This window comes from Homo sapiens, chromosome 20 (assembly GCF_000001405.40).
Source record: "Homo sapiens chromosome 20, GRCh38.p14 Primary Assembly".
NCBI lineage: Eukaryota > Metazoa > Chordata > Mammalia > Primates > Hominidae > Homo > Homo sapiens.
In genome coordinates this window covers 4,700,273-4,770,064 of record NC_000020.11, presented here as the reverse complement: position 1 = coordinate 4,770,064, position 69,792 = coordinate 4,700,273, and the positions used below count along the sequence as shown (strand labels likewise).

Here is a 69,792-nt window from a genome sequence, read left to right as displayed (position 1 = left end):
CCCAGACAATCCTAAATCCTAAACAACTCTAAACATGCTAAAGTTTCTTAAATGATGCTTAAAACCTTAAGCCCCAGATTATCTCACATGACCCTAAACTAACCCAAACAACTCTAAATGACCCTAAGTATCTCGATAGACTCTAAGAGATCTTAAGCCTTATACCTCCCTAAGGGCCCTTAAAAATTTAAACTTGCTGGAAATGACTCTACACCCCAACAGTCCAAAAGACTCTAAAAGATCCAAGAAATCATAATTGCACCTAAAATACCCAAATTATTCTAAACTATTCTAATTGATCCAAAATTATCCTAAACCCAAAGTGGCCTTAAATAGTTGCAAAGGAACCCAAGTCTAATGAACCCAACCTTCTCAGCCTCAACAACATTAATGCTAACTCCAACGCCCTGGACATTAAGGACTCAACAATCCTAAACCCTAACAGGCAATGGAGCAGACACCTCGTCAGTGACCTGTCCTGACCCTCATTATTCCATACCTCAATGACTCATCTGTTACCCAAAGACCAGAGCTCTGTTTGTATACTTGGACTTTAACCTTGATTTAGGGATCCTGTTGGTGTTGCAACAGAAGACCCCAAATTCCAAATGATGATAAATTAATGGATGTTTGACCCTGAACCCCTTGACAATGACAACCCTAAAGGCCTAATTACCACAAACAAATGATCCTGAGCTCTAAACTCTGTGAAGAAGTTGGAGCAGATCCACATACATCGTGACCAGAATCCGAACCCTACATCTCTCTTCTTAATGATCAGATACCTTCACCCTAATAATCCCAATGATACAAGAAGAGTGACAGAGACTACGCTGAGACTTTCTTGTTCCCAAATGTAACTTTGACTATGATCCCAAGGGCTCTAAACTCTAATAACTCCAATCTTAAACCCTAAACCCTAAATAATGATAAAACATTATTAAGATACTCAACTGTGGCTGGGCGCGGTGGCTCATGCCTGTAATCCTAGCACTTTGGGAGGCTGAAGTGGGCGGATCACAAGGTCAGGAGATCAAGACCATCCTGACTAACACAGTGAAACCCCGTCTCTACTAAAAATACAAAAAATTAGCCGGGCATGGTGGTGGGTGCCTGTAGTCCCAGCTACTTGGGAGGCTGAGGCAGGAGAATGGCGTGAACCCGGGAGGCGGAGCTTGCAGTGAGCTGAGATTGTGCCACTGCACTCCAGCCTGGGCGACAGAGCAAGACTCCATCTCAAAAAAAAAAAAAAAGATACTGAACTGTGAGGCTAACTCTGAAACTCCTGATGGACATCATCAGACTCTTCACCACGGCACTCCCTACCCTGGGCCCACGTGCATGCCCATCACCTGAGGATGTTATTATAAAGTAATATGAACTCACATTTCTAAAATAGATTTATTCCACTTTTGAACCGGGATCCAAAAATCCACTTGAGGACCACGAGCCATGTTTTTCTCATTTTAATCACCAAAATTCATCCGGAATTGAGGTAAAAAATAATGCAGATTTGGTGCTTTATGAGATGAAATATAAGTTACCCCTGCAGCAGTAAAGTTGCTCTTCAGGCCAGTGTGACATTAAGCATGTTGAAAAAGAGGGGGGCAAAGTCCCAGGAGTAGCTACTTAAAGGACAAGAATTCATGTGGGATATTATAAATGAATTATGCTCAGGGACAATGACTTAAACTGCTTTATCCCCTCAAGAAGGATGCTCCAAAAATGCATCTCCCAGAAAATTCAAGATCCAGAATACTGTCTTTTTTGGGGGGACATATTGAAAGATAACATTTTAGTTTCAATGGACTATATAAATGAGATTCAAGTCCTGGTAATAAAGATGGGTCTGTGTAATAATTTCTTCATTCAGAATTTGTAGAGGAAGGATATTAAAGCCTACAGACCTGTCACCCCACCAATTCTACTAGCTGAAAGTAGATGCCAAGACGTAATGTTAAGTGAAAATAGTTGGTGAAAGATACATACATGATGATACTATTTATGTATCATACACACACAAAAGTTGATCTTTGTATATATATAAAATCCTTACATATATTAATAGATACATAGATCTCAATAGACTCTAAGAGATCTTAAGCCTTTTTTTTTTTTTTTTTTTTTTAAGATGGAGTTTCGCTCTTATTGCCCAGGCTGGAGTACAATGCTGTGATCTCGGCTTACTGCAATGTCTGCCTCCCAGGTTCAAATGATTCTCCTGCCTCAGCCTCCTGAGTAGCTGGGATTACAGTTGTCTGCCACCATGCTTGGCTAATTTTTTGTGTTTTTAGTACAGATGGGGTTTCACCATGTTGGCCAGGCTGGTCTTGAACTCCTGACCTCAGGTGATCCACCCACCTTGGCCTCCCAAAGTGCTGGGATTACAGGCGTAAACCACTGCACCCGGCCAGATCTTAAGCCTTATACCTCCTTAAGGACCCTTAAAACTTCAGATTTGCTTTAAATGACTCTAAACCCCAACGGTCTTTATATATATATATATAAACCGTTGGAAGGATATAATTGTTAAGGGTTATCGTGAGGCAAGGATGGGGGCTGGGGGTGGCGGCTTTACTTGTGATCAATTAACTTTTTTCAAAACACAGTTTGTCTTTTCTTCAATGATAGACATGCACATGGTTAAGAAAGTCAAACAAAACCAGCTCTCTTTTGCTCCTACCATGCTCTACCTCCCCTTCCTTCCCACGGCCTTCAATTCTTCTAGCTGATTCTTTGGTACTTGCCATCTTATCTGTAAGTAGCATGTTGGTGTTTCTCTTCCTGATTTGCTCATCTGGGGCCTTATCTTTCTCTACCTCCCTCCCCAATTCTTGGGTCTCCGTCCTGCCAATCATAATTTTTGGTTAGCGCACATCTGCCTTTATGTTGTATAATTGTATAAACATGCTCTCTAAAGCTGAATGTATACTGTATTTGGCTTATTTTTCCATTTTTAGCACAACTTTTTGTTTTCCTTGAAGTTAAAAATTGTCCTTCTGTTTGCTTAGGTTTTCAATGTATTTTTCATGAATTCAGCCCATATTTGTCCCAAATTCTCTAAACCTTTCATATGTTCAGTCTCCCCCAGCATTCTATCCATTGTATCTCCTTGAGGACCTGTCTCCGGGGTGACTCTCAGCCTGGTGCTGGTTGTCAGCAGGGGTCTGTCTTCGTCATCTCCTGGGGTTCATGTAGCACACACACACACTCTCTCCATCTTTATTTCCTCTTTCCTGCAAACCACACCTTCCTCTTTTGGACTGACTTTCTGCTACTAGCAGGATTGCAAATTCTGACTTCTCAGGCAATGCTGCCCTGTAGAAGTGAAAGTTCCATGGGATTCAGGAATTCCTGATTTTTCAAGAAAATCCAGAAACCCAGAAACCCAGATTATTATCAGAATCTCTGGTTTTTAAAAACTGTGGTAGACAGGAAAAGATTGTCACTTGTATTGGCTTGTAGGCCACCACTTGGTTATCTCTACTCTAGTTAACTCAGTCTAACTAAAGTTAAACTGGTCCCCCAGGCCATGCCTATATCCTTTTGCTCTATAGTTTGAGATTATTAAGACTTTAGGCCAGGCGCGGTGGCTCATGCCTGTAATCCCAGCAGTTTGGGAGGCTGAGGCAGGCGGATCCCTTGAGGTTAGGAGTTTGCGACCAGCCTGGCCAACACAGCAAAACCCCGTCTTTACTAAAAATACAAAAATTAGCCAGGCACGGTGGCACATGCCTGTAGTCCCAGCTACTCAGGAGGCTGAGGCAGGGGAATCGCTTGAACCCAGGAGGCAGAGGTTGCAGTGAGCCAAGACCGTGCCACTGCACTCCAGCCTGGGCAACAGAGTGAGACTCTGTCGCAAAAAAAAAAAAAAAAAATTATTAAGACTTTAGAAGTCTATATGTTTAGAAGATTACAGAAGAAAACACATGTGTTTCCCCACCCAAAAACAAATGGAGGGGAGCTGCTGGCCTTACAAGATTTGTTGAAGGTTTCTTTAGTCACAGGGGTTTGGCTTGGGGCTTGACATTTGGGGCAGATACTAGTTGTGGAACCTAGGTTTGCCCCCTCCCTGAGATAAAGTTCATTACTCCTGCATCTCCATCATTCCAGCCACTGCAGGTGAGGTGCATGCCCTTGGCTGATAGGGCACAACCCTTCCACCTCAGCAGAACACCCTGGATGTCCCCGGGGCCTGGAAGGTGCGGAGGCAGCAGGGCCTCTCTCCTGAAGTCCCAGCAGGGGAGCACACCTGCCTCAAGGTCTGGCAGGCATTTGGCTGCACAATTGTCCCACAGGCCCATGTGGTCATTTTCGCACACATGGCTATGCATTCCATCACCTTCAAGCCACTGAAACTACACCATGGCTTGGGTCAGCTTTCCAACTCTGCCCCAGTTGCCTCCTGATATGAGAGGGCCAGGAGGGCCATTTGACTCAGGATCAAATTCATGAAGGGCCTTTAATACATGCTTTTGACATTCTCACTAAATGAGATGCAATAGGGTCTTAGCTTGGGCTCCTTCAGAAGCAGACATTAAGGCCAGGAATTGGGCCAGGCGCGGTGGCTCACGCCTGTAATCCCAAAACTTTGGGAGGCTGAGGCGGGCGGATCACAAGGTCAGGAGTTTGACACCAGCCTGGCCAATATGATGAAACACCATCTCTACTAAAAATATAAAGATTAGCCGGGAGTGGTGGTGCGCGCCTGTAGTCCCAGCTACTCAGGAGGCTGAGGCAGGAGAATCGCTTGAACCTGGGAGGCGGAGGTTGCAGTGAGCTGAGATGGTGCCATTGCACTCCAGCCTGGGCAAGAGAGCAAGACTCCATTTCAAAAAACAAAAAACACAACAAACAAACAAAAATAGGATTTGAGGGCTAGTAGTTTATTTGGGACTTGATTCTAGAAAACAGTGGAAGTGGAGTGGGGAAGTCTAATAGGAGGGGAAGGAAGCTTATTTGGGTGTGTCATTAAATAAGTTCTGATGGTGGGCAACTGGAGTTCAGTCCCAGTGGAGACCTCTAGGAGCCAGTGTAGAAGGTACCCCAGAGTTTCTCCACCTAGGGGTGAGGGAGTTGGGGTATTTATATACCAACTTCCGTTAGGCATTGGTTGAAGGCTGCTCTTGGGGGCCAGAGAGGCATTAATTCCCTGAGACATCTGCAGTGTACACAAGCAGAGCAGGCTCTGGTGACCAAAAAAGCCTGAAGGCCAAGGGACACAGTTGATGGCCATTAGAGGCATATGTGCACAGACATGGTGAGTGGATATTAGATGTCAATATTTAAACTATTCTGCACTTTTGTGAACTTGTTTTGGCATTTCATCATCTTTTAATTTCCTGGACATCCTAAAAAGAAATACCTTTTTCCTCCACTCCAGATGACATTCTTGGAATTTATTTAAGGTCCACCTAAATATTAATAATCCAAAATAACCTCCCTCTCTCAAGATCCTTGACTTAACCCAATTTGCAAAGACCCTTTTCCCATATAAGACAATATTCATAGGTTTCAGGGATTAGGACCTGATATTTTTGGGGGACATTTTTCAGCCTACCACACTCTGGAAGATCTAAACTAGTTTGGAAAAAGTGAGGTTGGAAAAAAAAAAAAAAAAAAGAAATGCCCTCAATCAGCTGGATAACCCTGTTTAATAGACAAGAAGATACACAACATGGGAAGCCTACTGCATTGCCCGGTCATGAGAGACAAAGGGAAGTGAATGTGGCTGAAGCAGGGCTAACTCCAGACCAGCTCTCAGCACCTCCACTTCCCTTCTTCTCTTCTTCTAAGCCAACTCCAAATCTCAATGCTGTCAAAATTCTGGGTAAATCCCAGAGCAGTTAGTGAACTGGGGAAGCTTTGGTTCTTTCCTCAGTCCTTCATTTGACACTGGAAACAATTAAGATCCCAGGCAGAGAGAGACAAGAAAGAGTGTTTTCACCTCTGCAGAGACAGTGCGTCCCAGGAGAGAAGCCCTTTGGGAATTTGGAAGGCCAAACCTTCCTCTGTGGAAGCCTGAGGGACATGCTGAAATTGCCCCTCTATTTCCTTGCTTTCCATCCAAGTGATTTGCTCCAACTTGTCCCACTGTGGATGAGGTCATCTCCATTCTCTGACGGCCCCATCTGAGATATTCAACTTGACTTTTCTTGCTCTGAGGAGCTCAGGCCATTGGGTGTTTGGGGTTGGCTTTTGGTTGGTTTGCTTCATTCTCCTCTGAGCACATGGCTGTCAACTCCAAGGTACCTGCCAGATAGAAAGTATGAGGGAAAGCATTTTGCAGGCACTCTGGAGTTTTCAGCCACCTGCTGACATTACAGAAACCCCTAGTTTTCCCTGTGTGGACCAACCAGGTGTCTGTTCCCTGGAATGCCAGACCTCCTTAGGCCCATCCTGTGGACCCCGAGGTGGGGGTATTCACAGAATTCAGGCCAGTGGCTGGGCAATGCCCTTCCTGCTGATAGCACTCGGCTTTGTCCCTTTTCTTCTGGCTCTTTTTTTTTTTTTCCCCACATCTGCAACAGATTTATTTTTTAAAGGAAGGGATTTTGAGAGGAAAAACATTGGGCGGAGACGTATGGAATAGAAAATAAATACAAACGTAAGCCATTTGGCTGGTTTGTAACCACAACAAGCTAGTACAGAAAATGACCCGTTACACAGTCTAGTAAGCTGGGAGCGGTGGAGCCTGCCTGTAGTATCAGCTACTCAAGAGGCTGGGGTGGGAGTATTGCTTGAGCCTGGGAATTCGAGGCCAGCTTGGGCAACATAGCGAGACCCCGTCTCTACAAACAAAGAAAAATGCAATGACATTTCAAACATTGAGATGTTCCCTTAACAAGGCCAATAATTTTGGTCTCTGGTATTTGGTATTTGGAATTTAGGCTATATTTTATTTATTTATTTATTTATTTATTTATTTATTTATTTTTTCTCCTTTTTGAGACAGGGTCTTGCTCTGTCATATAGGCTGGAGTGGAGTGGCAGAATGTCGGTTCACTGCAGACTTAACCTCCTGGGCTCAGGCTATCCTCCTGCCTCAGCCACCTGAGTAGTTGGGACTACAGGCATATCTATGCCCAGCTAATTTTTGTATTTTTTGTAGATATGGGGCTTCACCATGTTGCCCAGGCTGGTCTCGAATTCCTGAGCTCAAGCAATCTGCCTGCCTCAGCCTCCCAAAATGCTGGGATTATAGGCGTGATCCACCGTGCCTGGCTATCCTTCTTTAGACTCTGCCTGGAGGTGGTCCCAAGGCTGATCGGGTTGGGGACCTGTATCTTTCCTCCATGTGGTCCCCCAGTGACTTCCAATTGCACTTAGAATGAACTTAGACCTAGACAGACTTCAAGTACCTCATCAGCAGCCCCTGGCTACAGCCTCAACCTCCTCTTGCGTACCTGCCCTCCTGCTCCCTTTGCTCACAACGGTCTCCCCATGCCCTCATTGCATTCTCACCGGGGGCCCTTCCAATGCAGCGTTTCCTCTGCCTGCAGCATCTTGGCAGGAAGAGACAAGATCCTGGCATGGCTAACTCCTTCTAGTTCATTCTCACTTTTCAGGTCTCAGCTCAAATGTCCCCTTTGCAAAGAGACCATCCTGATCACCCTAGTTAATGTCTTCCTTTCCCAGCTATTCTTCTTCTTATATAGAAAAGATTTTTGTTGAAAAATGTGCGTACAATGAAACACACCTATCTTAAGTGTTCAGTTTGGAGAGTTTGGCCAAACGTATACATCCATGTAGCAATGCCCCAATCAAGGATACGATAGTCTCCCCTTATCCATGGGGGATACATTCCAACACCTCCAGTGCATGCCTGGGACCACGGATAATACTGATCCTTATTGCCATCAATCAGAACACATGTCTCTTCATGTTTTTATCCACAGAGTTAATGCCTTTTCCATCTTAACTAAGCTCTTATCATGCACCATGGCCATTACTTTGCAGTCCGAGGTGTGACAGCAAAACTAGCATATATTTCTTTTTTCCATCTCCAGAATTTCATGAATCAAAGCTTCCTTGTTATCACAGATCTTAGCAACCTCAGCTAAGGTTGCTGATTAAGTCCACAACTTTCACTTTTCCCCTTAAAGCACCTTGTAGCTTCTCTTTGGCATATCCAAATTGCCAGCATCACTATGCTTGTGCTTTGAAGCTATTGTTAAGTAAAACAAGGGTGACTTTGAACACAAACCCTGCCATACCTCGACGTCATCCGAAAAACTGAGATGGCTACTAAGTAACTAACGGGCCTGGAGCATGTACCGTGTGGACACGCTGGACAAAGGGATGATTCATCTCCGGGGCAGGACTGGGAGAGATGGCGCAAGATATCATCACGCTGCTCAGAATGGCATGCAATTTAAACTTAGGATTGTTTATTTCTGAAATGTTCCATTTAATATTTTTGAACCTCTGTTGAACATAGGCAACTCAAACTGCAGAAAGCAAAATCACAGCTAAGCCTTTTCCCAGCCTCTTCTTATTACCTTGCCTTGTTTCATTGATGTCACTTAGCTTGGCAGGACAGTGTTGTGCTTATTTATCTGTTTGTTGTCTCCCCAGAAAGCAGGCACCTCTCTGTCTTGCTTGCTGCTGTATTCCTCATGTTCAAGACAGCCTTCTTACTGGCACTGAAGGAACCATCTTTTGCATTTACGTGAGCATTGCAGGCTCTGACTTCCAATGCTGCCCCTGACCCAACTTCCGTGGGCTCAGGCATTGCCCTCTCCTTGGAGGGACAGAATTCAAGACGCAGGTGACTCGGGGCGGAGGGCACCCGCTGTCCCTCTGGCCCCGGGGGTGAGGATGCCAGAGGCTTTCCTCTCCCTCGCGCCCACCCTGAAAGCGCCACCTCGGAGTCACCGCCAGGGCCAGGAGGCGCCGCGGAAAAGCCAGACGTCGTTTTTGGCCCCTTTGGAATGTTTGGAGCACGTCTGGGTGTGAGAGCTAGAGTTTGCGTGCGTGAGGGGCGCTCTGCATCTTTCTTTCTAGCAGAACCCCCGACAGGTGTCCCCATAAGTCATCAAGGCAGACCATCAGAGACCATCTCCGCCAGGACCAGAGCGACGCCCTCGGGGCACTTTCTGTCTCTGTGACTGTAGGAGGGTTCCACCTCCTATATCAGCTGAATGTTACAGCAGGTTTGCCTGTCCCGAGGACGTCCCTGGGAAGGATTTGGGGCTAGGAAAGACCTGGGTGGGCTGGAGGGCTCCCGAGGACCAGCTCTGCGGAAGGCGTTCGTGCGGTTCTTCCGGCTGCCAGGCGTCTGGGAGGGTGGCCTTGCCCGGCGGGGTGGGTGGTGTCCGCGCGCCCCCTCGTGGCCCGGACGCGGTGCAACGCCCGCTCCCCCGCTCTTCCTAGCAGTGGCGCCAAAGTGAGGAGGAAAAAGACTATAACTTCTATCTTGATATAATTAACATTTTTAAATCTCAAAAATAGTGACATTTGGTCTTGGTGTCTTTACTTGGTTTGTGTGTCAGCCCCGCATCACGAGACACCTTCCCTGGGCTCAGTAGTTTGGGACCTAAAGCTTTTGACACACCTGGTGTGTTTTGATGCCTTCTGAACCAGACTTCCAGGTTCAAATCCTGTCTCCCCTGCAGTGAGACCTTGGATACTGTCTGCCTGCCTCCATTTCTTCATCTGCTTAATGGACGTAATATTAGTATCCATCTCATGGGACTGCTTCAGGGATTAAACATCTTTAAAATATTTAAGTGCAGATTAGAAGGGATCATGGCGGACTGGAGGCAGGACTAGATTGCAGCTCTGGACAGAGCAGCATGTGGGGGCTTACACTGTGAATTTTAGCTCCAGATCCACTACAAGAACAAACCAGCACTCCCAAGAGGACGCACAGATCCTCTGAAGGAAGCAGAGCGCTCCTGCAGGGCCGGGGAGACACCCCAAATACTGTCAGTGCCCCAACTGAGGAAGTGAACACACACCCCCAGTGGAGAAGCTGAAGTTCTGTTTGTGGGGGAAGTTTCTGACTTTACCTGGAGCTGAGTCAAGTTAGAGAGCCGACCGAAAGACAGGGGTACAGGAAGTAGCAGAAAGGCCCTGGGAGCTCGCTGGGTCCCCAAGCATCCCATTCCTGCCTGGCATAACAGGGATCCATCAGAAGGGTGGCTAGAGGAGCAGGGGATAAAACTCCACAGGGAGAAGGAATTCCCCAGCTGAATTTTGTAACAATTTGAATGGGGCAAGAAACCTCCTGGCCAGAACTTTGGGGAGGGTGCGAATCCAGCGGGCAGACTTCACAAGCAGGGGAAGAACTGAAGCCCTTTTCTCTCCCAGCTGGGAGGCGGATAGCCTCGGGCAAGTTTTCAAGCCTGTCACCTGCAGCCTGAAAACAGACTGGGCTGTTGGTGGGGGCACAGTGGGAGTGAGACGGGCCCTTTAGTTTGCGTGGGAGCTGGGTGAGGCCTGTGACTGCTGGCTTTCCCCCACTTCCCTGACAACCTGCAGGATTCAGCAGAGGCAGCCATAATCCTCCTAGGTACACAACTCCAGTGACCTGGGAATCTCACCTCCATCCCCCACAGCAGCCACAGCAAGACCCGCCCTAGGAGAGTCTGAGCTCAGACACGCCTAGCCCCACCCCCACCAGATGGTCCTTCCCTATCTACCCTGGGTGGAAGACAAAGGGCATATAATCTTGGGAGTTCTAGGGACTCACCCAACACCGGTACCTCTCCACGCTACTACAGCTGATGCTTTCTGGAAAGCGCCACCTCCTGGCAGGAGGCCAACCAGCACAAACATAGAGCATTAAGCCACCAAAGCTAAGGACCCTCACGACTTCCAGTGCACCCTCCGCCACCTCCACCGGAACAGGTGCTGGTATCCACGGCTGAGAGACCCATAGACAGTTCACATCACAGGACTCTGTGCAGACAACCCCCAGTGCCAGCCCAGAGCTGGGTAGACTCGCTGGGTGGCTAGGCCCAGAAAAGAGACAAAAATCACTGCAGTTCGGCTCACAGGAAGCCACATCCATAGGAAAAGGGATAGAGAACTACATTAAAGAAACAGCCAGTGGGATGAAAGAATCGGAACAACAGTCTTCAGCCCTAGACCTTCCCTATGACAGAGCCTACCCAAACGAGACGGAACCAGAAAACCAACTCTGGTAATGTGACAAAACAAGTCTCTTTAACACCTCCCGAAAATCACACTAGTTCACCAGCAATAGATCCAAACCAAGAAGAAACCCCTGATTTACCTGCAAAATAATTCAGGAGGTTAGTTATCAAGCTAATCAGGGAGGGACCAGAGAAAGGCGAGACCCAATGCAAGGAAATCCAAAAAATGATACAAGAAGTGAAGGGAGACATATTCATGGAAATAGATAGCTAAAAGAAAAAAACAATAAAAATTTAGCAAACTTTGGACACACTTTTAGAAATGTGAAATGCTCTGTAAATTCTCAACAATAGAATTGAACAAATAGAAGAAAGAAATTCAGAGCTCAAGGACAAGTCTTTGAATTAATCCAATCTAACAAAGACAAAGAAAAAAGAACAAGAAAATATGAACAAAGCCTCCAAGAAGTCTGGGATTATGTTAAACAATCAAACCTAAGAATAATCGGTGTACCTAAGAAGAGAATTCTAAAAGCCTGGAAAACATATTTGGGGGAATAATCGAGGAACAATTCCCCAGCCTTGTGAGGGACCTAGATATCCCAATACAAGAAGCGCAAAGAACACCTGGGAAATTCATCGCAAAAAGATCTTTGCCTAGGCACATTGTCATCAGGTTATCCAAAGTCAAGAGGAAGGAAAGAATCTTAAGAGCTGTGAGACAGAAGCACCAGGTAACTTATAAAGGAAAACCTATCAGATTAACAGCAGATTTCTCAGCAGAAACCCTACAAGCTAGTAGGGATTGGGGCCCTATCTTCAGCCTCCTCAAACAAAACAATTATCAGCCAAGAATTTTGTATCCAGCGAAACTAAGCATCATATATGAAGGAAAGATACAGTTGTTTTCAGACAAACAAATGCTGAGAGAATTCGCCATTACCAAACCACCACTACAAGAACTGCTAAAAGGAGCTCTAAATCTTGAAAAAAATTCTGGAAACACATCAAAACAGAACCTGTTTAAAGCATAAATCACATAGGACCTATAAAACAAAAATACAAGTTAAAAAGCAAAAACAAAAACCAAAGTACACAGGCAACAAAGAGCACAATGAAAGCAATGGTCCCTCACATTTCAATACTAACATTTAATGTAAACGGCCTAAATGCTCCACTTAAAAGATACAGAACCGCAGAATGGATAAGAGCTCACCAACCGGCTGGGCGCGGTGGCCCACGCCTGTAATCACAGCACTTTGGGAGGCCGAGGAGGGTGGATCACCTGAGGTTAGGAGTTCAAGACCAGTCTGACCAATATGATGTAACCCTATTTCTACTAAAAATACAAAAAAAAAAAAAAATTAGCCAGGCATGGTGGCATGCACCTGTAGTCCCAGCTTCTTGGGAGGCTGAGACACAAGAACTGCTTGAACCCAGGAGGTGGAGGTTGCAGTGAGCCGAGATTGCACCACTGCACTCCAGCCTGGGCAACAGAGTGTGACTCTGTCTCAAAAAAAAAAAAAAAAAAAAAAAAGAAATCACCAACCATCTGCTGCTTTCAGGAGACTTACCTAACACGTAAGGACTTACATAAACTTAAAGTAAAGGGGTGGAAAAAGACATTTCCTGCAAATGGACACCAAAAGCAAGCAGGGGTAGCTATTCTTATGTCAGACAAAACAAACTTTAAAGAAACAGTGATTAAAAGAGACAAAGAGGAACAGTATATAATAGTAAAAGGCCTTGTTCAACAGGAAAATATCACAGTCCTAAACATATATGCACCTAACACTGGAGGTCCCAAATTTATAAAACAATTACTAATAGACCTAAGAAATGAGATAGACAGCAACACAATAGCAGTGAGGGACTTCAATACTCCACTGACAGCACTAGACAGGTCAAGACAGAAAGTCAACAAATAAACAATGGATTTAAACTATACCTTGGAACAAATGGACTTAACAGATATATACAGAACATTTCATCCAACAATCACAGAATACACATTCTATTCAACAGTGCATGGAACTTTCTCCAAGATAGACCATATGATAGGCCATAAAATGAGCCTCAATACATTTAAGAAAATTGAAATTATATCAAGCACTCTGTCAGACCACAGTGGAATAAAACTGGAAATCAACTCCAAAAGGAACCTTCAAAACCATGCAAATACATGGAAATTAAATAACCTGCTCCTGAGTGAGCATTGGATCAAAAGCAAAATCAAGATGGAAATTTAAAAATTCATCAAACTGAATGACTAACGACACAACCTATCAAAACCTCTGGGATACAGCAAAGATGGTACTAAGAGGAACATTCATAGTCCTAAATGCCTAAATCAAAAAGTCTGAAAGAGCACAGATAATCTAAGGTCACACCTCAAGGAACTAGAGAGACAAGAACAAACCAAACCCACACCCAGCAGAAGAAAGAAAATAACCAAGATCAGAGCAGAACTAAATGAAATTGAAACAAACAAACAAAAAATACAAAAGATAAATGAAACAAAAAGCTGGTTCTTTGAAAAGATAAATAAAACTGATAGACCATTAACAAGATTAACCAAGAAAAGAAGAGAGAAAATCCAAACAAGTTCACTAAGAAACAAAACAGGAGATGTTACAACTGACACCACTGAAATACAAAAGAACATTCAAGCCTACTATGAACACCTTTATGCACATAAACTAGAAAACCTAGAAAAGATGGATAAATTCCTGGAAGAATACAACCCTCCTAGCTTAAATCAGGAAGAGTTAGATACCCTGAATAGACGAATAACACGCAGTGAGATTGAAATGTTAATTTAAAAATTACCGACAACAGAAAAGTCCAGGACCAGACAGATTTATGGCAGAATTCTACCAGACATTCAAAGGATTCCACAAGATAGAGAAAGAAGGAACCCTCCCTAATTCATTCTATGAGGCCAGCATCACCCAATACCAAAACCAGGAAAGGACATAACCAAAAAAGAAAACTACAGACCGATATCCTTGATGAACATAGATGCTAAAATCCTTAACAAAGTACTAGCTAGTCGAATCCAACAACATATCAAAAAGATAATCCACCCTAATCAAGTGGGTTTCATACCAGGGATGCAGAAATGGTTTAACATATGCAAGTCAATACATGTGATAACCACATAAACAGAATTAAGAACAAAAATCACATGATCATCTCGATAGATGCAGACAAAGCATTCTACAAAATCCAGCATCCCTTTATGATTAAAACTCTCAGGAAAATTGGCATACAAGGGACATACCTTAATGTAATAAAGCCATCTATGACAAACCCACAACCAACATAATACTGAATGGGGAGAAGTTGAAAGCATTCCCTTTGAGAACTGGAACAAGACAAGGATGCCCACTCTCGCCACTCCTCTTCAAGAGTACTGGAAATCCTAGCCAGAGCAATCGGACAAGAGAAAGAAACAAAGGGCATCCAGGCCGGGCGTGGTGTCTCACGCCTGTAATCCCAACACTTTGGGAGGCTGAGGTGGGCAATTCACCTGAGGTCAGAAGTTTGAGACCAGCCTGGCCAACATAGCGAAACCCCATCTCTACTAAAAATAGAAAAATTAGCTGGGCATGGTGGCAGGCCCCTGTAATCGCAGCTACTTGGGGGCCTGAGGCAGGAGAATCACTTGAACCCAGGAGGTGGAGGTTGCAGTGAGCCAAGATTATGTCACTGCACTCCAGCCTGGGCAACAAGAGTGAAAACTCCATCTCAGAGGAAAAAAAGAAAGAAAGAAAGAAAGAAAGAAAGAAAGAAAGAAAGAAAGAAAGAAAGAAAGAAAGAAAGAAAAGAAAGAAAGGGCATCCAGACTGGTAAAGAGGAAGTCAAACTGTCACTATTTGCCAATTATATGATTGTTTATCTTGAAAACCCTAAGGACTCCTCTAGAAAGCTCTTAGAACTGATAAAATAATTTAGCAACGTTTCCAGATACAAGATTAATGTATACAAATCAGTAGCCCTTCTATACATCAACAGGGACCAAGCAGATAATCAAATCAAGAACTTGACCCCTTTTACAATAGCTGCAAAAAAAAAAAATACTTAGGAATATACCTAACATAGGACTCAAAAGACCTCTGCAAGGAAAACTACAAAACACTGCTGAGAGAAATCATAGATGACACAAACAAATGGAAACACATTCCATGCTCATAGATGGGTAGAATCAATATTGTGAAAATGACCATACTACCAGAAGTAATCTACAAATTCAACTCAATCGGCATCAAATAGCACCATCATTCTTCACAGAATTAGAAAAAACAATTCTAAAATTCATATGGAACCAAAAAAGAGCACACATAGCCAAAGTAAGACTAAGCAAAAAGAACAAATCTGGAGGCATCACACTACCTGATTTCAAACTATACTCTAAGGCCATAGTCACCAAAACAGCGTGGTACTGGCATAAAAATAGGCACATAGACCAATAGAATAGAATAAAGAACCCAGAAATAAACCCAAATACTTACACCAACTGGTTGTCGACAAAGCAAACAAAAACATGCAGTGGGGAAAGGACACCCTTTTCAACAAATGGTGTTGGGATAATTGGCAAGCCATTTGTAGGAGAATGAAACTGGATCCCTATCTCTCACTTTATACAAAAATCAACTCAAGATGGATTAAGGACTTAAACCTAAGATCTGAAACTATAAAAATTCTAGAAGATAACATTGGAAAAACCCTTCTAGACACTGGCTTAGGCAAGTATTTCATGACCAAGAACCCAAAAGCAAATGCAATAAAAACAGAGATAAATAGCTGGGACCTAACTAAACTAAAGAGCGTTTGCACAGCAAAAGGAACAGTCAGCAGAGTAAACAGACAACCCACAGAGTGGGAAAAAACAATCTATACATCTGACAAAGGACTAATATCCAGAATCTACAATGAACTCAAACAAATCAGTAAGAAAAAAACATGGCCAAGGACATGAATAGACAATTCTCAAAAGAAGATATACAACTGGCCAGCAAACATGTAAAAAAATGCTCAATATCACTAATGATCAGGGAAATGCAAATAAAAACCACAGAGCAATACCACCTTACTCCTGCAAGAATGGCCATAATAAAAAAATCAAAAAAACAGTAGTGTTGGTGTGAATGCAGCGATCAGGAAACACTTCTACACTGCTGGTGGGAATGTAAACTAGTACAGCCACTATGGAAAACAGTGTGGAGATTCCTTAAAGAGCTAAAAGTAGAACTACCATTTGATCCAGCAATCCCACTACTGGGTATCTACCCAGAGGAAAAGAAGTCATTCTTCGAAACAGATACTTGTACACGTATTTTTAAAGCAGCACAATTCACAATTGCAAAATCGTGGAACCAACCCAAATGCCTATTAATCAATGAGTGGATAAAGAAACCGTAGTACATATATATGATGGAATACTACACAGCCATAAGAAGGAATGAATTAACAGCATTTGCAGTGACCTGGATGAGATTGGAGACTATTATTCTAAGTGATGTAACTCAGGAATGGAAAATCAAACATCGTATGTTCTCATTGATATGTGGGAGCTAAGCTGTGAGGACGAAAAGGCAAAAGAATAATATAATGGACTTTGAGGACTTGGGTGGAAGAGTGGGAGGTGGGTGAGGGATAAAAGGCTACAAATATGGTGCAGTGTATACTGCTCACGTGATGGTTGCACCACTCACAAATCACCACTAAAAAACTTAATCATGTAATGGCCGGGTGTGGTGGCTCACACCTGTAATCCCAGCACTTTGGGAAATCAAGGAGGGTGGATCATGAGGTCAGGGTTCGAGACCAACCTGACCAACATGGTGAAACCCCATCTCTACTAAAGATACAAAAATTAGCTGGGCGTGGTGGCAGGCACCTGTAGTCCCAGCTACTCAGGAGGCTGAGGCAGGAGAATGGCATGAACCCGGGAGGCGGAGGTTGCAGTGAGCCGAGATCGCACCACTGCACTCCAGCCTGGGTGACACAGTGAGACTCCGTCTCAAAAAAAAAAAAACAAAAAAAAAAACTTCCTCGTGTAACCAAACACCACCTGTACCCCAATACCCCAATAACTTATGGAAAAATGAAAATTTAAAAAATGCGTGTATTTTTATTTTTATTTTTATTTTGAGAGACATGGTCTCTCTCTGTCACTCAAGATGGAGTGCAGTGGAGTGATCATAGTTTACTGCAGCCTTGGACTCCTAGGCTCAGCCTTGAACTCCTGGGCTCAGCCTTGAACTCCTAGGCTCAGCCTTGAACTCCTGGGATCAGGTGATCCTCCTGCCTCAGTGTCCCAAAGTGCTGGGATTTCAGGTGTGAGCCATTGCCCCTGATCTAAATGCATCTAAAATAATTTAGAGAAGTGCCTTGGTGGGGACCATGCAAGTGGCAGAAATGATTATTTTTTTCAGTATTTTTTTCAGTTTTACTTAGACTAAAACTGTCACAAAAATCCTAAGAGGCTTAAGCGTGAGTGCAAAAAAAAAAAAAAAAAAAAAAAAAGATGAAGATAGTCCTGTTACACAAGTGCAAGAGGGTGAGAAGATGAACCATTAAAATGAATGATATTTAAAAGTACATGTATGTAATGTTATACATAAGCATCAGCACATATTGAGAATGCTCACTGAGTGGGTGTCCAACCTGAAAAGTTTGGAGAACACTGCTTCTGAACCTGGATGAGGACCAGCGAGCCTCAGCACAGGTGTGGGCTTCCTTTTGCTCCTCTCCTTTGATTTACTCTACTGCCCTTTGGGTTGGTAAGGACCTCAGAGGTCAACAGCCTTGTCCAAAGTTACACTGGTGCTCATTGGCCAAGCCAGGACTCTTCACTCCAAAGGCAGCTCCCAGCTGCTTTCCTGTCTGCCCCATTCTTCTTGGAGGTATGAAGAGGGACCCCAACAACCTTTGCACCTTGTCCACTGGTTACCTTCTGCAGCCCCCACCCCCTTAAAGAATAAGCAGGTTTTGGACAAGGGGAATTTGGAGCTGGGTCCTGCTCTGAATTTCATCAGTTCTGTTGTGTCCATAGTAGAGAATGCCTCACATGGTCCTTGTCCCAGTCAGGGCCATGTTCATGGGCTTTTTCTTCTGCCCTGGATTGGGAAGTGGCTGTTGTAGTCCTTAGGACCATGTCCAAGCAATTGCTAACAAGTAGGTGTGAAGTTGCCCATTGATTAATAAAAGACTCCATCGTTAAGCAAAAGTTTGTCTATATCTGAGTCCATATTCAACAAAAGCCATATCTGAGTCCAGGTGCAGTGGTTCATGCCTGTAATCCCAGTGCTTTGGGAGGCCGAAGTGGGCGGATCACCTAAGTTCAGAAATTTGAGACCAGCCTGGCCAACATGGTGAAACCCCATCTCTACTAAAAATACAAAAATCAGCTGTGTGTGGTGGTGGGCGCCTGTAATCCCAGCTACTTGGGAGGCTGAGGCAGGGGAATCACTTGAGCTCAGGAGGCAGATGTTGCAGTGAGCCGAGATCACACCACTGCACTCCAGCTTGGGCAACAGAGCTAAAAAATAATAATAATAAAAAAATTAAAAAGCCATATCTGAAAAGCCAATTGCTGTCATGATGGTTTTATAGGACAATTGTCATCTAGAGGTAACACATGGGCTTCCAGTCTAGGAGTTCATTCAATGTATAATAAAGGGCCCCAACCATGTTGGCTCATGCCTGTAATGCCAGCAGTTTGAGAGGTGGAGGTAGGAGGATTGCTTGAGCCCAGAAGTTCAAGGTTTCAGTAAGCCGTGTTTGCGGCAGTGCACTCCAGCCTGAGTAAAAGAGTGAGACTCTGTCTCTAAAAAAAACACAACAAAACAAAAGTATAATAAGGGACTTGTTGAGCATCTGTCACATGTCAGGTACTGTTCTAGGTGCTGTGGATACCAGGTTCCTGCTTGCTCATTCTAGTGGAGAGTGGAGAAACAAAAATATTCATCATGAATCACAAATCGTGGCAGTTGAATGACTGCCCACATTTTTTTATCCATCCTCCCTGTGGACACAGGCCTGCCTGGCCTCACTATGGATGGAGGGCATTTCCCCACTCTTTGAGTTTGGGCTTGATCACAAGGATATGCTTTGGCCCATAAAATGTGGTAGAAAGGATGTTGTGTCTGTTTTGAGCCTAGGCCTTGAGAGAGCCTAGGCCTTGAGAGAGTTCACATCTTTCTGCTTGCTCTATTGTTCCTCTGTTATTACCATGAGAAAAACGGGCCCAGTCTCATCCCAGCAGGAGGTTGAGAGACATGTGGAACAGAACGGCCTCCCCTGACCCACAGCCCTTCCATGAGGAGCACAGGTGCCCAGCTGAACCCCAGCCAACCTGCAGTTGTGAGTGATAATGAATGCCTGTTGTTTTTAACCATGGAGTTTTGAGGTGGCTTGTTACACAGCGATAGCTGACTGATACAAGAAGAGAATGGCGAACTGGAAACAGATAATGATGCAGTAGCAGAAGGAGCCTACTTTAGAGAGAATGGCCTGGAGAAGCCTGGTGAGGAGCTGACATTTAGGCTGAGATCTGAAGTTTGAGAAGGAGCTTGTCACGTAATGCAGGGAAGGGAGTGGAAACAGACAAAGGTCCTGAGGCTAGAAGGAACTTGTTGTGTTTCAGGAACTGACAGAGAAACTGCATGGCTGAAACAGAGTTTGTCAGGGAAATAGGGGTCTAGTGACCTTGTAGAAAGGCACAGGGCTTTTGAAGCCAGTGCAAGAGTTTGGATTCTATTTAGGTACAATGGGAAGTTTTTGAAAAGTTTTAAGGAGAGAGGGTGAGTCAGATTTTAGACTTTTAATAGATTATTTCTGTTCCTGTGAATGGAAGCAGGAACATCAGTTAGGAGGCTGTCGTAGACATCCAGATGAAAGATGATGGTAGTGAGTAGAAGTTGCTGAGAACTGGATTAATAATGCATTTTTGAGTGGGTATCATAGGATCTCAAGATTTCTGGCTTGGAGCGTGATGGAAAACTATGTCAGTTACCAATTCCTTTCCCCCAAAAAGCCATCCCTGGAAATCTAATGGAGAGAAAGGAAGGTAGATGGTGGGTTGGGCATGTGGCATTTGACTGTGAGCACACATACTGCATCAGTGCAGTAACTCATATTGTGGAGCACTCACTATGTTCTAAGCACTGCATTAAACACTTGGCATTCTCATACCAACTCCATGAAGCAGGTCAAGATCTCTACCTTACAGATCAGGAAACAGAGAGACCACGAGGATAAGTGACTTTCTCAAAGTCACACACAGCTGGTAAGAGAAGCAAAGTGTTCTGGGGCCTGGCACAGTCTCTGTCATGGCCATGCCCCAGAGGAGTGCCTCAGGTATCTGAATGGTGTTGCAGTTTGCCGTTGCAAGGCTTTCAGTTCTGAGCAATGGCCCCCAGTACTGTGGCACCAGAGCTTGGATACCTGGATGCTCAAGGCCCCTGAGTCCCTCTCGTGTGTAGGCTCATGGCATAAACCTTTCGGAGTCCTTGTCTACATATTCCTGGCCCCAACTTGCAAGCTTAGCTTTGCTCCCAGCTATGGATGGTGGCTGATGCACTTAAGAAACCTCTTTCTTGGTTAACACATGATTCCCCAGACTTAACATCTGCTTTTCAACAAGAGTTTTAAAGCAAATGGAAAAAAAATCTTGTCTTTTGGACCCAAAGTTTTAAGTCCCCTTTGAGATCTGGGAAGTCAAATTCTCGGGCTAGTGCCTGGTTTGATGGTGACGGGCATGGGAGTCTCTTGCATTTTTTAGGCATATTCCCGGGAATGGCTTTCTTCCCCCACTCCAACACAATGAGCTCTCAGGCCAGCTGTAACATCTCTCCAGGGGTCCTCTGATTTTCCTCCTTCTCTTTGTTCAGTCAGTTTCCTTTCCTGCCAGCTCCCATTCTTCCCACCAGCAGGAAGAGAGGACAAAACCCGGAGCCAAAGCTTCCTTCAGCTGGCCCGCACCATGCCCTGGACAGCTCTGAGACATGCAGAGAACAATGGAGCCCTGGAGAGCCTGGGGCCGGCTTCCTCTGGACAATCTTCATCCTCACCTGATGTTTTTGCTGAAGTCACTTTGCTCTCATGGAAAGGTGTTGGCAGTTGTGCCTTGGGGGGTGAGGTTTCCCTGTGTCCATATGGAGAGGGACCTTGTGTGCTAAGAAAGGGGAGGAAAGTTCGTGAACTTGAAATTCTCAGTATACTGCATCCCTGGTTCTTCGATCCCCCAAACAAGAGGGCAGAGCTCAAGGCCAGCCAGGTCTTGCCTTTCCCTGGCCTGTACCTAGAGACGAAGGTCCCGGCCCATATGGCCTCAGCCCAGGCTGGAGGCCAGTGCAGAGGCTCCTGCCTCTCTCTGCCTGAGTTCTTTCTCTGGTGTGCTTGGAGCCACCCTTACCCTGTGAGGCAGGGCTGTTGGTCAATAAAGGCTCCAGCTCCCTTGCTACTTGGTGGGCAGATTCTGAGGTGTGTCCTGTGGTGTCTCAGTGGGTCCCCAGGGTGGGTGGCACAGTGCTCCTCCCCACACTTCCCATCTCCCTTCTCCCTTCCCCATGTGCTCCCATGCAAAGCACTTGCATTCAAATCCTTGTCTCAGGCTGTGCTTCTGGGGAAAACCCAATCTTGGAAAAGTGCTGCTAGAGATCTTGTTTCTACTGGTAGTTATAGAGGGCAGGGGATGGTCATTTTGAGTGACAAGAACAAGTTGAACATCATAGAGATTTCCTTCAAGAATGAACAAAGCGTGGCTGGGGACAGTGGCTCATGCCTATAATCCCAGCACTGACTGGGAGGCTGAGGCGGGCGAGTCCCTTGAACCCAGGAGTTTGAGACCACCCTGGGCAACATAGTGAGACCCCATTTCTACAAAAGACAAGGAAAGAAAGAAAAAAGAGCAAAGTAGTTTGTAGCTCCAGTGGAACAGCCTGCTTCTTGCTTTTTAAATTTTTATTGAAGTATCACTTCCATGCAAGGAAGCGCACACATTTTAACTGTATAATTCAGTGAAATTTTCCATGTGTCTATGACTAGGTAGCTACCACCTGGAACAGGATGCATTTTGAACACCCTTGAAGTCTTCCTTGTTTCTCTTCCGAGATGAGGACCATCCTCTACCAGTATTTGAGCTTCCATCTCTATGGATTAGCTTTGCCTTCTCTTGAATTTCATTCAATGAAATTTTGGTTTTCTGGGGCCACTGTAACACATAACCACAAAGCATGTGGCTTAAAACAACCGAAACTGATGCTTTCAGAATTCTGGAGTTTGGAAGTCTGAAATCAAGGGGTCAGCAGGGCTGTGCTTCCCCTGAAGGGTCTAGGGGAGGATCCTTTCCTGCCTCTTCCTAGCTCCTGGTGGCTCCTGGCAGTCCTGGGTGTACCTTGACTTGTAGTGAAATCATTCTCCAATATCTGTCTCCATTATCACATGGCCTCATTCTCTGTGTCCTCTCCTCTTGTTATAAGAACCCCATTCATTAGATTCAGGACACATCCTAATTCAGGGTGGCCTCATCTTAATTTAGTTACATCTGCAAAGACCCCACTTCCAAGTACAGTCCCAATCTGAGATTCTAGGTGGATGTGAGTTTTGGGGAGATGCTATTCAACACCCTATGGAAATCATACAGCGCATGCCCTTGTGTCTGGCTTCTTTGGCATCATGTGTGGGCTCATCCATGCTATTGCACGGGGCAGCTGTTCACTCCTTTTCTTCCTGTGGAGTGTTCCATTGAGTGTCTATGCCACAAATTATGCATTTAGCCTGCTGTTGATGGACTTCACCTTGTTTCCAAAACGCGGCTATGATGACAGACCTGCTGTGGACATTGTTGTCTGTCTTTGGGTTGACCTAACACCCTTTCCCATAGGTCTTTACCTAGGACTGGAGCTGACAGCCTGTCTTTGCAGGTTGGTAATTAAACTCTGCAGGATTTTGGGGCTCCATTAGCCATTTCTGTCAGTGGGTGGAGGGAGAATCCACGTTGGGTGCATATTTGAATGAGCTGTTCCTCCCAGACTCCTGACTGGTGAAGGTCAGGGGAGGGGACTCCGGGCAGCTCCAGATCCCACTTGATCGTTCAGCATCTGAGGAAGACGCCCAGAGAAGGAGCCTCTCCCAGAGCTGCAGTGAGCCCTTTTCAGCAGGGGCAACTGGGCCCTCTCCTTAGCCAGGCGTGGCTGAGGTCTTATGGGAACCTGCAGTGCCTCACTGAGAGGAGAAGGTGCCCTAGATGTTCTCTTCCTAAAAGGATGTGGTAAATAGAACAACTTGGGGACTGAGCAGTCAGCGGGACTGGCGTCTTGACCAATAAGTAGAAAACATGATTGCAGACTCCAGTCTGGGTGACAGAGTGGGGCCTTCTCTCAATAAAATAAAATAAAATAAAATAAAATAAAATAAAATAAAATAAAATAAAATAAAATGCAAATGCTATAAAATTCACCCTCATAAAGTGTGCAATTCAGTGGTTTTTGGTATATTCACAGAGTTGTACAATCATCACTCTCTGATTCCAGACCTTTTTCATCACCCTGGAAATAAATCCCATATCTATTAACAGTCCCTCTCCAATTCCTCTCTTCCCTCTGGGAAGTAGATTGGAAACCACTAAGCTACTTTCTGTCTCTATGGATTTGCTTATTCTGGACATTTTATATAAATGGAATCATCCAGTATATGGTTCTTTGTGTCTGTTTTTTTTCACTTGTCTTAATGCTTTCAAGATTTACCCATTTTTCATTTCCCTTTATGCCTGAATAACATTCCATTGTATAGATAGACCACATTTTGTTTATCATCCTCCTGTTTTAATGTTCCCCTTTGAAATCTGGTCTCCACACGTGCAGCAGGTACAATCAATGACTCTCATTTTGTAGTAATTATTCCATCTTCAAAAACTCACCTATTTCCTCTTTTTAACGTATGTGTTAACTGATACAGAGCAGATATAAAGTGCACACATCTCAAGTGAGAAGGTTGCTAAGTTTTGACACATGTCTATACCTGAATGACCACCAGCCAGATGCAGACATAGAATATTTCATCTTCCCACTGGGCTCTCAAGCCTCCTCCAAGGCCATATCATCTGCCTGTACCTCCTTCCCAAGGAAACCACTATTCTAGTTTCTATCACCTTAGATTAGCTCTGCCTACCCTTAAACCTCATAGACATGGAGCTGTACAATATATCATTTTTTGCATGACATTTTTGCTTAGCAATCAACCCATGAGATTCACTCATGCCGTGTGTGGTAATAGTCTCTTCTTTTTGGTTGCTGTGTAGTAGTCCATTGTATGGCTATGCCACCATTTAGCTACTCTTCTATCCATGGACATTTGAGTTACTTGTAGCTATTGTGAATAAGGTGGATATGAACATTTTTGCATGTATCATTTGGGAGCCATAAGCTCTCACGTCTGTTGAGTATTTACTGAGAAGTAGAATTGGTGGGCCATAAAATGAGCATGTTTAGTTTGAATAGATACTGCCCAGTTGTTTTCCAAAGTGAGCTGTGCCAATCCCACCAATAGTGCATGGGAGCTGTAGTTGTGCTACATCCTCATCAATGTTGGTGTCAGTCATCCTGGTACATAGTAGCATCTGGGTATAGTTTTAATTTGCATTTAACTGATGATGAGTGAGATTAGGCACCTTCTTATGTGCTTATTGGCATTTAGATAGCCACCCGTTACTTTTGAGTCATAGTTTCCTTTACAATGGGGCAAAGGGATCACGCCTTTCTTTTTCTCTTAGTTTCCTTAAAAATTCACCCTTGTCAATTTATACTTAATTACACAAGTATTGTATGGATACATTTTCATTGTTTCTTCACACCCTTGCTAACATTGGATATCACCAGACCTTTAAAGTGAGAAGAGAAATCAGTCTTACTGGTATTTTAATGGAATGTGCATTTCTCCAATTATTAGTGAGATTAAGTATTTTTTCTTATGTTTTTTGGACACTTGTATTTCTTCCATGTATTGCCTTTTCACATCCTTTGCCAATTTTTAAAATCAGGTTATTTCTCTTCCTCATTGATTCTGGAAGTTTTTTATACAGTCTATATAGGAATCTGTTATCTGTTATATATTGTAAATACTTTCTTTTCTTCTGTTGATTGTATTTTTATGTATTTATTTATTTTTTTCACATAGGGTCTCACTTTTTGGCTCAGGCTGGAGTGCAGTGCATTAAACAATAAGCTCTAATTCCTCCCCCTCCCAGCCCCTTGTAACTTCTATTCTATTTACTGTCTTTAAGAATTTGCCTATTCGAGCTACCTCATATAAATGGAATCATACAATATTTGTCCTTTTGTGGATATTAATCTTTTCATTTATTTATAGATTCTTTGTTTTTGTTTTTGAGACAGGGTCTTGCTCTGTTACCCAGGCTGGAGTGCAGTGGTACGATCATGGCTCACTGCAGCCTTGGCCTCCTGGACCCCAGCAATCCTCCCACCTCAGCCTCCTGAGTAGTTGGGACCACAGATATACACCACAATACCTGATTAATTTTTAAAATTTTTTGTAGAGACAGGGTCTCCCCCCATTGCCCAGGCTGGCCTAAAACTCCTTGGGCTCAAGTGGTCCTCCCACAGTGTTGGGATTACAGGCCTGAGTCACTGCACCTGGCCTTGATTGTATTTTTAAAAGACTTTTTTTTGTTTAGAACTGTTTCAAACTTACAGAAAAATTGAGAAGATAGTACAGGGTGTTCCCATATACCCATGGCCAATGTTCCCTTTGTTAACATCTTGCACGAGTAGGGCACATTTGTTAGAAGGAATGAACCAGCACTGATACATGATCATCGTGTCTCCTTGGGCTCCTCTAGCTGTGACAGTTTCTTAGACTTTCCTTGTTTTTGGTGACCTTGATAGTTTTGAGAAGTACCGCTCAGATATTTTCCCAAATGCCTATTTATTAAATTTGTCTAATGTTTTTCTCTTGACTTGACTGGGGTTATGAGTTTTTGAGAGGAAGTCCACAGAAGTAAAGTGCTGCTTTCCTCACATCACATCAGAAGTACATATGATCAACATGATTGATCACCACTGATGTTGACCTTCATCACCTGGCTGAGGTCGTATGTGTCAGGGTCCTCCACTCTAAGGTTACTCTTCTCCCCCATTCCATACTGTCCTCTTAGGAAGGAAGTCACTATGCTTACTCCACATTTAATGAGTCAGGAGTTATGCCTCACCCCCTTGAGGCAGAGTATCTGCATAAATTATTTGAAATTTATCAGTCCAAGGGACTTGTCTCTCCTCCCCCATTTATTAATTTATTCAATCATTTATTTGCAATAGTGAGGACTCAGGGGTATTTATTTTATACTTTGAATGATAATCCAGCACTGCTTTATTTTGTTGCTCAAATTGTTCCAGCTTTGGCCGTTGGGAGCACTCTCAGTTGGCTCCTGTGTTTCTTTGATGTAGCTCCATTAATATGCATTTGTTTTTTGATTGTTTTTGAGTGCCTCCTTATTTTCTGGCACTACAAAATACTCCAGGCTCCTCTTGCATATTTCTGTCAGAGGCATAGAATTGGCCATTTCTCCAAGGAGCCCTGGTACCTTTCACTGGAGAGTGTTATTAGAAACCAAGGTCTGGGTGCTAGGTATGCTTTTTGCTACTGGGGTGCTGTTTCTTTTAGTCCTTCTCAGATGACAGAGCAAGGAAATATTCATGTGTATACTAACCTGTGAATATCACATATCTATACATATTTCTATATGGAATCTTCTGCCCCTGTATTAAGCTAGACATGAGTTCATACTGATGCCTCCAACTCCGCTCTGTTACCAAGTGGATCATTCTAGCCTCCTCCCCTGGCTTATCTGTAAACTTGCATTCCAACAGTGAGCAACCTGGCTTCTACCATCCGCCATTTGTTTAATTAATTTTCGATTTCAGTATGCACGTATCAGAATTGTTAATGCATATCCCCATGAGAACAAACTTTATTAAATAGAGTAAGGTACAAAACTCATATGAGAGAAGAGGCCTTGGTGACTGACCATAGATGGGGTTATCTTAGCCTGCTTGTGTTGTTATAAAAGAATACTTAAGGCTTGGTAATGTATAAAGAAAATAGGTTTACTTGGTTCATGGTTCTGCAGACTGTACAAAAAGCATAGGACCAATACCTGCTTCTGATGAGGGCCTCCGGCTGCTTCTACTCATGGTGGAAGGGAAAGGTGAACCACTGTGGGCAGATCACATGGGGAGAGAGGAGGCAAGAGGAGGGAGGAGGAGGTTCTACACTCTTCAACAACTAGCTCTTGAGGGAACTAAGAGTGAGAACTCACTCCCATGAGGATGGCAGCAAGCCATTCATGAGAGATATACTCCCATGACCCAAACCTCCCAGTGGGCCCTACCTCTGACATTGGGGATGAAATTTCAACATGATATTGTCTTTGGAGGGGAGGCCAAATATCCAAACCATAGCAATGAATCTTATTTGCAGCTGGCCTGTGTTGGTTCAGTGCTTAACTCCAGTGGTATTTGGGAGTCTGGTAAAGACCCTCAGCCAAAATATTAATTGATTGTTCTTGCTGGTGATTTATAAGATGCTGTTTAAAGTCCAGAACTCCCTGGGAGGCATGCTTCAGCAGTATGTCTATATTATTTCTTAAACATATGTAGATTGATGATTTGCATTTGGTTTACATGTTTACCCAGCCTGATTTAAGCTACGTAATGAGTGGGGTATACAAAATCCCTCTGTAAGCTGTGCCTTAGCTTCCCAAGACCAAGGGATTACACACATATCAAGAAGAAAGTGCTCTTTCTCATGATATAGAAATATTTCTTCATGTTACTGATAATGCAATAAAGTGTATATGCTTCTGAGTGATTTGCTAATGTGTATGTCAGCAACACATTCAGTATCCAGAATGGCTTGAAGTTATGCCTTCAGGGCCAAAAATAACATAATGTTAAATTCTGTAGATTCAATAACAGAATTTATTAAGAAATCTGCACTGTGAGGTAAATGATTAAACACTGACTCTTTCTCAACATTAGATAATTCTTTTTATTCATCAGAGAAATGTGATTTATGACACATTTAAAAGCATGTTTAAGGCCGGGCATGGTGGTGTATACCTGTAGTCTCAATTACGTGGGAGGCTAGGGTGGGAGGATTGCTTGAGCCTAGTAGTTCTAGGCTTCAGTGCGCCATGATCACACCTGTGAATAGCCACTGCACTCCAGCCTGGGCAACATAGCAAGATCCCATCTCTAAAAAGAAATTTTGTTTTAAAGCATGTTTAAAACATACATACACCAGCCTGGCCAACATAGTGAAACCCTGCCTCTACCAAAAATACAAAAATTAGCTGGGCGTGGTGGCACGTGCCTGTAATCTCAGCTACTCGGGAGGCTCAGGCAGGAGAATTCCTTGAACCCGGGAGACAGAGGTTGTGGTGAGCTGAAATTGTGCCACTGTGCTCCAGCCTGAGCAACAGAGGGAGACTCTGTCTCAAAAAACAAACAAACAAACAACAAAAAAACCATACATAGAAATGTTCCAGTAGAATACAAAGAACCACTTTCTAGAACTGAATGCACCAGAGAGGATTAGAAACCCACTTATTCTCTCCCAGCTTCAAGTATTTAACGTTCCTACTTTTGCACGTGGCAGCCTTGCTGACTCAGATCCGAGGGCGTTGAAAGACAGATTCACAATTTCTGGTCCATATTTGATGCAAATATTTAGAACTATCTAGCAGAGCTTGCTGCCTTTCCAACAATCCAGTTAGTGAATTGAGAATGTTCTCATTTAATAGAAATGAAAGGTAAACGAAGGATCCACCTGGCCATGGGACTGGAGGAATGACCCAAGCCATGCTTCATAGAGGCACAGATAGACACCCTCAGGGAAGCCGAGACCCTTTGAAAAAAGGGCCTGGTGTGTGTATTTTCACACTGCCCCCTGCTGGCTGACACTGGAACATTGATTCTTCCTGCTGACACTGGAACATTGATTCTCCTGTGGCTCTAAGACGACCTAACAGGATGAGGCCAGCGGGCCCCCCGCAAGGAAACTTGAGCTAGAGGCAGTTGGATTTGGCTGAGACGCTCTCCTCAGGGAAGGCCAGGTCTGGGAGTGGGTTTGAACAGCAGTGGAGAAATAACTTCCATAGGGCATGTCAGAGTAAGTTCTAGTGTTTCCAAGAGAATGGGACAGGATCTTAGTGGAATTTAGAAGCCAGGCAGGTGGAAAAGCATTGAGGACCCCATCCCAAGGGCTCGAGTCCCTAGAGACAGCCTGGAAAGATTGGGTGCCAGCTGCAGAGAGGAGAGCAAGGCGACCAAACGCAGGGTAAGGTCTGGAGGTGCTCATAGTTCACTACGGGACATGTACATGGAAGTGAATAATTATGTCACAAGGTGCCAAGGGGGCTAGTTACCTCACATAGGATCTTAGAAAAGGTCTCCTGGAGACCATGTCTGAGCTGGTCCTGAGGTGTGAGTAGGGATTCTCCGCAGGGCGGGGAAGGACTTGAAAGAGTCTGGCAATATGGAGCACATCAGGATTATGGAAGGTGAGCTTGGAGAACAAGGCAGAGTCTAGCCTGTGAAAGGCCTCTTGCAATTTGTTGAGGATCCATGACCTTCTCCCATGCATGGTGAAATGCCCTTAAAGGATTTTGAATAGATTTAAAAGACACTCAAAAACAAAAAACGGTAGATTCAAAATAGACGGTAGGGATCGCTTTCTTCCGTTTTCTTTGAAGGATCAGAAGTGTTTACCACCACCTGGATTGTTTTTGGGCTTTCAGGTGAGTGGGAAAACAAAGAAATTCATGCCTGATCATGTTGAGCCACTTATATAATGTTGCTTTGACACTAATGGAGATGTAACTTCTTTTAAGACATAATAGAATCTCCTAAGTGGGTGTGGGAGTCGTAAGAAGGAGGAATCTGGGCTTCTACAAGCAAGATAGCATGTATTCATTTATTCAGTCAGTCAGTCGCTGGATCGATGCGCTTAGCTTTGTGCTCTGTGCTGGGTGCTGTGTGGGATATAAAAGAAGGTGAGGCCGGGTGCGGTGGCTCATGCCTGTAATCCCAGCACTTTGGGAGGCCAAGGCAGGTAAATCATGAGGTCAGGAGATCGAGACCGTCCTGGCCAACATGGTGAAACCCTGTCTCTACTAAAAATACAAAAATTAGCTGGGCGTGGTGGTGTGTGCCTGTAATTCAGCTGCCTGGGAGGCTGAGGCAGGAGAATAGCTTGAACCAGGGAGTCGGAGGTTGCAGTGAGCAGAGATTGCACCACCGCACTCCAGCCTGGCAACAGACGAGACTCCGTCTCAAAAAAAAAAAAAAAAAAAAGAAGCTGAAATTCCAGCTCTTATCCCCCAAGGAATCTGTACATCTGTACTCTGCTTGGGAATCCACAGAAGAAGGAAAGAATGCCAGCAAAGTAAGATCATGCTGCATGACCTCAAGATAGATGTTAAGGACATTTTGATGGGATAAAGGGAATCTTTGCTAGTTCAGAGATGAGCTTTACTGGCTTTGAGCTAAGTGATAGACATAAGTGGGTGGAGTGCAACTGGGGAGAATTTCAGGCCTGGGTAAGGGCCAAGTGTGAATGGATGGTCTCATGTAGGAAGCCATCAGGATAGGCATAGCAAATCCAGGAGTCCTCTAACGATGGAAGGAAGACCTTTGCTGATGTAGGAATCGCATTGCAGGTCAGTACTCCTCAGTGAACCTGGAGACCCTGTTGCTTCCTGTTCCCTACCTCAAGGCACTCAGTCTTACAACTTTGGGCTACCTCTCTGAGACAGTAGACTCTGGAGATACTAGCCATATCTTCATCTTTAACATTCACTCAAGATGAGCTGATAAAGCACCTCTTTCATGAAATAGCCCTATAATTTCTATGATTAGAAGTTGAAACTACTCTCATCACATCTTTTGATGTTTATATGAACACTCTTCTGTTAAAAAAAAGATTGCCCTAGTTTTTAGGGCTAATATTAGATGTTTCTGGCATATTCTTTACAAAGCCTTCAAACTAAGTTATGGTATAATATTTGCAATTAGAAAAACAAATACCCAAGGCATGTTTAGAGGTATTTATATGTTTTCTGGTGTCAATTGGAGGTGGAGAGGCCACCAGTGCTCTGAATCCACAAGCTAAGATGAGCTACTTGTTAGGCTTGGCTGTTTGGAATTGTCTGTTCTTTGCAAAAAGCAGACGAAATGAAGTTATGGTAGTTAGTGGGATGAGTGGGCCACCCAGAAAAGTCAAAGTTCAGGTTGGACTCATTTTCTCATGTATTTAAGTGTCTTTGCCATTTGTTTACCTTCTCCTGTGCCTCCACCTCTCATCATTAGGAGATGGGACCAGCATGCTCGGAAGCCCACTCAGCCTATGCACTCAGCAGGTTGGAACTATTAGGGAAGTATAGCCTTTGGGAGCTGTCCTTAACCAATGATGGACAGATCTTGGTGTATAAATTCCCCAGCTCCCTCGCCCTGCAGGCAGCATAACCCTGAGGAATATGTTCTACTCTGGCATCCAGGGGCCTCCCAAGCAGAGTGAAGCTCCGGTTGCCCATGCAATAAACATGCTAACACAGCCTTTTTGGGCTACCTTCCCTTCCCTTTTTCCATTCCCCACTTGCAGCATTTGCAGGGATCACCTCCCGAATAAACCACTTGTACATGAATCCTTGACTTGGCATCTAGTTCTTGGTGAATCCAGCCTCAGGCAATGAGTAACTCACATAGAGACGGCCTGCTATCTAAGTATAAGCGAAGATGAAGGAAGACTCTATTTTCTTTGGACCTGATCAAGTTTATTTACAATCTTCATTTTATTTTTATTATTTATTTATTTATTTATTTACTTATTTATTTATTTATTTAATTGAGACTGAGACTTGCTCTGTTGCCCAGGCTGGAGTGCAGTGGTGTGATCTCGGCTCACTGCAACCTCCACCTCCCAGATTCAAGTGATTCTCCTGCCTCAGCCTCCGGAGTAGCTGAAATTACAGGTGTGTGCCACTACACCCAGCTAATTTTTTGTATTTTTGTATTTTTATGGGGTTTCACCATGTTGGACAGGCTTGTCTCGAACTCCTGCCCTCAAGTGATCCACCAACCTTGGCCTCCCAAAGTGCTGGGATTACAGATGTGAGCCACCACGCCCGGCCTACAATCTCGATGTTAGACTTCACTTATTTTCTTCTGCTCTGTAACCCAGTGTGGACTGCAGTGGTGCAATCATAGTTCACTGCAGCCTCAAATTCCTGGGCTCAAGCAATCCTCCTGCCTCAGCCTTCTGATTAGCTGGGACTACAGGCATATGCCACCACACCCAGCTAATGTATTTTTATTTTTTGTAGAGATGAGGTCCCACTATGTTGCCCAAATATCCAGCCCTAAAAGATAAAATCCTGGTTTCTGCCAAAAACCTTGATGATGTTCTGTTTTCTTTCACCGAATTCAACATGTTTTCACGTAGAACAGTTTCAAACACACGTTTCATAGAAGCTCAGAAAAGACATTTTTGGGCCCAGTGGGCACTCACAGAAAGATACAAATATCCAGCCCTAAAAGCTAAAAGTAAGGTTTGTGCCAAAACACTTGATGACGTACTGTTTTCTTTCGCCGAATTCAACATGTTTTCACGCAGAATAGTTTTCAAACAAATGTTTTGTAAATGCTTAACAAAGACGTTTTTGAGCCTAATAGACTCATAAAATGATACAAATATCAAGGCCTAAAAGCTCATAGAAAGCCTTGGGCTTACAGAGCTAGAAAGAGATAACAAGTTCTTCCCATGCCACACAGCCCAGTGCAGGTTTATCAGGGAACCTTTTTCTGCTCCATTCTCTCACTTTTTCCTGGACTCTGCCCAAGTCTCATTTCTAATGTCCTAGGACCAGCTATGTGTCTGCCTTTGAGTCCCCATAGCAAATCCCCAAGTTCCTTTTGCACCTCTGATGTTTCCCTATCACTGTAGACTGTGGACTTTCCAGAGCAGGACGTTCTAGGATTTTTGCAAATCTCATTATACATAATTCCCCTTGCCAATCTCATTATACATGATTCCCCTCTAAAATTCAGTAAAGCTTGATTAGAAAACACACATGGCCACTCTTTAGGTCTTGACCATATACTCCAGGGGCAGCCATTTATAAAGCTCCCAAGGCACACCTGAGCCCAGCACTGATGCCACCCTTGTGCCAGGCCTGTCTTTTAGGGCAGATCAGACATCCTGTGACCATGCCTCAGACAGGCATTGGACATCTCCAAGAGCAACAAGTTCAACTCCTCATAGACCAGTGTATTCTTTTTACAAATTCATTATTTATTTATTTTTTAGAGTCAGGGTCTTGCCCTGTGACCCAGGCCAGAGTGCAGTGGTGTGATCATGGTTCACTGCAGCCTTGACCTCCTGGGCTCAAGTGATCCTTCTGCCTCAGTTTCCTGATTAGCTGAGATTACAGGCATGCACCACCACACTCAATGAATTTTTAAAATTTTTGCAGAGACAGGATCTCGCTATGTTGCCCAGGCTGGTCACAAACTCCTGGCCTCAAACGATCCTCCCACTTTGGCCTCTCAAAATGTTGGGATGACAGGTGTGAACCATTGTGCACCACAGAGAAGTGTATTCTTATTGATGAAAATGACAGTAATATTGGAACTGAGACCAAGAAGAATTGTCACGAGAATGAAAACATTGGGAATGGATTATTGCATCAAGCTCTTAGTGTCTTCTTACTCAACACCAAAATGAGCTACAGTGACAGCAGAGATCAGATGCTGAAATTACCTTTCGAGCCAGTTTCACCAATACTTGGTTGTAGTCATCCATTAAGTAATCCAGACAAGCTTGAGAGAAATGATGTCATTGACATAAGTTGAGTAGCACAGAGGCATCTAAAAGCTGAATTAGGAATTCCCATGGAAGAGGCTCCTCCAGAAGAAACCTATTATCTAATATCAACTTGCAGCGAAGTCCAATCTGATGGCATCTGGGGAGAACATAAAACTGATTATATTTTGTTTGTGAGGAAGAACATAACTTCGAATTCAGATCCCAGTGAGATAAAAAGCTATTTTCTGTGTGTCAAAGGAAGAGCTAGAACTTCTGAGAAAAGTAGTCATTGGTGAAATTAAAATAACACCATGATTTCAAGTTATTATAGAGACTTTTCTCTTTAAATGGTGGGATAACTTAAGTCATTTGAATCAGTTTATTGACCATGAAAAATATATAGGATGTGGATGTGGAGATAAATGATTAATAAAGTACTGAAAACTTTCTCTACTTAACCTTAGAATAGGCTGGGCACAGTGGCTCACGCCTTGTAATCCCAGTAATTTGGAAGGCTGGGGCAGGCGGATCGCTTGAGCCCAGGAGGTCGAGACCAACCTGGGCAACATGGTGAAACCCTGTCTTTACTAAAAATACAAAAAATTATCTGGGCATGGTGGTGCATGTCTGTGGTCCCAGTTAGTCAGGAGGCTGACGCGGGAAGATCGCTTGATCCTGGGAGGTCGAGGCTACATTGAACCATGATCATGCCACTGCACTCCAGCCTGGATGATAGAATGAGATCCTGTCAAAAAAAAAAAGACTGGCCATGGCGGCTCATGACTATAATCCCAGCACTTTGGGAGGCCGAGGTGGGTGGATCACCTGAGGTCAGGAGATCGAGACCAACCTGGCCAACATGGTGAAACCCTGTCTCTCTAAAAATACAAAAAATTAGCCAGGCATGGTGGCGGGTGCCTGTAATCCCAGCTACTTGGGAGGCTGAGGCAGGAGAATTGCTTGAACCCGAGAGACGGAGGTTGCTATGAGCCAAGGTCATGCCACTGCAACTCCAGCCTGGGCGACAGAGTGAGACTCCGTCTCAAAAAATAAAAAACAAACAAACAAAAAACCATAAAACCCCCAAAACTTAGAATAATTTGAAAAAAAGTTGGCTCCCAATTAGAATACTCATATGCCATCTTGATACTTTACATGTGTGAAAAACACATTTGCTTTCTCTTGTATCACACATACTATATATATGCACTGATATTTGTAAAAGTCATGTATAAGAGATCATTGTAAAAAAGAGAGAACAAATAAAAACTAATTTAACTGTCCAAACACATGTTCATGACAAGTTTGGACAAGTAGGTAAAGCTCTTCACTTTTCACATGTTGCAACAAACATTTTGAGAACATTTGTAGAGTGCTTTTCTATTTCCCAGGTGCTTTATATATAATTTAATTTTTGTCATAGTTCAGAAAAGTGTTCAAAGGAAACTATGTGCTTAGCTAACTCAAAACAGTTCTAATTAACTTTCCATATTAATAGATTAGACTGGTAGAGCAGATTCAAGAACAATTAAATGGTATATAAATAATATGTCCCAATTTCTATCTTTCTAAGCTGACTTTGTGGTTTAATCATTCTGGAAGTATCACTTGATACTTAAAGTCAACCATTGCTTTTGGTAATGACATTGGTTAGGTTAAACATTCTTTTAAGCAGTATATGCAAATTAGTCAAGTCTGTGTTTTCAGAATTACATTGAACAGAGAGGCTATTCATAAAATGGGAATTGAGTTGCACTTTACAACAGGGTTTCTTAACCTTGGCATGGTTGACATTTGGGCTGCATATTCCTTTGTTATGGGGTTCCATTCTATGCATTGTAGGATGTTTAGCAGCATCCTTAGGTTCTACTCAGTGAATGCCATTATCTCCTCCGCCCCGATGACAACAAAAATTACATCAGATATTTCCAAATATTCCCAGGGAGGCAAAGTCACCAGTAGTTGAGAACCACTGTTCTGCAAAGTCAAGCCATCTTGTAGGGAAAAAAAAAAAATAACAGAAAGAAAGGCTAGTGTTCATGTTAAACAGATTCAGATTATGAAATATGTATATATCAATATTTAAAATTTAGCCTTGATTAATGCACTTTTAAAAACTTGGTATAGCTAGATTTCTCAAATTTTAAATCTGAACACAGCTTTATTATCCTTAAAGGTTATATAATAATGTGTAATGAGAAAAAAATATATATCTGTTTCTTTTAAAGCTGAATGTTTTATAGATTCAATAGAATAACTCATGCTTTGCTAACCCTGAACAGTTAATTTATAATTTCAGGAGAAACTGCATAGCAAGTATTTATTTTATTGAAAAGGAAAAACAATAAAAATTACTACATAAAAAAATAAAGCTACTGAAATAGATCTTCCCCTAAAATAAATGACTTCACTCTGGAACAGGACTGAGTGACATTAAGCATGACTTTGCCCAATTCTGTAAAGCCAAGTCATGCTGCACAAGCTGGCACACAGAGGCCTGAGAAGATGTCCTGGAGTAGGAAGAATCCTGGGGGCTCCACATCCACCTTGGGAGGAGAAACAAGTGAGACAGGTGGTGAGGACAAGAAGCCTGACAAAAAGCGGAACCCAAATGGGATCCCTCAAGCTCATCAACATGCCAGATTTAACTCATTCTTTTTTTTTTGAGAAGGGTCTTGCTCTGTTGCCCAGGCTGGAGTGCAACAGCAGGATCATGGCTCACTGCAGCCTTGACCTCCTGGGCTCAAGCGATCCTCCCATTTCAGCTTTCCAAGTAGCTGGGACTACAGGTGCATATCACCACGCCTGGCTGAGTTTTTATTTCTTGTAGAGACAGGGTCTCGCCATGTTGCCCAGGCTGGTCTCGAACTGCTGGGTAAAGTGGTCCTTCCGTCTTAGCCTCCCAAAGTGTTTGGATAAGAGGCATGAGCCACCGCACCTAACCTAGACTTAACTCTTAACCTTCTTTTTCTCTTCCATTGCTCCTGCAGCTGTGGCTGCCTGCAGCCCATCCTGCCCCCAGCACCTAGAGTCATCTTTAGAAATGCAAGCCTGATCGTGGAATCCACCTTCCTAACACCCTTCAGTGCCCTCCTCTTCGTTACACCCTTACTATACAAACGATAGTCCATGGACCAGCAGCATCAACATAACCAGGGAGCTTGTTAGAAATGTAGAATCTGGTCCATCCCAAACCTGACGAAGCAGAAGCTGCATTTTGCCAAGATCCCAGGGAATTTGTGTGCCCGTTATGGTTTGCGAAGTGCTTCCCAAGAGAACATACGGCAAGCCAGAGGGATCTTTGCAGATCTTGCTCCTTTCATTCTCTGGCCTCATCTTGTCGCTCTCCTCCATCCGTGCCCACATCCCCACTGTACTGGACCGCTTGCAGCTCCTTGAATGCAGCATAGTCTTGTTTTCTTTTTTGCAGTGATTCTACATCTTTCCCATCTTCTCCACCTGGATGCCTCCATCCATCCTTTCAGACTTCCCTTCTCTAGCAAACCTTTCTTGCTAATTCCCATGTCTAACACAACACTTCCCCATACTGCATGGCCATTATCCTTTCTGCATCAGACTGTGAGCACCTTGAAGGCAGTGGCAGTGACTCATTCATTGTGGCATCTGCAGATTCCAGTGGACTGCCAGGCATGCAATAGAAAATCAAAAAAGATTTACTGCTAAATAATCCTCAACTCCAGTGGCAGCTCCATGTGCCATTTCTCTTCCGCTCTGGCCTCGGCTCTTCCTGTGCCTACCTGGGGCTTGGCTTTCACCTAGGTGTCTGCATGGAAGGGAGAGCGACCTGGAGGACCATCGCCAATCCATCAATAGCCTCCCGGTTGAGATGACTTCAGCTCTGATTTGGAAGAGCTATGATATTGTTTATAGGAGTGAATTAATATGTGTAAAGGTTACAAAGTAAACAGTTAAATTAAATTAATTGTGCTGGAGCAGGTCAAACAGGCTTCTGAGAGATGAACATACACATCTCTATTAACTCCACATTCAGTGAGTGTGGGTAACTTGAAATTGGCTGGGTCACCATTTACATCATAGAAATTGGCAAATAGTACAAATTAGGGCTCCCTCACCCCTACTCGGGCATAGAGCTGGTACACTAGCACACCTCTGGTTATACATGCATGCGTGTGCCACCAGAACAAAACACCTAACAGCAGGCACGTTGCCTCTGTTGCCCACCATTACAGCTCCCGCACGGAGCAGACAGACTCATGGCAGGAATTGAATGCATGTTTGTCGAGTGGAAGCATGAACAAATCCACAAAATGCCCAAGATGAGGCAAAGAAGGACATTGGCTCAAATGTTAAACATAAGTTAGGAGCTGAGATAATGCCCAGAGGAAAAATGTTCTGTAATTCTAAGTAAAACCCATCTCTAAGGCAGGATGCTGCTTATGAGGGCTCCACAGACAGATGGGGGAGGCCTGGGTCCTGCCCTTGGAAAGAGTCTGACAGCTCGACTTCTGGAAACAGCCATCTGCACAGGTCAACATCTTCTTAGCTGACAGGGAGCAGATTTGCAGACCACATCACATTTGAAATTCCAGAAGAAACTTCTTGGAGTCTGCTCTTGTGCAAATGAGCCTAGAAAGCCCGTTAACTTTGGGTGGAGGCTTCCACTGTTTGGCTATCCCAAGTGGGCCCAAAGCTAAGGAAAACCCACCAGCCCTTTGCTTCCTGCTTCCTCTATTTGTTTGCCCCAGGAAATCAGAGGTGATGACATGATTTGGCTTGGGCACGACAGGAATAAACGATATTTAAGAGACGTCATAAGCGCCTCCATTTTGTTCTTGATTGCTAAGTAGCCCCGAACCAAAACAGCCAATTAAAAAAATTAGAATCTTAATTACAGATTTCGAAATTCCAGCACACCACAACCGACATGGCTTGCACCTAGCCGGGACCCTGCCTGCACCTTACCCTCTGCTTCGTTCTTGAAAATCCCTCTCCTTGGTGCTGAATGTTATTTTTTTGAGCATGGAGCCCCTGGTTGCAAAACACCCTTCCCTGCTGGATGCTGGTGTCACCTCTGATAAGCCTGTGCATGTAATTCTCCCTTGGACACGGGGTGTATGGAAGGTCTCCTCCCCGCAACCAGTACCTCCCCTCTCCCTCCCCACCACCCACCTCCCACCATCAAGGGAGGGCAGCTGTGTGAGTTCATGTGGCCTTGAACTGCCTGCTTCCAGCTTCCTCTAGTTCCTCTCTGGCCTTCTGCCAATTTCCTTCGACAGATTATAGCCAAACCTGTTGGAGTCAAAACAATTTGCATTGTTTAAGAAAGCAATGCTTTCTCACAAAAGGGTTTGCATTAAAACAAGATCTGGGAATCCCCAGGACGGATGGGAGGGCGGGAGGGGCGGATGGAGGGATGAAGTTCAGTTTAGGGTACAGGGCATCTTGGAGGAGGCAGTGACACTTGCTAGAAATGTAGAATCTGGGACTCAGCGGGGTGGCTCACGCCTGTGATCCCAGCCTTTGGGAGGCCGAGGCAGGCGGGTCACCTGAGGTCCGGAGTTCGAGACTAGGCTGACCAACATGGACAGACCCCTGTCTCTACTAAAAATACAAAATTAGCCTGGCGTGGTGGTGCATGCCTATAATCCCAGCTACTCAGGAGGCTGGGGCAGTAGAATCGCTTGAATCTGGGAGGCAGAGGTTGTGGTGAGCCGAGATGACACCATTGCACTCCAGCCTGGGCAACAAGACTGAAACTCTGACTCAAAAAAAAAAAAAAAGAAAAAAGAAAAGAAAAGGAACGTACAATCTGGTCCACCCCAAACCTGCTGAAGCAGAAGGTACATTTCACCAAGATTCCAGGGAATTTGTGTGCCCATTACAGTTCAGTCCAGGGAACAGGGATGACACTTGAGTATTGGAGGATGAGCTCTTTTGGGGGGTCAGCTTTGTGCTGACCAGGAAGATCCCTTTAGAAGGGGCATGGTCAGTGCATGGGGCTCATTTCAGTCTAAGGCCTCTCATCCAATGCCAGAGGAGCACATTCTCCACCCTCTGTTTGGGGTCTGGGGCTCACTGTGGGAGGGAGGCCTCGGGGCTTTAGTGCTCTGGGGGTGGAATCTCGGTCGCTTCCCCGTGCATGCTCCTGCTCCAAAGTGAGGCTCCCTAAAGCCACGGGCCCAGGGGAAGGCTCCCATTTGCCAAAGCTGAGTCTGTTTTTCCGGGGCAGTCTTTGGATGATCTGGAATGTGCTTTGAGATTTCTCAAAGTCATAGTATTTTAGTCTCATTTTGCAGGGAATATCTGAGTTATTCCCATTTTGTAGGGATGCATTCCCAGAGGCATGAGGGTTGGGCTCCTTTTTCTTCCACTGGGGAAGCTGGGTGCCCACTGAAATGGGGTCTTCTGCCAGCACTGAGGATAAGGGAAGAGGAAGCCCTCGCTCTTCTCTGACTCGTGGCCTCTGGGGAGACAGCAAACTCTTAGCCTCTGGCCTGAGCCAGGCTCACCAAGAAGTCTGTTCCTCAACAGAGTGGTGTCTGAGCCAGAAAAACTGAAACTGGTCATGATGCCATGTCTGTGTAAGTCTTGATCACTCGCCTGGCAGGTGTGGTCTGTGACAGTGCTGGTTACATGAAGGCACATGGGCCCTGCTGTCACATTTCAGTAGAGACTCTGGTAGACTCAGGATGTGTCATGCAGCAACACAGAGACAGCTTAGGGTGCACGTGTCCATCCATCTACAGCCATGACAAAAAAGTCTTGGGTGCAGGAAAAAGATGTGACCACACCATAGGTACGATGTAGGGCCTGGGGTCCTTGACCCAATCAGCCACCACCCCAATCCAGTCACTTGTTGTCAGAAAACTTGAGGTAGAGCGTGTGGGCGGCTCAAGACAAACTTAAGGTCACTGCCTGGGACACCCTATTAGGACCAGAGGGTGAAGTTTCTAGACATTGTCAGGCATATCCTAAGCAAGGTAGGGTGTGAGGGGCACCAGGGAAATGCTGGTTGTCTGCCAGAGCCTGGAGGGGAGGAACAGCATGGGCTACTTTAATAGTGTTCTCAATTCTCTGCTCCTTTTGAGCTTTTGGATCTAGAGGGTATTCTGGCTGGAATGCAAATACTTGCATGTGTAATTTTAGTAAAAGTCAGTAAAAAGGCCAGGGCATAACCTCACCTCAAGCCTTCCCAGTTGCTGGGGTGTGTGGAGCTGTGCAGACACACCACCCTCTGAGTTGGAAGCCTACACACTCACTGCCTGTTTTCCAGGCTTCTCATGCAGATGTTTTGGGCCAAGGACCAGGTTTAGAATGAGAATTGCTAACAGTTTTAGGAGGATTTTCAAATGGTCCTCATGGCCGAAAGTTTTAGAGAGCTTTAGGTGTGCCGTTTGCAAAAGAGAGAAGATGTGTAGGCAACATTTGTAGAAAAGGTGGCTTCTCATAGTTAAATGACAGAAACTCTTCCAAATTAATGCCGTAAACAGCTGGTGGGAATAGGATTTGCTCCAGCTATGTGCGAGCATAGCCCGGTCATGGCTGGTAAAATTTAAATTACACACAGGCTTTGTTCCAGAAATTTTGCACGTGTGAATCTATTCCACAGAAACAGAAGTACCAGACTGCAATGTAGTATGTACAAGGATGTTTATTGTTTGCAGTGGCAAAAAACTGGAAATAATCTGAAGGCCCATCAACAAGGCAATGATTCAATCAATCATGATACATCTGTATTAAGTGAGATTACGTAGCAATCCAAAAGAATGAGTCAGCTATCTAGATAGCTGTTGTTCCAAAGAGTTTCATGATGCAATGTTAAGTTAGGGAAGCCAAATTGCAGATGAATAAATATTTTACATACATAGTATTTTTAAAAGGCATAATCAAGTTAAAAAGCCCTCACTTGTGTATCTGAGCACAGTTAAGGTGGAGCCTACATCTCAGGCTGGAAGGAGGGGACAGGACGGGGGAAAATGGGTGGGGAGGAAAGAAAACAAAGAGTAGGCAGGGCGTGGTGGCTCACACCTGTAATCCCAGCACTTTGGGAGGCCGAGGCAGGTGGATCACCTGATGTCAGGAGTTCGAGACCAGCCTGGCCAACATGGCAAAACACTGTCTCTACTAAAAATACAAAAAAATTTGCAGGGCTTGGTGGTGGGCACCTGTAATCCCACCTACTTGGGAGGATGAGGCATGAGAATCGCTTAAGCCTGGAAGGTGGAGGTTGTAGTGAGCCAAGATCACGCCACTGCACTCCAGCCTGGGCAACAGAATGAGACTCTGCCTCAAAAAAAAAAGTATAGAAAAATGAGTAGAAAGCATTGAATTAAGTTAAGTAAAAATTTAGAATATAAAAGCTCACTTTTTTATTGCAAATATGAATGTTTACATACGCAAATGCTTAAGAACTAGGAAAGTGCAGGGGAAACAGCAAACACTGACTCAATCAGATGCTGGGATTGTTGTATTATTTTGGTCTGGAATATCTGTTGTAATTTTCATGTCACTTTTACAATAAACTTATATTTTAAAAAGTCAACACTTAGCAGGGGCTACGAAAGCAACGGTTGGCAAAATTATGCACACTGCAAAATGACGATATCCAGAATAATTCAGAAGCCCCTCCCAATGTCTCGCACATAGTAGGCACCCCATTGCCCCTTTGCTAAAGTGAAAAACTAAACTCAGCCTTTATTCCACCCCATGATTCATCAACTTGAGCAAGAATGTTCAGGCACACACGCGTTCGATTAAAAGCCCCATAAACAAATTTTGCATTTGAATCACCATATACACATTCACGTCATGCCCCACTGAAATCTGGTTGCCGGGACTATTAACAGAATGAGAAAAGGCAGCAATTACAGAAAATGAACGACATCATGGCCTAAGCGTTTTCACATCAGAAATGAAGTCATTTGGCTGACGTGGCTGCACGTGCTGTTGTAATTAAACTTAGGAGAGCGAGGAAGTGAAATGTCAGTGTCAGCCTCTGAGTACTTTCTCTTTCTTTCTCTCTTGCCATGGTTATTATTTTTTTAATTAGAAAGCAGGAAATAACCGTAGAGGATATGTTCTGTACTTTTTTCTTGCTCTCTGATCTAGAATTAACAGGACCGTGGAAGCAGAAGGCGAGTGTAGCTCTGGCAGTGACGTGAACCCCAGTCCTGGCTGCAGGGTGGACGTCTCCTCCATGTGCCCAGTGTAAGGCTGTTTCTTTGTGCTGCTCTGCCCCCAAGTCCTCCGCTCACTTTCAATGTTAAAACCTTCCAAATGTGTCCTTGAGAAGAACACTGATAGCTGAGGGGACTCAGCACAAGAGGTGCCCTCATCAGCACTCATGTTCTGCAATGCTTTGGATAAATTGTCTGATAAAATGCATGTTCCCCCCTTACAAACTCTCTTTAAAGGAGAAATGATAATATTCAGTGGCTGTTTTCTCCAAATATAGTTCAACAACTCCTGGGAGTCTCTGAGAGTGGCCTGGAGCGCCTGTAGGAGCCTCTTAGAGCATTCAATTCATTGTTTTAAATTTAAAACAGATCTTAAACATTACTCATATTGTGTTATATATATTTTTAGCTAATAAGGTGGTGTATCAACTCCTGCTTATGGCATGGATTGCATTCTTTATTGGGTCTCCCTAAAGACACAGCTTTATTTTTTAAAGCTTTTTGGTGAGTAATTGTATTTTTGTAGTGACAAGTGGTTTACAGAGATGATGGCCTTCATTAGGCTGTCTTGAAAGAAATGAGAGACTTTGCATAGAACACAGATGTAAAGGGATTATATTTAAAGATACTCATATGAGTGCACATAAAACATGCATGTAGGGTTAGGGGAACATTAGAAGCAAATATGCCACTAACATTTTGTTTTTCTTAAATACATGCAATGTTTCAGGGATGGGAACAGCAAGCACTTACCCTTCTTTTGAAAAAAAAAAAAAAAAAATTGAATCCCAGCACTATGGGAGGCCCAGGTGGGTGGATCACCTGAGGTCAGGAGTTCAAGACCAGCCTGGCCAACATGGTGAAACCCTGTCTCTACTAAAAATACAAAATTAGTCAGGCATGATGGCACACACCTGTAATCCCAGCTACTCGGAAGGCTGAGACAGGAAAAGTGCTTGAGCCTGGGAGGCAGAGGCTGCAGTGAGCCAAAATCATGCCGTTGCACTCCAGCCTGGGCAACAAGAGTAAAACTCCATCTAAAAAAAAAAAAAAAAGAGAAAGAAAATCTTCATGCCACAGGCACATCCTGCTGTATATGTGGTCTGCTCTGGGAATCAGCTTCCAATAACATTTCCTTACAGTATGATTTCTGGGCCTTTGTCTAGCTTTACTTGTATTTTAGTTTAATTCCTTTAATCTATTTTAGTTTAGTTAGAAGGATTAAAATAGCCTCCATGTACCAGTCAAAGTACACAGCCACCAGCTCAGGTGTTTTCATTTATTTCTAAACATGGAGCTTTCACAATTTCATTAGAGATACATGTTTGGATGTGGGTCCCTGTGAGACATAAAGTGATCACCAGACAGCTCTGGAATTGGACAGAGCAGAAAACCTGGGGTTAGACAAGCCAGGGTTGAATCCTGGCTCTGCCACTTTCTAGCTGGTGATGCTGGGTGCAGTACTTCAGCTCTCTGGGCCTCAGTTTCCTTATCTGTAAAACGGGAATACACCTACCTCTAAGAGTTGTTGGGAAGTACTGTGAAGCAGGTGGCGCAGTGCCTGATGTGTTCTTCTCATCAAGCATTTACTACTAATCTAGTGTGCCAGACGCTCTGCTAGGGGCTGAGAATGGAGTGACGGAGAAGCCACAGTCCCCCATCTATCAGAACGCAGGCACATACCAGGGCGCATACGTGAGAGCGGCATTTGCAGTGCGAGTGCATCGCCGCTCCTGGGCACCTTCAGAACACGCGTGGGTTTGGGGGAGAAGAGCTGGGTCACTTGCCAGGATTTGCTCGCTGCTGCACTCTGTACTGCCAGCCTCCTGGCAAGCTTATTTCACCGTGAGCCAGATCAAAGCCAGAAGGCAGAGGAGCACTGGCTGGTGCATGGTGACCCGAAGTCCTGCGCCCCTCTCCAACCAAAACTCGCAATGCTTGAGGGAGCAGAGCTCCTGGACCAGCCGCCAGAGCACCTGCTGGTGGAGCTTGTTGTCTGGCTTCTGGAACTCCCCCTGGTTCGCCGCCTGGGTGGCATTGATGCAGCCGGTGACAAATGCCTCCTTGGTCACATTAGCCTCAGAGCAGCCGTTGTAGTGGATGCCATCGGGGAACTGCCAGTAGTTGGCCTCGTAGTACCTGTTGCCCTCGGCTCCGAAGTCAATGTCGAGCTTGCGGCCTTGCTTGATGAAGGCTCCCGGGCGGTTCTCAGCCACCTGGGCCTCAGTGATCTGGGCAGTGCTGGGCAGGGCCTTCCGGTTCCACTTGATTCTGTGCTTGATGCCCCTCGTCTGGACCGCAGAGAGGTGGCTGAAGAGCAGCATGCAGACAGTGGCCAGCCACCACCAGCTCAGGTGCTTCCTCATCGCGTCAGAACCTGCCAGAGAAACGGCGGTGGGTCAGCTCCCCACCAGGCCTGCCTGGGCTCCCCTGCCCCCTCCCAAGTGCAGGAGATTTTAAGGAAGGAATCGCATCCTTGTGCTATTTATGTGGTCTCAAAAGCATAATTGTTTCCCCATGTTTGGGTTGTGCAGGGTTAACTCAAACACCGAGCTCCTTTGCTATTGCTAGGATTACATTCACTCAGGGCTCTGGTCCCGGTTTCCGAGACAGGTAAGAATGGCAAAGGGCAATTATAGTGGCTTTGAATACGCATGGGAAAATAAAGGAGTGGTGACTTAATACATGTAGGTTTTCTTTGATACTCCCAAGTCTTTCAAATCAAGAAATCCCTGGGAGGAAAATACAATAGAAGAGTTGGAATCAAATGCTGGTGGGCATGGACTATATGTGTGTGTGTGTGTGTGTGTGTATACACGTATATATATACACATATATATGTATATATACACGTATATACACACACATATATACATATATACACACATATATGTATATATACACACATATATATATACGTATATGTACAGACACACACACATACACACACACACACACACACACACACACACACACACATATTTTAGAGACAGGATCTCACTCTGTTGCCCAGGCTGGAGTGCAGTGGCATGATCATAGCTCATTGCAGCCCTGAACTCCTGGGCTCAAGCAATCCTCTTGCCTCAGCCTCCGGAGTAGCTGGGACTACAGGCACACACTACCACACCCAGCTAATTTTTAAATACATGTTGTAGAAACGGGGTCTCACTATGTTGCCCAGGCTCAAGTGATCCTCCCACCTCAGCCTCCCAAAGTGCTGAGATTACAGGCACGAGCCACTGTGCCGACTTTAGATTGTACTTTCAATCTCCCCTCTTTGTTCTTTATTGCTCTGAGCTGGCACTGTCTTGGGGGCATTCTGCCATCCATTCTGAGGAATTCACTGGCTGCTGATCCTAAAGGGCTTTGCAGTAATGAGAGAGAGAGGAGGAGGAAGGAAGGGAAAGATGGAAACGTAGCAAAGGGACCCCTGCCTCCCCTATGTCCAGGGGTCAAGTGTGCTCCAGGCATCCTTTCCAATCTCACCCCTGGGGGACAGTGTGACCATCTGCTTATCCTACTGGCTTTTTATTGCATACTTTCTTCATGCCTGCCACCGTGTTAAGCTCTTCTCTGACATTGCCTAACTTAATTCTCACATAGAGTAGGTACATTATTATCCCCATGTTATAAATGTTGTCCTGGGATTCAGAGAAGTTAAGTAATTTGCCCAAGGCTGCACAGCGGGGAGGTGGCAGACCTGCACTGGGCTCTGTCTAATGCTGCACTGCATGTGTCCACTAGCCATGCCCCACTGCCCATCTGGGTTTCAGGAGAAGACAGTGCTCACACACTGTGCTTTTCACTCACTGGGTATGATGCCCCCTGAGCTGGGCAAAGGGCAAAGGGCAGGGCCCTTGAGGAATTTCGGAGAAAACGAGATGAAAGGGAAGACAGGAGGGCCTGGGGGAACACCAGGAGGGTCCCGGGTCAAGGTGGCCCTGGGACATCCGAAGGGCTGCCACTGATGTCATGGAAAAGCCCCTCACCCCACACCTTAAGGTTGCCTGTCACATTCGGCTCCTGAATCTACAATAGCCATCAAGGAAATCCACTTCCCAAGGCCGACTGTCAGGGCATTCTAGCACCTGGGTCTTTGCCTGTGTGGATTAGGGAAATGGAAGGAGTTCCCATACCGGAGCTTGCCTAAGCTGTCTCCTAGGCAAAGACTTACTGTGAGGCCATGGGGCCCCAGAGCTGGAGGAGGCTGACAGGGAGCTTGTTTCGCCCCTCACACACCCTCCACCACCCTGCTGCAGCTTCCCTAAAAGTGGCTAATGTTCCTCTGATAAAATGTTCAACTCTGATGCCACATTGCTCCTTATATTAAAAAAAAAAGGCAAAACACAGCTGAAGTGATCTCTAGAAGCACATCCAGTCATCTCTAGAAGCCTGCAAAGAGGCCTCACTGACCTTTCCTTGCTTGTAGACATCGCCTCGTCTTTGTCCCAGGGTGGCTATGAGCATCTGGACCCCCTCACCCCACTCTCTCTGCCTCCTGAGCACAGTGAACTCAGACTGACTTTCTCCAAAGAGATCCAAGCATGAAGCAAATATTCATTAGTCTCCTAAATAGGGCCATACTCCACATCATTCCTTTTTTAAGGAGAAATCTTAAATAAGATTAATGGCATAATAGATCATTTCAGGTGAGTCAAATAAAAAAAATAAAAGCACAGCATTCTTGAGAAAGAGATTAGTTTTCATAGGCAGAAGCTTAAAGGCAAAACAAAATCCCAACCCACAAACCCTAAAGTAGCATTTTATTATAGCACCAACTTAGAGAAAGGCAAGCCCAGTGATGACTGGGTATCCTCGCAAGTCTACCCTGAACTTGGGACCCATCCCCAGGTGTGGGAGTAAAGAAATCATTGCATGATTTTCAATCTGGGATCGAGCCTTGATAAGAAACCAGCAGTCCTGACCACAGAAGTGGCCCCCCACGTACCTTGGCTCTCTCTGGAGTGTGCCTCTGGAGCCTCGAGCTGCACAGTCCCCCAGCACACCCTCTTGGCAGCCAGGTCCGCCCAGCTATATAGGAGCTGCCGGGGGAGGTGGCATTCCTGCAGGTCTCCAAATAAGGCAGCCCTTCCCTCCCCGGCAGACCAATCAGGGCTTCCTGGACCACTCCTTCATCCTGAGAAGGATGGACCTTCTCATCACACTTTACTAAGGAAACCACGTGAAAATCTTGATGAAGTTCAGCAAGGCTTCAGAGGTGCCTTTTAGAATTGGAATGAGATGTGTTAGAAGGAAAATGCTTTTCCCATCAATATCTATGACAGATGTGGCTTCAACAAGCCTCGCTGGACATGCATAGTGTCCTGTACCTAAAGGCCGGCCTTGGACAGCAAAGCAGTCTTTGCTGACAGCCTCTGTGGGGAGGTTCAGCTCAAAAAGAGGGCAAGCGTTCACCTGGACCACCACGCCCTGAGGATGGGACCAACAGGGTGTGTGTGTGGTGGTGGGGGGGGGGGGCGCCGGGGGGCGGTTACACTTTCATCGGGTAGTGGGAAAACAGAACTGGTAGGTATGGGGTGGAAGACACGTGAGAAGACTTCCTGGCATGTTGGGCGAGGAATGCTTGAAGGACTGAATTAGCCCAAAGGCCAATAAGTTAAAGATCTGCGGGAACCCCGGGAGCAGAGACACATTGACACGCAGCCAGTCCCCTGGACAGGTGGTGCGGGCTGAGGGCGAGTTCTGCAGAGTGCCTTCTCCTCTACATGGTGTCCGAGCGCTGCGCAGAAGGGGCTGGAGGTGCATTCCTGGGCTTTCCAAAGCAAGAGACTCATTGGTATTGGGTGACCATTTTGGGCCTTATACAGAAGGGACTTGCTCAGGTGTCCCTGTTACAGTTAGTACTGCAAGGCAAAGTCAAAAGTGAATATGGGAGCAAGTATGGGGCCAGATTTTCCTGTAAACAGAATGCGATTTTTATGCTGAATGTGACCCCGTCAGTGTTCACGGTGGATTTGCGTCAGAGCAATTTTGCAAACCAAATTAAACGGTTGTTATCGAGAAGGACAGCAGATAGCGCCAGAGAGCTGACAAAGACCGCAGCCGGTCGGTGGGAAACCCGGGCTTCTGGGCTCTGGGTGGATTTGGGGCCTCCGGTTGGGCCTTTCTTTCTCCTCTGACTTTAACATTTGTTTCACTTCCCCACTTTTTTTTTTTTAAGAACTTTTCTATTTCCTTTCTAGAACCACAGACTTTTTGTGCTTCTGAATACACACAAAACAGAAACACAGTAGTGTAATCTTAGTACAGACTGTTTGCAAAATGGAGATGAAAAAATCAAAATCTCCTAATAGTTCAGTACCCAGAGACAAATGTCAGGACAATTTTGTTTCACATATAGATACTTAGGGCCACAGTGTTTAGAGCTAGAAAGGACTCAGAATTCTGTGGTCCAGCTCCTTTGCATGGTGAGCTCACAGGCCCAGATAGGCTCAAGGTCACCCAGCCAGGCCGGCAGTGCAGCCTCGGCAGGCTCGTTGTCCCATTGTGAACTCTGTGCACTATCCCCCTGCCTGTTCCCACTAGACACAATCATCTCCAACCCCCTCCACCCCTCTTCTTCCTATTCCCTTTCTAAGCAGGACTTTACCCAGAGAATGGTGGGAGGTTGGTTTAGAGCTGACGTGGCAGCAGATTCCTCTTGTTAGTGAACAAAAGGCTGTTTACAAAGGCACAGAGGAATGGGGAAGACTGAAATTGCTACAGAAGCAGGGAGGAGCTCTGGAAGCTGCAAACAAGGCAAGAAAACAATAAGCAGATGTGGAGAATGTGGAGCCGACCCAATGCTGCCTCGCATCCTCCCTCCCTGCCTGTAAAGATCGACAAACAGACCAAGGAATTAGTGTGAGAACATTCATTTCTTCAAAAGAACTGAGAGACCAGGGCCAAGTGAATTACACTATGTTACATAAAGTGGATTATATTATATAGTCTGGGAAATAGAACTGTGTGTAGATCATCTTTGAGAAAGCAGGAAGAATGAGATGGAGACCACAGATCTGGGTGTTCTATGATGCAGGGGTCTATGACATAGTTCTCTAGATCGCGTAAATAATAGAAAATTATGCCAGTTTCTAAAAACGCAACAGGGAATGGCTGAATTCTAGAATGCATGAATGGGTCATTATTTGATCAATTTCCAGCTTTGATTAGACCTTGGACCAGTTTGAGAGCATTTATAGGTGAATACAGTGATCGTTTGGATATAACCTAGCAGGCCAAATTAACTATACCAGGGAGATTACTGTTTGGCAAGATTACCAACCATATTTGTGCCAGGAAAAGAAGAACACAAGAAGGATAAGCCAGGTTCCATTGCTGGCCCATGGCCTAATGGTAGAGAAATCGCTGAAATGTGATTTGGAAAATAATACTTATTTAGCTGTGTAGCTACCTAAACAGCTGTTACAGTCTGAATGCTTGTGTCCCTCAACAACTCATATGTTGAAATTCTCACCCCCGAGGTAATGGTAATGGAGGTGGATCTTTGGGAGGTGATTAGGTCATATGGGTGAAGCCCTTATGATTGGGATTAGTGCCCTTATAATAGAGGCCTGAGAGTACTCCCTTGTCCCTTCTGCCATGTGGGCACACAGTGAAAGATGGCCATCTATGAACCACAAAGTGGGTTCTCACCAGACACCCAATCTGCTGGCACCTTGATCTTGGACTTGCCAGCCTCCAGAACAGTGAGAAATAAATGTGTGGTGTTTATAAGCCACCCAGTTTATGATATTTTATTATAGCAACCTGAATGGACTAAGACAATAGACATACTTAATTTTTTCTTTTTATTCAAGTCTGAGATCCACACAAAGGTGCACATATTTGCAATGTCCAGCATTATGGTTTTTTTTTTTTTTTAGATGGAGTCTCACTCTGTCACCCAGGCTGGAGTGCGGTGGCGCCATCTCGGCTCACTGCAACCCCCGGCTTCCAGGTTCAAGCGATTCTCCTGCCTCAGCCTCCCGAGTAGCTGAGACCACAGGCATGGGCTACCACACTCGGCCAATTTTTTGTATTTTTAGTAGAGATGGGGTTTCACCGTGTTAGCCAGGATGGTCTGGATCTCCTGATCTCGTGATCCACCCGCCTCGGCCTCCCAAAGTGCTGGGATTACAGGCATGAGCCACCACACCCGGCCCAGCATTATGTATTTTTACAAACCAAATACACCATTGTAACCTGCACCTAGATTAGGAAACTGAGCATGACAGCACACTCCAAGCTCCTCATGGCCTCTTCACGCCACAATTCCCTCCCCTATGCTGACCACTTTTCTGAGTCCCATGCCATAGATTAGTTTTGCCTGGTTTTGTATTTCATATACATAGAATTATATAGAATATAATCTTCTGTGTCTGTGTTTTGCTCGAATTACGTATTTGAGGTTCACCCACATTGTGTGTAGTTATAGATCATTCATTCCATTGTAAGAATATTCCACAACCTACTTATCCATTTCCCTGTTGATGGACATTTGGGCGGTTTCTCATTTGGGATCTTATGAATAGTGTTGTCATGAATATTCCTGCATGTTCTTCTTGGTGCCCATATTTCTGTTGAATATATACTCAGGAGTAGATTTGCTGGGTCATAGAATATGCCTATTTTTCAGCTTTTACTATTTTAGAATTTGGACTATGGCTTTTTTAAAATCTTAAATTCACCCTCCTTTACGGTTTGCCCACTCTTCTGCTCCCAAACCCAGCCGCGAGTCTCCATGTGGTTCCTTTGCCACTTGGCACAGAGCCTATTACTGTAGTCACCGGAGCCTCCCATTCACACATTCTGCTGAGCTCATAGAAGTTGAAGGACTGTGTTTCATTCACATGTGTTTGCCTGGCACCTAGCACAGTGCCTGGAATCTAGATGCATCTAGATTCCCTTTATCCCTTGTTGATCGGTGACGGTCCACATCGCAGTTGGTTGGAATACACAAAAGCAGCAAGAGCAAATTTTACAGGGATAAGGGAGACAGTTTTACAGTTGTTGCGGTTGTCTTTTAAATCAAGGGCAGCATGTTGAAGACCCGTCATGGTGGTAGTTGAGATTCTGTGGTATAGAGTTGTTTAGAAGCAGAAAATGAGCCCAGAGGGTGGCCACAGCTTGGAGAAGCAAATGCTGTGCTAATCCATGGATCATTTCCCCTGCAGTTCTCTGCCCTTCCCGGTCAGAGTGCAGTTAGTGTTTGGAACTTGGCTGTGAGCAATTGACTCAGGGCAGGGATTGGGGTGGAGTATGGGGAGGATGGGAGGGAGGTGAGGAAGGGTGGGAGATGAGGAAGAGCAGTGGTCCTTCTGGCTCAGCCGGGACCACTGAAGCAGTTCTTCCTCTCGTGCGGGAATCACCCAGTGTATGTGGGACAGGATGTTTGTAGGTGAGAAGGTAGAAGATGGGGAGCCACTGAAGGCTTAGGGCAGGTACAGGATGAAGGCTGTGTTTTAAGGTGATCTGTCTCTCGGGTTGTCCAGAAAGGAGAGGCCCAGGAAAGGGCAGAAACTCCCACCTGCAGACCCAAAGAAGGGCAAAGAATGCCAGACTCAGCCACCACCGAGTTCCTCATTTAGCCTCCCCATCACTTTGCTCCTCGTCTGCGATGTTTTTAAAAGCATAATTAACCTGATAAGTTGGTCTGCAGTTTGTCACTCTCCCTAAATACACAGGAAAATGTCCAAATGGAGAAAGGCCTCCCCCAGGACGAGGCTACCTGGACCAGATGACGGTCCAGCTTTTACTGTGTCAGAGTGGGGACACCTGGGTTGCCCAGGGGTGGTGTTCGTTCTCGGGGGAGGGGGGTGAGGGCAGGGCGCTGCACAGAGAGTGGACATGAGCCAAAGACATGAGTTCTAATCCCCAGCCTGCCATTCTCGGCTTTGCAGGGCTTAGTCATCATCGATTACAGGGGAGCTTTGGCCTTCTCTCTCATGGAGGGTGATTTCCACCTCAGACAATAAATGGTATATTTGCTGGGCATCTTTGGGGTGACATAAGTTCACACTGAGGATGAGTTTTCTCATCTGTGCAGGGGTATCATGCCTGCTGCTCCCATCATTGTTACAGCTGCTGCGGATGAAAGATTATCAATTGCTGCTTGGCACAGTTGAAACCACAGAATTCAATACAAATCCTTCCCTGAAATAGTGTAAAGGATAGTAAGCTCGGGCCCAAAAGCTGCTTTGAATACACAGGTATGTGCTAACATGTTAATTACCAGCCTGCCAGAAATACTAATGAAGCATTGATGGTTGTGAAGGCAACTTAAGAGGTTAGTGCCAGAGGCTGTGGTTGCCCTTGTCCAGGAGGAAGTTCAAAGCACTGTGGAGAGAGGGATGGATTCAGCAGGGAAAAGTCTTTGCCAAGTCGCAGAGCCAACCCAAGTGGAAAATGCAGGGAGAGGTCACTTCTTGGTGGTGGTGGCTGCAGGTGGGATCTGGCAAGAGGTGGGAATGAGGACCCAACATATTGAATGCTTTTGTTGAAGTATAACATAATATAGAAAAATGCACGTGCCATAAGTACACCATTCAGTAGATTTCACGAACTCAATACCCTTAGGTAACCAGCAGAATATTCCCACCCCCTTCAGCAGTAACCACTACCTTGACTTCTAGCTTCCAGGCTGGTGTTTCACCCTTCTTTTATACAAATGGAATCATGCAATATGCATTGTTTTGTAACTGTAATTTTGTTCAAAATTATGCTTGTGAGATTTATTAATATTGTTCCCTAGATATGTTATTATTGTTTTTTAAATTGCTTTTTAATTTTTAGAGACAGGGTCTCGTTCTCTTACCCAGACTGGAGTGCAGTGGTGCCATCATGGCTCACTGCAGCCTCAAATTCCTGGGCTCAAGTGATCCTCCTGCCTCGGCCTCCCAAATAGCTATGACTACAGGCACACACCACCATGGTGGCTAATTTTTTTTTCATTTGGTAGAAGCGAGATCTTGTCATGCTGCCTAGGCTAGTCTTGAACTTCTAGCCTCAAGGGATCCTCCAGCCTCAGCCTCCCAAAGTGCTAGATTACAAGTGTGTGCCACCAAACCTGGCTGAGATATTATTTGTGAATTCTCATTCCTGTATGGTATATGGTTGTTTAAATAGATCACAACTTCTTGATCTGTTCTTCTCTCATGGACACTGGGGTTATCCTTTGTTTGGGGCTATTGGAATACAGTTGCTAGGAAAATTCTTAGGCATGTCTCTTGATGACTATAAGCTCTCATTTTTGTTGGGGAAATACTCAGTAGTCAAAATGCTGGGTGATAGGATAGGGGCATGTTCAGCTTTAGTAGAACCTGCCAGTTTTCCAAAATTTTTCAACCAATTTAGATTCAACCATGCAAGAGGGCTCTGGTTGTATCACAATGACCTGCTTCATGCCAGCTCTCCTGTATACATTTCTTTTAATTCTCCCACAACCCTGTAAGAAAGGTGCTTAATGGAGAATTTTTGTTGTGTTGTTTAAACAAACAATTACAGCGTTTGGTAAATTATTGTAGAGCTAAGAACAAAGTATGAATATTAGGGGAGAGTAGACCTAACTCTGTCCTACCAATTGCAGGGGTTCTTAACTGGAAGGGGGCTGTCCACGGAGAGAAATTGGAAAATACATGAACTTGGATGGGAAAAACCAACACATCTTTATTTTCACTCACCTCTACCTGAAATAGAGCTTTTCCTCCATGAAGAATGCAGGTAGCAACTCACAGTAGCATTAGCTGTACCTGTGATTATAACACCACTAACAATCACAGATGCTTTCATGCCACATTACAGGTAGGGTGACCAACTGCCCCAGTTCGCCAGGGACTGAGGGGTTCTCCAGGACACAGGGTTCTCAAGTGCCAGTTTGCCAGGGACAGAGGGAATTTCCAGGACACAGGATTTTCAGTGCTAAACTGGGAAAGTATGGTACAAGCCAGGACAAGTTGGTCAACCTAATTCCAGGTGTAACAAATCTCAAAATGTCCTTTACACATATCACTGTTAAATTATGTTTGTTATTAGGCTCACCACTAGATCTTATTCAGTGAGTTTTTAGATATTTAAGTTTAATGAGTATTAACATATTTTGATAACTATATTTTAGTTTAATCAGTTTATTTTATAACCCATGTATCTTATTTTATGCATTTAAAACATTATACTGAGCAGGATTCATAGGCTTCATCAGACTGACATTTCAGATTTCAGTTGGGTCTTTTTTTCTTTTTTTTTTGAGATGGAATCTCTCTCTGTCGCCTAGGCTGGAGTGCAGTGGCACGATCTTGGCTCACTGCTACCTCCGTCTCCCTGGTTCCAGCCATTCTCCTGTCTCAACCTCCCAAGTAGCTGGGATTACAGGCATGTGCCACCACACCTGGCTAATTTTTCTATTTTTAGTAGAGACAGGGTTTCACCATGTTGGCCAGGCTGGTCTCGAACTCCTGACCTCAGGTGATCCACCAGCCTCGGCCTCCCAAAGTGCTGGGATTACAGACATGAGCCACCATGCCTGGCCCCTGCTGGGTCTTGATGTATACATTAAGAGTTTGCCACTTGGAGATAGGGAGCAGGAAAGATGTTCTAGGTGGAGGGAACAACATAAACAGAGGATTGTTAAGCACCCTAGAGGTGGCTCAAGAGGCTCTAAGGTATGGATTCATGATGAGTCCGAATGATGAGGCTAGTTCTTGGAGAGAAGTGAGGCCGTGCAGCAGGGAGTAACTCATTACAGGTGCCCCAGTGGAGGACTGGCTTGCCAAAGAGAGTGGGGTGGGGAGGAAGGAACAGAATGGGAACAGCTGACATCTAGGGTGTCCCCATGGATGTCTTTTACAACTGTTTCTGCCCTGCAAGCTTTTCTATCCAGCTTAGCTTTGTGGTCCAGGAAAAGGAGGAAAAGAGCTAACATTTCCTCAACCACACGTTCTCCTTTCCATCCCTGGATAATGGTAATTACTGCGGGGCAGGAGGGGAGTGATCCCTTCAGCACAGGGGCATGCTTCTTTGTAGACCACACCCACCTCCACCATGGAGGTCCTTGATTTGAAGGGTTGACTGAGTGTTCTCTCCCCTCCACTTCAGCTGCCACATGGAAACATTACTGATTTTCCAACTGGACATGAACCAATGCCTCTCTTCCATCTTCTCTGCTCTCCCGACTCCAACTGCAAGTGCTACGCAGGTGTGTGATGACACACAGGGAAGGAGGATTGGGTGTAAATGCAGGCCGGGGAAGACAAGGCCAAATGCCACACGATGACTCAGAAGGGACATCTGGGTCTTAAAGGATCAAGCAAGACCTCTGAACAGAGCCAACAGGTCAAGTGAGTAAGACAGAGACGCAATGTGGGCAGTGAAGAAGCTGAGGCTCCAGCAAGGTCCCCCGCCCCGTCACAAGGCCTGATATTCACACCACCTAGTCTTGCCAAAACAGCTCAGTGTGTGAGAAGGGTGTGTCCTTACTCATCAGCATAACTTTCCTGTGAGGTAGAGAAGGAGCAACTGGGCAGATTGAGATGTCAGGAGAAATGCCAACTTCAGGAAAAAGGATAGAGTTTCCACCAGGTGAATGAAAGGCGTAGAAATAGTCTGTATGAGAAGTAGACTGGACAAAGAAAATGTGGCACATATACACCATGGAATACTATGCAGCCATGAAGAATGAGATCATGTCCTTTGCAGGGACACGAATGAAGCTGGAAGGCATCATCCTCACCAAACTAACACGGGAACAGAAAACCAAACACCGCATGTTCTCACTCACAAGTGGGAGTTGAACAATGAGAACCCACGGACACAGGGAGGGGAACATCACACACAGGGGCCTGTTTGGGGGTGGGAGGCAAGGGGAGGGAGAGCATTAGGACAAATACATAAGGTATGTGGGGCTTAAGACCTAGATGACGGGTTGATGGGTGCGGCAAACCACCATGGGGCATGTATACCTATGTAACAAACCTGCACATTCTGCACATGTATCCCAGAACTTAAAGTAAAATAACAAAAAATAAAAAAAAGAAATAGTCTATATGAGAAGTAATTTATAACCTAGTAGAAAAGGCAGTCACTAAACTTGTCACAAAAACGGGTGCATGAAGCCACTTCCCAGACCCTGAGCATTTATTAGTTCACCAAAGGTCCAGAGGTTTTTCTTGAGGAAACTTTAGTACTTTAGGTAGAATAAAGGGGACCACATTTCTGCCGCGTATGGGCAAAGGGCCTATTCGCCTGGTAACAATCCCATCAGCTCTTGATACCAGCAGGCCTTGTAAATTACATATCACAGCAGGGGCAAGCAGGTTTTAAACTCAGCTGCTCCATAATTAAACATTACTGTGTTCCTTTTCACTTTTCTTACCTTCTTAAAGGTCGAGAATGTTGTATTTCATTTTTCAGCTTTCATTGATTTAGCCTTTGATTTTGTAACCAGAAAAGGCTTAGGACCAAGTGTCTAGAAATGTGCTAGACCTAAAGCTATTAGTGCTTCTCTATAGACTGTTTTCTGGAACACTCGTGAGAAAAACAAGTGGGCAGAAATGTTCTTACAACAGATTAAACCTTAATCAACTACCTAAACCTCCCCCTACCCTCTCATCACCTCTGTGCTTAGGTAGGCAATTCTGTGCTTTAAAAAAAAAAAAGAGCATCATCGGCCAGGTGCAGAGGCTCACACCTGTAATCCCAACACTTTGGGAGGCCGAGGCGGGTGGACCACCAGAGATCAGGAGTTTGAGACCAGCCTGGCCAACATGGTGAAACCCTGTCTCTACTAAAATACAAAAATTAGCTGGGCGTAGTGGCACAAGCCTGTACTCCCAACTACTCAGGAGGCTTAGACAGGAGAATCGCTTGAACCCGGGAGGCAGAGGTTGCAGTGAGCCGAGATCGTGCCACGGCACTCCAGCCTGGGCAACAGAGTGAAACTCTGTCTCAAAATAAATAAATAAACAAATAGAAACAAAAATAAAACTGAAAAAAATAGCACCATTGGGGTAATTCCCGTAACATGAGATTCGCCATTTCAAGGTGTACACTCAGGGATATTTGGAATAGTCAGAAAGTTATTCATTGATTTGCTACCATTTAATTCCAGCACATTTTATCACACCAGACAGAAACCCTGTACCCACTAGTAGGCAGTTCCCATCCTCCACCTCCCTCCAACCCCCGGCAACCACTAATCCACAGTTTGCTTCTACAGATTTGCCCTTTCTGGACATTTTACATAAATGAAACCACATCCTATGTGGTCTTTTGTGACTGGTTTCTTTCACTCAGCATAATGTTTTCAGGGTTCATCCATGTTGTAGCATGTAACGGTCCTTTATACCTTTTTATTACTGAATAATATTGTCTGGTCGGTGTGGTTTTATAATGAAGGTTGCCCCTCACCTTGGAGGACACAAATACTCTGCCATTTTATATTGTGGTTTTACTTTTGGGAACTGGGAGAAGCCTAATTTAACAATGTTTTTTTTGTCCAATTACTTACTCTTCGGGGTGATTATGTCAGGAGCAAGATGGTGGTTTTTTTGCTCGCATTTTCCACAATTGGTGGGACAGAACCAAACAGCCCATCCTGGTTTGTTTGTTGGATTCATCTCCATGTCCTGGCAGCCTGGGGGAATGTGGCAACTCGAATGTGGCTGGTCAAAATCAAATGTGGGCTGGGTGTGGTGGCTTATACCTGTAATCCCAGCATTTTGGGAGGCCAAGGTGGGAGAACTACTTGAGCCCAGGAGTTCGAGACCTGGGAAACATGGTGAGACCCCATCTCTACAAAAAATTTTTAAAAAATAGCCTGGCATGGAGACACATGCTTGTGGTCCCAGCTACTAGGAAGGCTGATGTGGTAAGATCGCTTGAGCCAGAGAGGTCAAGGCTGCAGTGAGCTATGATCGAACCACTGCACTCCGGCTGGAGTGACAGAGTGAGACCCAGCCTCAAAAAAAAAAAAAAAAAAAAGAAATCAAATGTGTAGCAGAACCACAATGGACCTTTTCCTTGGGGGGCAGAGAAAAATCTTACTCTTAAAATTCTCAAGCTAAGAATGGCCTTTGACAGACTTTATGTGGGGAATCTGAGCTTGATTGCACATGGAATCATTCCTTCATTCTTTTTTCTGTTCATCAAAGGTCCAGAGCTATTTCTTCAGGAAACAGCCATGCTTGGATGACCCCAATTGGAGACTGGAAACCCTCCTTTGGGACAAGTCTGGTCCACAATAAATGCCCTACTATCTGTGTGGCAGAAATAGCAACCCCAGCACCTGTCATTCCTCCACTGAAAGGCGGTGTAGAGAAAGGGGTTTTCAGATTGGCTGGTGAGAAAAGGCCTCCTCCAGGGGTTGGGGTAAAAGGAGATTCAGAGTCATTCAGGGAAAAGAAGAAAATCAAAATTACAGGCTTCTCATTGGATTCTGCAGTCTGTGAGTCTGGACAGTGGGCAGGGCTAGTGGTCACCCATTTGGAAGGACTTGGGCCTTTGAGATCCTCTGATCCTCTCTGTGGTGCTTCCCCTGACCTTAGACTTGGGGGCCTCAGGAAGGTGAGCCTTGGCCATGAAGAAACCTGAGTGGACACATTGCATGTGTGGGTAGCCGCGGTACGCAGGGTGGTGGGCACGCTCAGCATTTGGAATTGGGCAACATGCAGGAAGGGGACCTTGCCAGCCTTGCTGCAGCAGCCACTGAATTACAGCCAACACTCCCTGCTTTATGTTAATTAACTTCTAATCAGCATAACTCCAAGCCAGGTGTGTTTGCAGTGTATTTGTGTGTGGGAGGAACATGATCCGGCGTAAAGTTTTAGATCTTCCTAGGTCTGAGCCAAACTAAACCACGTTGGTTGATCATGAAACTCTTCACTTTGTGCCAGACTTGGGGGTGTGGTGGCTGGATTTTAGGAGCTATATCCAGAATGGAAACACGGCGATTTGCTCTGCCATGGGCGCTATGAGGTAGGCACCCTTGGTGATCCTAAGGTGAGCGGTGGGTCCTGACCCAGTCTGTGCAGAGGAATACGGCGACTCCGACGGTGGCATCTTCATTGTGAGAAGCATGGGGAGTGTGTGAATGTGGGGTCCCCACAAGGCCCTCACAGTCCTGAGAGTGCCTTTGAACTGTGTTGAGAGTGACAGACATACTCTTATGACACTTCTAGAAAGATGATGTCATAGGCTGCATTGCATCTTCCCACCCCCCACCATGTGTATATTGAAGCCCTAACACCTTATGACTATATTTGGAGATAGGGTTTTTAAAAAGGTAGTTACACTAAGTGAAGTTATTGGGGTGGGCCCTAATCCAATATGACTGGTGTCCTTGTAAGAAGAGGGGCTTAGGGCACAGACACACCCAGAGGGAAGACCATGAGAAGATATAAAGAGGCGAGAGCCATCTACATGCTCAGGAGAGAGGCCTCAGAAGAAAGTACACCTGCTGACACTTTGATGTTGGACTTCCAGCCTCCAGAACTGTGAAGAAATAGAATTCTGTTGTACCACCCAATCTGTGGTACTTGGTTATGGCAGCCCTAGAAAACTGATCCAGATGGTGTAACCAGCAAGGAAGGCAATGAAGATGGGGTCCTGGAAGGTTTCCAGAAGAGGATGGATCAAATAGGGGAGCTAAGGAATGGGCTTACTGAAAACTGATAACTTTGCCCACCATAAAAATTTAGAGAATGACTTTTTTTTTTTTTTTTTTTTTTTTTTTTTTTTTGGAAGCAGGGAGGAAAGCAGCAGATGGTCTGGGACAGTTAGAGAAAAAAGAGTTCCCAGCCATGCAAGCACCCTGGTGGCTTCCTGCAGGAGGTGACCCATTTTCTACGGCTCTATGGGATCATGGCTCAATTGGAGGGGGCATCATCTGTCCGGGGTAGGCAGCCTTGCAGGCTGAGCTTGCTTTTAGGATTGCTGACAATTCCCCCAGGTACTGCTGGGAGTCAGCAGAGTCCCTTGAAGCTGGTGCCCTGCACAAGTCCAGGAGGCACCATTCACATAGGTCATGAGTTGTGCCCATAGCACTCCGGGCTCAGGACCTCTATACCAAACTCTTAAATATCATCACAAATCAATGGCCATGTGTTTCCATAATATACTTTTGGGGAGCATACTGTGTACCCTGGGTAAGTGAGAGAATAAACGTTTCTGAATGTGAGCTTCCTAAAATGGACAGCGTTGTGAAGATCAGGTAAGGCTATATGTGCCAAATGTTGGGCACAGAGCCTGGCATGTTACACTCTCAAAAGTTGTACTTATGTCTGAGAAAATGCTACAGAGAGGCCCCCCTGAAGGCAGACCGGCCAGGTTTGGTGCATACCATTTACTGATTAAAAATAATAGTTACCAATCTTTTTCTCATTGTAAAAGCAATATTTGGTCAGGTATGTATCAGCCAGACCTCTCGGAGAAACAGAACCAGAAGGACATGTATACAGGAAGAACTCACTCATGCAATTATGGAGGCTCTGAAGTACCATGACCTGCTGCTGTCTTCAAGCTGGAGACTCAGGAAAGCTGGGGTTGTGTTTCCATCCTAAGTCCAAAGGCCTGAGAACCAGGGTAGTGGCAGTGTAAATCCCAGTCCAAGGGCATGAGGAGACGGATGCATCAGCTGAAGCAGGCAGGCAGGAGGCAACAAGGGGTGAACTCCTCCTTCCTCTGCCTTTTTGTTCTATTCAGACCTCAGAAGATCGGGTGGTGCCCACCCACATGGGTGAGAACAATTTTCATCACTCAGGTTACTGATTCAAATGCTAACCTTATCCAGAAACACCCTCATAGACACACTCAGAATAGACACACTCACACGCAAACACATACCCCTTGATCCAGTCAACTTGATACACTGTAAATTTTTTGGAAAATATAAAAACAACACAGAAGGAAATAAAAAAATCACCTGTTATCCACCACCCAGCAATAACCACTGTTAACAGTAAGGCCTGAAGATTTCTGTTATTTTTTTTCCTGTGTATTTGTACAGTATATATATATATACTTTATTTTTGAGACGGAGTCTCGCTCTGTCACCCAGGTTGGAGTGCAGTGGCACAATCTCGGCTCACTGCAAGCTCCGCCTCCCGGGTTCACGCCATTCTCCTGCCTCAGCCTCCCGAGTAGCTGGGACTACAGGCGCCCGCCACCACGCCCGGCTAATTTTTTGTATTTTTAGTAGAGACGGGGTTTCACCGTGTTAGCCAGGATGGTCTCGAGCTCCTGACCTCCTGATCTGCCCGCCTCGGCCTCCCAAAGTGCTGGGATTACAGGTGTGAGCCACCGCGCCCGGACATTGTTTTTTTGTTGTTGTTGTTTTATAAAAAATGATTATCCTGCCAATCTGATTTTCAATTAAAATTATATTATGCACACTTCCTCATGTAAGGCACAACTCTTTTAAAGCATGGCTTTTCATTGCTATGCAGTATTCTACACAGTTGCTGTGTAGCATTTAGTACTGTGATTAAATAAATTTAATTGTAGTTCACAATGTTTGTTTGCTGGTGTTTTGTTTTGTTTTGTTTTGTTTTGTTTTGAGACAGAGTCTCACTCTGTCACCCAGGCTGGAGTGCAGTGGCGCGATCTCGGCTCACTGCAGCCTCCGCCTCCTGGGTTCAAGCGATTCTTCTGCCTCAGCCTCCCGAGTGGCTGGGACTACAGGCACACACCACCACACCCAGATAGTTTTTGTGTTTTTGGGAGAGACAGGGTTTCACCATATTGGCCAGGCTGGTCTCAAACTCCTCACCTCGTGATCCGCCCACCTCGGCCTCCCAAAGTGTTGGGATTACAGGTGTCAGCCACCGCGTCTGGCTGCTGGTTTGTTTTTATAAAGATGGTGTCTTGCTCTGTTGCACAGGCAGGAGTGCAGTGGTGCGGTCACAGCTTGCAACAGCCTTGCACTACTGGGCTTAAGCCATCCTCCCACCTCAGCCTCCCAAGCAGCCACCTCACCCACACAACCCCAGGCCACTATAATTTTTGAATTGATTGATGGACCACAGTGGCTCTGAGAGGTCAGATCTTAGAAGCAAGTGTTAGCAAATTCCCTGGTGGAAGCAAGGAGACTGTTGTTCTTTGACTGGTAGGATCCTAGAAATTTCAGCACATGCTACAAGAAATTTCTGCAGCACTGGCTACTTTCTAGAGGTTCATCAGAAAGGTGCTTGAATACATGGGTGTATTTGGATTAATTGGATGTGGGGCCCTGGGAAGAAGGTGAGGGGCAGCCATCCTGGGTGGTGAATTGACTGGGAGTCTCCCAATGTCTAGGGGTGGAGGGACTATGGGAGAGGTGTAAGAACCTAACATGACCAGTCCTGACCTGTGGAGAACTTAAAAGCACTTTTATGACTTGCAGACATTTGCAAAAACTAAGGACTTTATTGCCAAATCCTTCACTCCTTTCCCCTAGAAGCTTTGGGGGTAGAACTGCCTCTAACATTTGCAGCGGTTAGAGGAAGACTCCAGAGGGAGGCCTCTGTCCCGTGGCCTACCCCCTTCTCTTCCCACTCGAATTCATCGTGTGCCTCCTGGGGGCCTTGAGTTCATGGATGTGGACTCCCAGCCTACATGTCCAAGTTTCTTCTTAGCCACCAGACCCAAACAGTGATGTCGTGGCTGCCTCTTGGACATTGAGCTGTGTATACTGGTGGTGTGGTCCACTCGTAGGAGGACAGATAGGAGGACAACAGGGGCCCTGAGGCAGATAATTCCAACACCCTGGGCACCTGGAATGTGGTTTAGGAAGAGCGGGACAGTAGGCTCTGAGTGGAGGCCTGGAGGAGGACCCTTTAAAGTGCACAGTGAGGGCAGTGGCCCCAGTTCTGTGTCTGAGGTCTATGTGGAGAAGCCAGTGTCTCAGGCACAGGGAGCAGTACTGCCTGGGACTGCATAGGACAGGACAGGCCTCAGAGGCTAACCTGAGGCTAATGCTTTGGCCTGTCAAAGCATCAGGAGATGATAGACCCAGAAGCAGCAGCTGTCGGAGTCAGCCCCAGCTCATTGGGGCAGGATGCTGGGGCTTTGCCCCACAGGTCTTTGATTTTGGAGGGGTCTGCCCCTGAGAATTCCCCAGTATAATTTTGAGTCTCATTTAAGTCTGAACACAAAACTACTATACACACCTTACATGTGCCACCTGGAGCCCCACAAGGCCCATATTCACCTTGGAGAAGCCACATAGGGCCAGACATAGTGGCACGTGCCTGTCATCTCAGCCACTTGGGAGGCTGAGATGGGAGGATTGCTTGAGCCCAGGAATTTGAGACCAGCCTGGGCAATATAGCAAGATCCTATCTCAAAAGAAAAAAAAAAAAGAGAAGCCACATAGGTGAAAAGGCCACCTTTCTAGTCCTTTTATCTTGGAAATTACAGGCAATTTCTACAGAACAAGCAAGTCTGTTAAGGTTCAGGGAAATTGGGGATCCTGAGGGTGAAAATTTTGCAGCAGGGTGTTTGAGACTTCCTCAGAGAGAGCCCTCCCTTCCCCAGGGGCAGTCAACTGTCTTTAGTTCTGAGATAAGCCGCTGCACTGATTCTGTTGTCTGGGTCCAGACAAGGGAATTGTGTGTGAGAGGCAGCACTTAGAGTTCAGACAAGGAAAGTGAAGACTCCCCTGCCGGGTGCCTGAGCCCCAGTGCCTCCCGAAGCTCTTGGCCAGGGTTAGAACAGCTCTCCAAGATGACCTGGACCTCTAGGTCCTTGTTTCTCAGAGAGCGGTCCTTGCACCAGCAGCATTGCATCACCTGGAAGCTTCTAGAACTGCAGAATCTCTGAGCTCACCTCAGAGCTACAGCCTCAGAACCCACATTTTAATAAGATCCTCAGGTGGTTCATGTGTACATCTGAATCTGAGAAGTGCTGTTTTCAAGTGACTGGGCACCATTTCCAAGTTTAACTATATCTCTCACTAAGGGTGGGCTTCAGGCCTCGGCTGTGCTTCACTATTTTCAGACGGCAGGAGTTAGTCACCTCCTTGCACCTCCATTGGCATTCACCCATAGAGCTCCCAGCTCTCTCTTCCTCCCAGGCAGGATCCCCAGGCTCTCATTCCCCCGGCAGGTGTCTGGTCTCCACAGCAGCTTTGTGAGTATTTCAGGGTTGGGGCGGCTTCTGCTTCTTTTGCATCTGCCGAGCAGTGGTTTCCATGTGACCTCTCCGCACCAGCAGCATCAGTATCACCTGGGAATTTGTTAGAAATGCAAATTCTCAGACCCCACCCTGGTACTAGGGAATCAGAAACTCTGGGGATGGGGTTCAGCCATCTGTGTATAACAAGCCCTCCAGAGGTTTCTGACGCAGACTCCGGCGTGGGAACCCGCGGAGCCTTGTTACAATGCCGACCACAGGACGGGCACAGCGTCACCCAGCAGCATGTTAGAAACACAGACCTACAGTCAGGACCTGCAGATTCAAGTGCACATTCAAGTTCCAGGAGCCCTGCTGCAGGCAGAGAAGGGAGGGGTAGTTCTACAGAAGCACAGGCAAGGCACGTGGACCAGCTGCAGCTTTCCTGAAGAACATGGGTGGGACTCAAAGAACGGAACAAAGGATGGACATAACGCGGTTATTAGTTCAGGATGAGCTGAGTCCTAGGGGAGGAGCCCCCCAGCCAGGAGGAAGTCACCTTTCTGGGGTGAAAATGAAGCGCAGAATGCTTAGATCAGTCGGCAAGGTCAGGCCTTGCCTGGAGAAGCTCAGGTTCCGGCTGGGATTAAGGCTCCCCTTAGAGTGGGAAGCTGTACAGACCCAGATTTCCCTCCAAAGACAGACCCCTTTTGGTCTTAGCCCCAGATGGGGAGGGGGAAAAACAAGGGCAGCGCCTGGCTGTTCTCCGAATAACCCTTTCTGGGGGATTGAACTCAATTATGTTTATGCTGGTCATTTTAAATTTTTTTCTTTTCCTTTTTAGTAAAAATTCCTTTTGCATGACTCACACGTTTGAAATAACAAAGGAAACATGAGGCCTGGGAAAGATACAGGTGGATATTATTCACTCTGGTCCTACAAGTAGCTATGCTTCGAACACTTTAAGTCTCCTCAGTTGACTCTTTTTGAGAAATTATTATAGGCAGGTAATGAAAAGTTTATTTTATTTTATTTTTTTGAGACGGAGTTTCGCTCTTACCGCCAGGCTGGAGTGCAATGGCGGGATCTCGGCTCACTGCAGCCTCTGCCTCCCGGTTATAAGCGATTCTCCTGCCTCAGCCTCCTGAGTAGCTGGGATTACAGGCACGTGCGACCACACCCAGCTAATTTTTTGTAATTTTAGTAGGGAATGGGGGTTTCACCATGTTGGCCAGGCTGGTCTTGAACTCCTGACCTCAAGTGATCTGCCTGCCTCGGCCTCCCAAAGTGCAGGGATTACAGGCGTGAGCAACTGTGCCTGGCCGAGAATTGTATTTGTCATTCTTTCTGTTTTAGTAGTTTTGTGGGTGATGATTGGTATCTTTCCATCTTTAATACAAAGCTGATCCTCTGATCACCGTAGGAGGTTGGCATTATATTGTAAATTTTTAAAAACTTCATATTTTCCTGATACCTTGACATCCTACAAATAGGCAGTGGGCACCCTGTCCAGGTAACCAGGTGCCAGTGTAATAAGGCTGGTCCCTGCCACAAGTTCCACTTCTTGTCTTCCCCTGACTGTGACTTAGTGACATTCAAACACACCAGTGAGATCCCCTTACACCTTGTGCTTGTGTCCTCCATCCTGGCTCCCAGTAAAGGCACTTGCCCAGGAGTTCTCTCTCTTTCTGTCTCATACACGCTGAGTTGCACCCAATCCCTGGGCACGCCTCCAATCCAGCCCCCTGCTTGGCATGACATGCCTCCCTCTCTAGGACCTATGAGTACAATAATTTCAAGTGCCTCTCCCCTAGAGTTTCCCTAGCCAGGCTGGAGTGATCCTTGAAGACCCCACCAGAGGCACTTCCCCATTTACAACACAGACGTTTGCTAAGATATTGGCCTGTGATTTCAACCACTGTCACTTCTGATTACCCCCTGCCTTTAGCAAATTAGTTGCAGGAGAAAACTTCTGCCAAGGATAACCAAGAACATCACAGTGCTGGTGCGTCGAAACATGTAGAGAATGAGTTGGAAGATTATGACAAATCAAAGTCACCTTTCAGATCAAAGGTATTGAATCTGAGAAGAGTGTGTCACTAAGGCTCACAGGACCTGAGACTATTTTAGAGCCTGATTTGGGGTGCATAAAGCAGGCACAGGTGACCCTTGAACACCACGGGTTGGAACTGAGTCCACGAGACACAGATTTTCTTCTGCCTCTGCCACCCAGGAGACAGCAAGACCAACCCCTCCCCTTCCTCCTCAGCCTTCCTCAATGTGAGGAAGATGAGATGAAGATCTTTATGATGATCCACTTCCAGTCAGTGAATAGTAAATATACTTTTCCTTCCTCATTGTTTTAACAACATTTTCTCTAACTTACTTTATGGTAAGAATACAGTATATAGTATATATGACATGTGAAATATGTGCTAACCAACTGTTTACGTTATTGGTAAGGCTTCCAGCCAACAGCAGGCAATTAATCTATTAGCAATTAAGTTTTGGGGGAGTTAAAAGTTCTATGCAGGCCGGGCGCGGTGGCTCATGCTTGTAATCCTAGCACTTTGGGTGGCTGAGGCGAGCAGATCACTTGAGGCCGAGTTTGAGAACAGCCTGGCCAATATGGTGAAACTCCATCTCTACTAAAAATACAAAAATTAGCCGGGCATGGTGGCATATGCCTGTAGTCCCAGCTACTCAGGAGGCTGAGGCAGGAGAATCGCCTGAACCCGGGAGGCGGAGGTTGCAGTGAGCCGAGATCCCGCCACTGCACTCCAGCCTGGGCGACAGAGCGAGACTCCGTCTCAAAAAAAACAAAACAAAACAAAAAAAACTTCTCTGCAGATTTTCGACTGTGCGGCAGGTCAGTGCCTCTAATCCCTGTGTAGTTCAAGGGTCAACAGTTCTTTAGAGCTTGTTAATTTTCATTTTAATCAAGAAAATCTATTTCTAAATCCAGGACTGAAAAAAGCTCCCAGACTGTTCCTCCTGCTGCAATAGTGCCTTTGCAGTTTACCAGTGCTAAGCCCACTTAGATGCTTGTGGAGAAAATGCAAAAGCCGCAGAGATGAACTAGTGGGTGACTGGGAAGTGAGGACAAGGGCAGGAACAGGGGGAAGTGCGTGAACCATCGGCCATCACTTGAGAAGGGAGGACAGAAAGCGCCACTTGGCTCAGATTAACCCCCAAAACAGTCCCCAACACAGGGCAAGCACCAGGAAATACAACTGCAGACACGGGAGGTGGTGCTCATCTTCGCTCGTTTAATTTCAGTCAGATATTAAACATTTACAATTTTTTTATATAACAAAACAAGAACATGCAAAGTTACAAATATAGAAAATATAAAGTACATGCATATTTCAAAGACCTGTTAATGGTGTCCACTTTGGATTCTTACATGAAACGATTCAGTGCACATTGTAAGCCTAAGGACCACGCAAAAGGGTTTCCCACATATTAAGTATTCAGTACCTTACAAAAGTTAATGCATTAGACACTTCAGATGTTAACTGCTCTAAACAAAACTCCTAAGTCTGTCCTATGCAATATATATTTTATATACATATATATTTTTACATAGAATACTCACAAAGTGCAAGCCAATAATAACATTGCAGAAAAGTAATACATATCTGCTAGGTGACAATATCAAACAATTCAGGGAATAATTTTACTTTAATTAACATTAACAGAATTTCTTTTTCCACTTCAAATCAATCATATTTCTGTCATCTCCAACCTAAGATATTTTTTAGATTGTCTCCCTATTCTTTGATTCAAAAGCCAATTACAGAAACTATGAACTTGACCTAATTCTGGTTTTTGACAATTATGAGACAGAAATAAAGAAATGCAAGCAGTTCTTTTCTTTGCACACTGACCATTTTTTAATTACATCATCCTCTATGATGATGGTGCTTTCACAACTGCAGCTCTCCTGTATGTCAAAATCATTCTGGTTTCCAGGTAAATGGACAAAGGAGATTTGCCTTCAGTGTCTAGAAGGCAATTTACTTTTCAGCTGCCTTAATTACCTATAGTTTAAAGAAAGGAATGCCACATATAGGGTCCTTTAAACATCTAAAATGGGAGGTTGCCTCCAAGGGCACCATTCCCAAACATTTGATTTCAAGTCCCAGAAGCCTTTCATATATGTTACAGTTATGTTCACTGTGAATATGTCCTCTAGCCAGAGGTTCAGTGTTGTGACAATATTTACTCTTGTTGAACAGCTGCTGTGTAGCCCATACTGTGAAAAGTAAAACATCACCCCAGTTCTCGGTACACACAGAGCTCATGCTCCAGCGGGCTGAGCCTGCATCCCAAGAGCTAAGAATCTCTAGGATTTTTTTGAATAAGTATCATGTGGCCTCCTAACAAACCTGGCAGAAATGTTGTCGGGTTTTCTTAAAATGGAAAATATCTCTAAATAGCTATGAAATCTCTACTAAGATAGGGCATTAGTATACTGAGCTCTAGCTGCTGAAGGAGCCAGAGGTATCCAGGCAAAGGTATTTCAGACTGTTCTGAGATTTGTTTTAGCCTCAACCTGTTGC

At 45.1% G+C, this 69,792-nt stretch overlaps 2 protein-coding genes, 1 long non-coding RNA gene and 1 pseudogene across 10 annotated transcripts in view, besides 8 other annotated features; 2 read left to right on the top strand and 2 right to left on the bottom strand.

Moving 5' to 3' along the window:
• Positions 9,232 to 9,421: a silencer, noted in NCBI's record as "silent region_12646". NCBI's record gives its function as "represses an Ori minimal core promoter by ATAC-STARR-seq in GM12878 lymphoblastoid cells {active_cell/tissue: GM12878}" and the evidence as "EXISTENCE:reporter gene assay evidence [ECO:0000049][PMID:35858748]".
• Positions 20,908 to 21,202: a silencer, noted in NCBI's record as "tiled region #7998; K562 Repressive non-DNase unmatched - State 24:Quies". NCBI's record gives its function as "represses a minimal TATA promoter and a strong SV40 promoter by Sharpr-MPRA in K562 cells {active_cell/tissue: K562}" and the evidence as "EXISTENCE:reporter gene assay evidence [ECO:0000049][PMID:27701403]".
• On the top strand, positions 29,397 to 38,783 carry PRNT (prion locus lncRNA, testis expressed). 3 transcript variants are annotated; one of them, NR_024269.1, is made up of 2 exons: positions 29,397 to 29,465; positions 36,980 to 38,783. It is a non-coding gene; the product is annotated as a prion locus lncRNA, testis expressed (long non-coding RNA). The 3 variants fall into 3 exon arrangements; NR_024268.1 differs by having other exon boundaries at positions 29,397 to 29,688; NR_024267.1 differs by having other exon boundaries at positions 29,397 to 29,925.
• Positions 33,771 to 34,456, top strand: IDI1P3 (IDI1 pseudogene 3; annotated as a pseudogene).
• Positions 40,449 to 40,558: an enhancer, noted in NCBI's record as "active region_17496". NCBI's record gives its function as "activates an Ori minimal core promoter by ATAC-STARR-seq in GM12878 lymphoblastoid cells {active_cell/tissue: GM12878}" and the evidence as "EXISTENCE:reporter gene assay evidence [ECO:0000049][PMID:35858748]".
• PRND (prion like protein doppel) lies at positions 41,605 to 48,156 on the bottom strand. Its single transcript, NM_012409.4, has 2 exons — positions 48,096 to 48,156; positions 41,605 to 45,524 (listed from the first exon to the last, which is right to left on the bottom strand). Exon 2 carries the CDS (start codon positions 45,511 to 45,513, stop codon positions 44,983 to 44,985), a length of 531 nt encoding a protein of 176 aa, NP_036541.2. The 5' UTR covers positions 45,514 to 45,524; positions 48,096 to 48,156; the 3' UTR covers positions 41,605 to 44,982.
• Positions 42,923 to 43,012: an enhancer, noted in NCBI's record as "active region_17495". NCBI's record gives its function as "activates an Ori minimal core promoter by ATAC-STARR-seq in GM12878 lymphoblastoid cells {active_cell/tissue: GM12878}" and the evidence as "EXISTENCE:reporter gene assay evidence [ECO:0000049][PMID:35858748]".
• Positions 49,234 to 49,453: an enhancer, noted in NCBI's record as "active region_17494". NCBI's record gives its function as "activates an Ori minimal core promoter by ATAC-STARR-seq in GM12878 lymphoblastoid cells {active_cell/tissue: GM12878}" and the evidence as "EXISTENCE:reporter gene assay evidence [ECO:0000049][PMID:35858748]".
• Positions 55,943 to 57,142: an enhancer, noted in NCBI's record as "CDK7 strongly-dependent group 2 enhancer chr20:4693569-4694768 (GRCh37/hg19 assembly coordinates)". NCBI's record gives its function as "activates an origin of replication core promoter dependent on BRD2, BRD4, P300/CBP, MED14 and CDK7 cofactors, with strong dependence on CDK7, by STARR-seq in HCT116 cells {active_cell/tissue: HCT116}" and the evidence as "EXISTENCE:reporter gene assay evidence [ECO:0000049][PMID:35650434]".
• Positions 59,805 to 60,306: an enhancer, noted in NCBI's record as "H3K4me1 hESC enhancer chr20:4690405-4690906 (GRCh37/hg19 assembly coordinates)". NCBI's record gives its function as "activates a minimal SCP1, AML or CMV promoter by ChIP-STARR-seq in naive H9 embryonic stem cells {active_cell/tissue: H9 hESC(naive)}" and the evidence as "EXISTENCE:reporter gene assay evidence [ECO:0000049][PMID:30033119]".
• PRNP (prion protein (Kanno blood group)) overlaps positions 68,477 to 69,792 on the bottom strand; it is a 15,133-nt gene continuing 13,817 nt past the window's right edge. For all 6 annotated transcript variants that reach the window (NM_001080123.3, NM_000311.5, NM_001080121.3 and 3 more), the window contains exon 2: positions 68,477 to 69,792. This exon is cut by the window's right edge. The gene's annotated coding sequence lies outside the window, so the exon portion shown is untranslated.
• Positions 69,756 to 69,792: part of a silencer, noted in NCBI's record as "fragment chr20:4679719-4680955 (GRCh37/hg19 assembly coordinates)", that runs on past the window's edge. NCBI's record gives its function as "represses an EF-1alpha promoter that drives an FKBP-Casp9 reporter gene in an ReSE screen in phorbol 12-myristate 13-acetate-treated (for megakaryocytic differentiation) K562 erythroleukemia cells {active_cell/tissue: K562(+PMA)}" and the evidence as "EXISTENCE:reporter gene assay evidence [ECO:0000049][PMID:32094911]".

What these genes read in the sequence shown, in the direction of transcription:
- PRND (NM_012409.4), bottom strand. Translation starts at nt 45,513, where the DNA reads ATGAGGAAGCACCTGAGCTGGTGGTGGCTGGCCACTGTCTGCATGCTG.